Below are 56,301 nucleotides of genomic sequence, written 5' to 3' on the forward strand. Positions count from 1 at the left end.
ACGACCTGAGCCAAAGTTGGACACCCAACCGACTGGGCCAGCCGGGAGTCCCGAGGCTTCTCTTTTCAATGTCATCACTGGAGCACCGTCTTGGGGAATGCTGCTTGTGGAGCAGGGAGGTCAGCCACAGCTGACTCTCATTACTGTGAGATTCCCAGTCTTGGTGTTTTGAATGATGTCCCGCTCTTATTATAGCTATTTCCTTAGGTAACAGCAAATCAGCTAAAACCTTTTTTTTAACTTGTCCAATTTGTATAGGTTTTGTCAAAGTTAGAAAGCTCTTCCTTTCTAAAGCATTCCAAACTTGCAGACTAGAGCAAAAGCACATCTACTAACAGCAGCTGGCAGGCCCAGGTAAGGGCAATTATCTTAGTCTTTGGAACTGATTTGATTTCTGGAACGGTCTATATTTCAAGTGTGAATTTAGGTCCTATGATAGCATTTTAAAATATGAACAAATACAATGAGTTCAGGGCTATCCAAGGGAATTTCTAATAAAATGATTTAAGAGTGTGGGAAAAGCGTTGAAGGTTATGAGAATCATTTGGTGAAGAAAAGGAACCTCTACTTACCTGCGTGTAACAGAACCTAAGCATTTTACATAAAGGACCCCAATACTAATTTTACTCCTAAGGTATGTTATTTTTTTTTTTTTTAAATTCTTTTTAATGTTTATTTATTTTTTGAGAGAGAGAGAGAGAGAAAGAGAGAGAGAGAGAGAATGAGCAGGGAAGGGGCAGAGAGAGAGGGAGACACAGAATCAGAAGTAGGCTCCAGGCGGTCAGCACAGGCTCCAAGATCCCAAGTAGTTCTACACAACAGAAGAAACAACAAAATGAAAAGGCAGCCTATGGAATGGGAGATAATACGTGCAAATCATATACCTGATAAGACAATAATATCCAAAATATATAGGGAACTCATACAACTCGAGGTGGGGAAATGCCCCAATAATCTGATTTTTAAATGGGCAGAGGACCTGAATACACCTTTTTCTAAAGAAAATATACGGATGGCCAACAGGTAAGTGAAAAGATGCTCCACATCACTGATCATCAGGGAAAAGCAAATCAAAACCACAATGAGATAGCACCTCACAGCTGTCAGAACGAGTGGTATCAAAAAGACAAAAAGTAACAACTGTTGGCAAGGATGTGGAGAAAAGAGAACCCTCGGGCACTGTTGGTGGGAACGTAAATTGGTGTAACCATTATGGGCAACGGTATGGAGGTTCCCCAGAAAGCTCGGGTGCCTGGGTGACTTAGTCGGTTGAGCGTCTGACTCTTGACTTCAGCTCAGGTCATGATCTCAGGCTCATAGGATCGAACCCAGGATTGGGCTCTGGGCTGAGCATGGAGCCTGCTTACGATTCCCTCTCTCCCTCTGCCTCTTCTCCTGCTCGCACTCTCTCTCCCTAAAAATGAAAAGAAGGAAAGAAAAGTTAAGTATAGAGGTACTGTATGACTCAGCAATCCCATATATCTGACAGAAATGAAATAACTGTGTCAAAGAGATGTCTACACCCCCCTGCTCGCTGAAGCATTATTCACAATAGCCAAGAAATGGAAACAACCTAAATCTCTATCAACAGATGAAGACATAAAGAAAATGTGGTGTATTTATACAATGGACTATTACTCAGCCATGAAAAAGAAGCAAATTCTACCATTTGCAACAACTTGGATTATGTTATGCCATTATGCAAAGTGAAATAAGTCGGACGAATACGCATGATCTCACTCGTATCTGAAACCACCACACTCACAAAATCAGAGAACAGATTGGAGGTTGTTAGGGGCTGAGAGGTGGGGGAAATGAGATGTTGGTCACAGGGGACAAACCTATAGCTCTAAGATGAAAAAGTTCTAGGGATTAATGTACAGCATGGAGACCATAGTTAACAAAACTGCATTGGCCACTTGAACGTTGCCAAGTGGATCTGAAATGGTCTCTCTACACCCAGAAAAAAATGGTAACTGTGTGAGATGATGGATGTGTTAACTAACCTTATTGCGGTAACCATTTCTCAGTCTCTAACCATGCACCTTAAACGTACACAATGTTATATGTCAGTTATATCTCAGTAAAGCTGGAGGAGGCCAAGTGGGCCCCCTTAGTGCCTTAGTTCTTTTCACAGAATCAGCACCGTAATCCTAGATACATCTTGTTTCTTTTTCATATAACCCCGAGTTAAGGAAACCTAGCAACAGGAAGAGCAGCCTGTTAATCAAGGCTGTGCATCAGAACCAGTGGCGGAAGAGAAGCTATTATTGTAGGTTCCTGGGCTCTGCCCAGACCTGCTGCATTTGAATATTGGGTGGATGGTGGTACAGGGCACTTGCGTGTACATTTTTTAGCCCCATAAGCACTGCCGTTGGGCAGCGAGGGTTGAGAGCCTCAGACTGGAGAAAGCATCCCTGGGCTGGGTGGGGTACTACCTGAAGTCCTCCAGGATCTTTTTTTTTTTTAATTTTTTTTTTAGTTTAATTTTTGAGAGACAGAGAGAGAGTGAGCAGGGGAGGGACAGAGAGAAAGGGAGAAAGAGAATCCCAAACAGGCTCCACACTGTCAGCACAGAGCCTGATGCGGGGCTCACACTCACGAACCACGAGATCATGATTTGATCCGAAACCAAGAGTGGGAGGCTCAACTGATTGAGCAACCCTGGCACCCCCTCTTTTTTTTTTTTTTTTTTAGAGAGACAGCATGTGAGCAGGGGAGTAGGGCAGAGAGAGAGAGAGAGAGAGAAAGAGAAAGAAGGAGAGAGAATCGTAAGTAGGCTCCATGCTCGGCATGGAGCCCCCACACAGTGCTAGATCCCACGACTGCAAGATCATGACCTGAGCTTAAATCAAGAGTCGGGTGCTCAATTGACTGAGTCCCCCAGGATCCAGAACCAGAGAGTGAGCCTCTGGAGGTGAGGTGGGAGGGGAAATAGTGAGAAGTAGGTGGAGGGGGAGGAGGGGCAGAAGCAGAGAAAAGAGGACCTGAGCTGAGGCAGGGACCCAGCCACACCGGTGGCTGCTCGACTCCTGGCTTGTCCTTCTTTATTTCTTTCCAAGTTTGTTCTCAAACGGGTGACCCCTCCCAGGCTTCAGGGGGTGGGGGATGGGAAGAGCATGTTCAGACACCATCACATTCATTTCTCACACCCTCCCTAAACATGCAGAACATGCCTGGACAGTCCAGGACTTCTCACTTTGTGTAAGGGCTTCAACCGTAGAAATTGAGTTCCCTTCAACACCCTCTTTGTCTTGAAAAATCAGAGTCTGAAATACTAATAAATGAGGCCCTGAGGCTGGGAAATCAATATCGGGTGGAGCTAAGTGCCCCAGAGGTATTTTGTCTGGGTTATGCAAATGTCTACAGACAGCCAAGGTAGGAAAACTCCAAACAAGCTGATCAACGAGAAGGAAAAGAAACTGGTCAGACATTCAGTGAAATCAGGCAGGAGAAAGACTCGGAATCTGGAGGCAGCTTCTCATGGTGGCATGGGTTCAAATCCTAGCCCTGCCCTTTAGCAGCCAGGGGATCTGGGGCATGTTACTGAATCCCTGTACACCTGAATCTCCTCCTCCGTTTACAGTAGTACATACCTGCCTCGTAGGGTTTGTTTATTCACCACATTTTTACCAGGCACCTAATTAATGTGCCAGGCACTCCTGTGAAATTCAGCACTGACCAAAATAGACAAAGTTCAGACTTTACAGAGCTTTCATTCGGTGGGAGTTTTTTTGGGGATTAAATCTGCTAAGACGTGAGAAGCAATTAAGAGCCACGCCTTGCACATAGTAAATGTTCAGTAAATGTGCACCATCTTCCCTCCATGTCTGGCTCCGCTGCCCTCCCACAGCTGTCAGCATATTTGGGCGGAGGGGTTCTCTTCCAAAGTCCCTTGAGGCTCTGTTGTTCTCTGACATTTGACCTCACATTTGGCTGTGGGCCTTACAGCTAATACTTCTGGGAACAACACTGCCTCTGCCCAGAGGGCTCTGCTCCTCAAACCAGCAGAGGCTGGGAATGGTCTTTCTCGTGCTCTTTGCCTGAGGCTGCAGGTCCCTAGCACCAGGTGGTAGCCCCCTTCCCCTGGCCTCTGCTCCTGGATGCCTCCAGGAACGAGGAACGATAACTTCCTGGCAACCAATTTAAGTGTGACAAAGGTGTTTAGGAAAGAGCACTGTTCCTCTTTATAAAAGGGGCCTGTTGGCTGAGATGGCAGAGAGCATGGAAGTTCTCACCTTCTCTCATCCCTGAAATGCAGCTAGATCAGCACCAAGCCATTTGCACACCTAGAAAATTGATCTGAGGATTTACACAACAATCCGCATAACTTGAGCCACAGAACTCGGCAGGTACGCGGTGCAGAGAGGTGAACTGGGGGAGAGAGAAGCCGTGGAGGGTAGGGAGCTGTTTTTGTGGAGAGAGAAGAGAGAAAGGGGGGAGAGTGCAGGAAAAGCACTCCCCCCGCAGGATAACACTCCCCCCACAGAGAAAGAGAGAGAGTGGAAACGCCCACAAGCGACTGAACAAGAAAGGGAGAAAGGAGGAGAGGGTTTCAATACCATTAGGACTCTATAAACAGGGGAGTGCAGAGTCTGAAACCCCATAGCTTGATACCTGGTGGAGCTCTGGTGGGAAGGGCGAATCCCCAGGAGCAGGCAGCGAGGTCTGAGGCGTCCACGGGTCACACGGGAGAAGCGGTTCCCCCGCTAGGAAGGCATCCGGTAGAGGCTGTAAGGCCTCCCACAGGCAAAGGTCCCGGCAGACCCCGGAGAACAGCCATGTTTGCTGGTATTGGAACAAAGATGCGGTGAAACCGCCCCGGCTGTGTGTTGTGTTTTGGCATAAGCTCTGAGCTTCCGCCGCCTCATGATCCCGTGAACTTTCCCTGGGGCAGGCAGGCACCCGGCCACAGTCGCTGAGGAGGCTCTGCAACAGCACAACTGCACAAACGTTCCCGGGGGGCAAGCCGGCACCTGGCCATTGCTTGGCGACATCGTCCCCCAGAGGGTCAGAGTGGGCCCGAGCCACAAGGCTCTCAGAGGTGAGGGGTTTGGAAACACAGCCCCAAATGAGATAGAATTCAAGAGGGAGGTGCTGCCTGGCAGGCTGACAGCTTGCACCTGGACAGTGTAGAAGCGGTGAGTGGACAGAAGCTGGCGTCAAAGGAGGAGTGCTTGATTGCCGGTCTGTGAGAGCACAGAGTTCTGATACCAGAGACTGGGAAGCTGGGTGAAGCCACTTTCACCTCTCCCACAGGTGCACATACATGGGCATGCGTACCACACTGATCCGCCCCAATAAGCTAAGTAGTGCCACCTAGTGGAGAACAAAGCCATTACACCAAACCCGGTCCAACTGAGTCAACCAAGTTCAGGACTTAGAGGACCACCACAAGTCTCCCCTCCTGCCTAGTGTACAGACTATAAAGGGCTTCATAGTTAGACTTCTAGGGGAAACTAATTTCTTTCGGATTTCATCTGTTCACTGGTCCATCTACTCGTTTCTTTTGTTTTCTCTTTTTCTTTTCTTATCTTGGATACAAAAAGAGAAAAAAAATTTTTTTATGGGGTGCCTGGGTGGCTCAGTCAGTTGAGCGACCAACTTTGGCTCAGGTCATGATCTGACGGTTTGTGAGTTCGAGCCCCGCGTCAGGCTCTGTGCTGACAGCTTAGAGCCTGGGGCCTGCTTCGGATTCTGTGTCTCCCTTTCTCTCTGCCCCTCCCCTGCTTATGCTCTGTCTTTCTCTCTCTGTCTCAAAAATAAATAAACATTCAAAAAATTTTAATTGTTTTTATTTTCCCTTTGAAATTTTGAAATTTTTTGATTAAATTTTTTATTTTTTGTAAATTTGTTATTCTATTTTACTTTCTTCACTTCATTTTATTCTATTTTATTGTATACTTTTTTATTTTTAAAATTTTTCTTACTTTTCTTTTCTTTCCCTTTTTTCCTCTATTCTATAAAGCTTCTTTCAACAACCAGACCAAAACACACACCTAGGATATAGCTTCCTTCATTTGATTTTTTGTGTTGTTTTTAATTTTTTAATTTTAATTTTTTATTTTATTAATTCCTTTTCTTCCTCCAAAATGACAAAACAAAGGAATTCGCCCAAAAGATAGAACAGGAAGAAATGACAGTCAGGGACTTAATCAATGCGGATATAAACAAGATGTCTGAACTAGAATTTAGAATCATGATAATAAGAATACTGGCTGGGGTTGAAAAAAGCATAGAATCCCTTCCTGCGGAGATAAAAAGCACAGAATCCCTTTCTATGGAGATAAAAGAAGTAAGATCTAGCCAGGATGAAATTTAAAATACTATAACTGAGATGCAATCTCGAAAGGATGCCATGGCAAAGATGGATGAAACAGAGCAGCAAATCAGTGACATAGAAGACAAAATTATGGAGAATAATGAAGCAGAAGAAAAGAGAGAAACTAAGGTAAAAGAGCATGATATAAGAATTAGAGAACTCAGTGACTCGTTAAAAAGGAATAACATCCAAACCATAGGAGTCCCAGAAGATGAAGAGAGAGAAAAAGTTTAGTTTTTTAGAGAGAAAAAGAAAGCTTATGTGAGCAAATCATAATGGAAAGCTTTCCTAACCTGGGGAAAGACACAGACATCAAAATCCAGGAAGCACAAAGAACTCCCATGAGATTCAACAAAAACCAACTATCAACAAGGCATATCATAGTCAAATTCACAAGACTCACAGACAAGTAAAGAATTATGAAAGCAGCAAGGGAAAAAAGTCCTTAACCTATAAGGGAAGACAGATCCGGTTTGCAGCAGACTTATCCACAGAAAACTGGCAGGCCAGAAAGGAGTGGCAGGATATATTCAACGTGCTGAATCAGAAAAATATGCAGCCAAGAATTCTTTATCCAGCAAGGCTGTCATTCAAAAGAAGAGTTTCCCAGACAAACAAAAACTAAAGGAGTTCGTGATCACTAAACCAGCTCTGCAAGAAATTGTAAGGGGGGCTCTGTGAGCGGAGAAAAGATCAAACAAACAAACAAAAAGATCAAAAGCAACAAAGACTAGAAAGGACCAGAGAACACCACCGGAAACTCCAACTCTACAAGCAACATAATGGCAATAAATTCATATCTTTCAGTACTCACTCTAAACATCAATGGACTCAATGCTCCAATCAAAAGACATAGGGTAATAGAATGGATAAGAAAGCGAGATCCATCTATATGCTGTTTACAAGAGACCCATTTTAGCGCTAAAGACACCTTCAAATTGAAAGTGAGGGGATGGAGAACCTATCTATCATGCTAATGGTCAAAAAAAGAAAACTGGTGTAGTTTGATGTCAGTATGGCTACTCTGGCTTTCTTTTGGCAACCAGAGTAACCATACTTATATCAGAAAAACTAGATTTTAAAATAAAGACTGTAACAAGAGAGGAAGAAGGGCATTATATCATAATTAAGGGGTCTATCCATCAAGAAGATCTAACAATTGTAAACATTTATTCCCCCGATGTGAAGCACCCAAATATATCATTGATTATATAAATCAATGAATCATAAACATAAAGAAATGCATTGATAATAATACCATAACAGTAGGGGACTTCAGCAACACCCCACTTATAGCAATGGACAGATTTTCTAAACAGAAAATCAACGAGGAAACAATAACTTTGAATGACACACTGGTCCGGATGGACTTGACAGATATATTCACAACATTTCATCCTAAAGCAGCAGAATACACTTCTCAAGTGCACATGGTACATTCTCCAGAATAGATCATACACTGGGACACAAATCAGGCCTCAACAAGTACAAAAGATTGAGATCATACCATGCATATTTTCAGTCCACAATGCTATGAAACTTGAAATCAACCACAAGAAAAAATTTGGAAAGACAATGGATATTTGGAGATTAAAGAACATCCCTCTAAAGAATGAATGGGTTAACCAAGAAGTTAAAGAGGAAATTAAAAAGCACATGGACGCCAATGAAAATGATAACACCGCAGCCCAAAATCTCTGGGAAGCAGCAAAGGCAGTCATAAGAGGGAAGTATATAGCAATCCAGGCCTTCCTAAGGAAGGAAGAAAAGTCTCAGATACACAACCTAACCTTACAACTTACAGAGCTGGAAAACGAATAGCAAATAAAACCCTAAACCAGCAGAAGACAGGAAATAAAAAGATTAGAGCAGAAATCTATGCTTTTGAAACCAAAAAAAGAGTAGGACTGATCAGTGAAACCAGGAGCTGGTTCTTTGAAAGAATTAAAGAAATTGATAAACCCCTAGCCAGTTTGATCAAAAAGGAAAAGTAAAGGACCCAAATAAATAAAATCAAGAATTAAAGAGGAGAGGGGCCCCTGGGTGGCTTAGTTGGTTAAGCATCTGACTTCAGCTCAGGTCATGATCTCACGGCTCATGAGTTTGACCCCCATGTCGGGCTCTGTGCTGACAGCTCAGAGCCTGGAGACTGCTTCAGATTCTGTGTCTTCCTCTCTCTCTGCCACTCTCCTGCTCATGTTCTGTATTTCTCTCTCTATCTAAAAAATAAATAAAAATTTAAAAAAAGAATGAAAGAGGAGAGATCACAACCAACACTGCAGAAATACAACCAATAATAAGAGAATATTAAGAGAAATTAAATGCCAATAAATTGGACAATCTGGAAGAAATGGAAAAATTCCTAGAAACATATAAACTACCAAAACTGAAACAGAAAGAAATAGAAAATTTGAACAGACCCATAACCAGTAAAGACATCGATTTAGTAATCAAAAAGTTGGATGGCTTTCGGGGGGAATTCTACCAAACACTTAAAGAAGAGTTAACACCTATTCTTTTGAAGCTGTTCCAAAAAATAGAAATGGAAGGAAAACTTCCAAACTCTTTCTATGAAGCCAGCATTTTGATTCCAAAACCAGACCAAAACCTCACTAAAAAGAACTACAGACCAATTTCCCTGGTGAACATGGATACAAAATTCCTCAACAAGATAATAGCCAAACAGATCCGACAATACATTAAAAGAATTATTCACCATAATCACGTGAGATTTATACCTGGGATGCAGGGCTGCTTCAATAACTGCAAATCAATCAATGTGATACATCATATTATCATATTAATAAAAGAAAGGACAAGAAACACATGATACTCTCAACAGACGCAGAGAAAGCATTTGACAAAATGCAGCATCCTTTCTTGATAAAAACAATCAAGAACGTAGGGATAGAAGGATCATCCCTCAAGATCATAAAACCATATACAAAAGACCCACAGCTAATATCACCCTCAATGGGAAAAAGCTGAGAGCTTTCCCCCTAAGGTCAGGAACAAGACAGGGATGTCCACTCTCGCCTCTGTTATTCAACATAGTATTGGAAGTCTTAGCCTCAGCAGTCAGATAACACAAAGAAATAAAAAGCATTCAAATCAGCAAGAAGGAAGTCAAACTTTCACTCTTCGCAGTTGGCATGATACTCCATATGGAACACCCAAAAGATCCCATAAAAAACTGCTAGAACTGATCCATGAATTGCAAAGTTGCAGGATACAAAATCAATGCATACAAATCGGTTGCATTTCTATACACCAATAATGAAGCAGAAAGAGAAATCAAGGAATCTATCCCATTTACAATTTCACCAAGAACCATAAAATACCTAGGAATAAACCTAACCAAAAAGGTGAAAAATCTATACACTGAAAACTATAGAAAGCTTATGAAAGAAATTGAAGAAGACACAAAAAAGTGGAAAAAATATTCTATGCTCATGAATTGGAAGAACAAATATTGTTAAAATGTCGATATTACCCAAAGCAGTCTACATATTCAATGCAATCCCTATCAAGATAACATGAGCATTCTTCACAGAGCTAGAACAAACAATCCTAAAATGTATATGGAACCAGAAGAGAACCCAAATAAACAAAGTAATGTTGAAAAAGAAAACCAAAGCTGGAGGCATCACAATTCCGGACTTCAAGATGTATTACAAAGCTGTAATCATCAAGACAGTACGGTACTGGCACAAAATCAGACACTTAGATCAATGGAACAGAATACAGAACCCAGAAATGGACCCACAAACGTATGGACAACTAATCTTTGACAAAGCAAGAAAGAATATCCAATGGAATAAAGAGAGTCTCTTCAGCAAATGGTGTTGGGAAAACTGGACAGCAACATGCAGAAGAATGAATCTGTACCACGTTCTTACACCTTACACAAAAATAAACTCAAAATGGATGAAGGACCTAATGTAAAACAAGAAGCCATCAAAATCCTAGATAAGAAAGCAGGCAAAAAAACTCTTTGACCTTGGCCGCAGCAACTTCTTAATACATCTCCGGAGGCAAGGGAAACAAAAGCAAAAATGAATTATTGGGACCTCATCAAGATAAAAATCTTCTGCATGGTGAAGGAAACAATCAGTAACACTAAAAGGCAACCGACAGAATGGGAGAAGATATTTGCAAATGACATATCACATAAAGGGTTAGTATCCAAAATCTATAAAGAACTTACCAAAGTCAACACCCAAAAAACAAAGAATCCAGTGAAGAAATAGGCAAAAGACATGAATAGAAACTTTTCCAAAGAAGACATCCAAATAGCTAATAGACACGTGAAAAAATGCTCAACATCACTCATCATCAGGAAAACACAAATCAAAACCACAATGTGATGCCATCGCACATCTGTCAGAATGGCTAACATTAACAACTCAGGCAACGACAGATGTTGGCAAGGATGCAGAGAAAGTGGAACCCTTTTGTACTGCTGGTAGGAATGCCAACTGGTGCAGCCACTCTGGAAAACGGGATGGAGTTTCCTCAAAAAACTAAAAATAGAACTACCCTATGACCCAGCAATTGCACTACTAGGTACTTAACCAAAGGATACAGGTGTGCTGTTTCGAAGGGGCGCACGCACCCCAATGTTTATAGCAGCACTATCAACAATAGCCAAAGTATGGAAAGAGCCCAAATGTCCATCGATAGATGAGTGGATAAAGAAGATGTAATGTATATAATAATATATAATATATATATAAATATATATATCAAAAAGCAATCAATCAAAAAGAATGAAATCTTGCCATTTGCAACAACTTGGATGGAACTAGATAGAGGGTATTATGCTAAGTGAAATTAGTCAGAGAAAGAGAAATATCATATGACTTCACTCATATGAGGAGTTTAAGATACAAAACAGATGAACATAAGGGAAGGGAAGCAAAAATAATATAAAAATAGGGAGGGGGGAAAAACATAACAGACTCTTAAATACAGAGAACAAACCAAGGGTTGCTAGAGGGGTTGTGGGAGGGGGGATGGGCTAAATGGGTAAGGGGCATTAAGGAGGACACTTGTTGGGATGAGCACTAGGTGTTCTATGTAGGGGACGAATCACTGGATGCTACTTCTGAAATCATTATTACACTATATGCTAACTAACTTGGATTTAACTAAATTTTTTAAAAAGTAAAATAAATAAATAAATAAATAAATATTTTTAAAAAATAAAGAAGGGTCATGTTTGTATTTACTAATAATCCCAGCTATATTTATTGAGTGCCTATTACATGTCTACTGCATATACTTTCTCACTGAATTTTCTTTTTTTTTTTTTTTAACGTTTATTTATTTTTGAGACAGAGAGAGACAGAGCATGAACGGGGGAGGGGCAGAGAGAGAGGGAGACACAGAATTGGAAGCAGGCTCCAGGCTCTGAGCCATCAGCCCAGAGCCCGACGCAGGGCTCGAACTCATGAACCGCGAGATCGTGACCTGAGCCGAAGTCGGACGCTTAACCGACTGAGCCACCCAGGCGCCCCTCACTGAATTTTCACAACATCTCTTTTAACTACATATTTCTTCCCCCATTTTACAGGTGAGGAAACTGAGGCTCAGAGAAATTAAGTAACCTGCCCAAGGGCACACAGTCACTGAGGTACATTGGACTCAGTCAACCCCAAGGTCTGGCTCTACACGGGGCACCACACTGCCTACAAAAGGCTGCGGAGTGAACCCACAAGACTGGAGGATCCAGCAACAATCCAAGACTGTTTCCAAACCCCGTGGGAGCTGACATTAGATAAACTTGGCAAGTAAGCAAAAGGCCCTCACATGCCAAGCACAGTGGATGTTTCTTAGATGGCTTCGTGTCCTTTGCATTCATTATCTGCAACAAACTCAACTTCACAAGGCCAGAATATTTCAATGTAACATAGAGCTTATAAACACTCCAAGTGGTGTAAACACGGCAACAGATATGCCAGAGAGAGACTATAAGCCAGAAAGAATGTGCTACAAACTTCAGAACAGTGCACCCGGGGTCAAAAGCATCACTGAGTTGCCAAGAGGCCCCTCGTATTAAACCTCAGGGCTTGTGGATAATGTGAGAAGATTAGCGGAGTACTAAATACAAAGAAATACAAAGAAAGTATGTAGAGAAAGGGTGGGGCCAGGTGCGGAAGGCAGTGAGCCAGATCTGGCAGGAGCACAAACCAGGTTATAGGCTTGGCCCCGGGAGACTGAAGATGGCCTCACCTACAGTCAGGAGATGTGACCTGGAGCAGGGGAGGAGCAGGGATCTCCAGGCGGTGCAGATGGTGGTGGTGGTGGTGGAGTTGGTGGTGTGGTTCAGGACGCTCTGTCCTGGTGGAGCATCAGGGGTTGGGGACCTGATCAGAGGAGAGGCCATGAGAGCTGGGGCCTCGCTGGGCCATCTGAGATTCCAGGCAGATTGCAGCCTGGCTGAAAACTGCCTGATGAAATATGAAGCAGAGGTCGTGTGAGCTCATGCAGAAGGGGCCGGGAGGGAAGGGGAGGCTGTGGCTTAGTAGTATGGAGGGATCAGGACACACTTTGGATCCCCAGGTCTCTGAACCTTCAGCTAGGAGACCAGGCCCCACCCACCAGCTGCTGGGTGGGAGCCTTCTCACACTGGCCCGGCCCTGAAGGCAGAGGGAATGCCGTTAGTGTAGCTGTTGGGGGTGAACTGTCTGCTGTCCCCTCTGAGCTCACTGCCTGCACAACAGAAGGTGCAGTAACCCCTTTACTCTGGAGGGAGCGCAGGCTAGAGAAGCACAGAAGAGGAACCTAGACGGATCATCTGGCTTCTGGTAAGCAACGTGAGAAGGCTGGGGAACCCCGACACATCGCATGTTTAGTAGGCTGCTCGGTTACCAGGAGGGTGCAAGCTTAAGTGTTGATACTCTGTAAGGCCTAAGTGTCCTCGCCCCATTCCTGGGCAGGACAGCTCCAGAAGCGCCCCCTTGTGGCAGGACGTGCACCAGCCCTATCCTCCCCCCACCCTCCAAGGCGGGGAAAAACCCCGCTTCGCCCTGCGGCCCCAGAACCCTCCAGGCCTCTCACAGAGCCCTGGGCGGCTCCGTTCCCCATGCCACTCTGATCCAGGGAGGGGCACGCCCGTGTCCGCTCTGCCGGGACAGCCCATTTGGGCACCACCTGTAAACTGCAGCTCTTTGGGTTCTTTCGGGTTCTTTGCCCAGGTAGGTAAGCCTCTCCCCCAACCCCCGGCGTTGCAGGAAGACTGAGGCGTCCCTGGTGCATCCCTAGTAAGTGGCTCTCAGGGGACCATGGCTGCCCTTTACTGAATGAAGACCTGAAGGCCAGCCACTTTGCACATACTGTTACTCCCTACCTCCTCCCATGCGGTGAACAGTATTATTGGCCTCTTTGCACCAGTAAGAAAACTGAGGCTGCGTGTTTCTCCTCACTTCCTTTTTCTACCAAAGTGAAATTCACATAACATACAAGTAAACGTTTTAAAGTGAGGGCTTCAGCGGCAGTCCGGACACACACAGTGTTGCGCCACCACGACCTCTAACTAGTTCCACAACATCTTCATCACCCCAAAAGGACCCCGACAGCCATTAAACCGTGAGTCCTTCCCCATTATCCCTCTTCCTCAACCCCTGACAACCAGCCATCTGCATTTCGTCTCTTTGGATTTAAGTGTCCTGGGTATTTCATGTCAATGCAGTCACGTCCCACCTTTGTGTCTGGCTCCTTGCCCTTAGCGTAGTGCTTTTGAAGTTCACCCTTGTTGTGGCCTGGGTCAGTACTTCAATCCTTTTTGTGGCGGAATCATATTCCATTGGAGGGATAGAAGGCATTTTGTTTCTTCATTCCTCTGTTGGTGGGCACTTAGGCTATTTTCACTTTTAGGCTATTGTAAACAGTGCTGCTCTGAGCATGCTGGTGCATATATTTACTTGAGTAACAATTCTCAATTCTTTGGCACAGATCCTAGGAGTGGAATTGCTGGGTCAGATGGTCGTTTTATGTTTCACTCTTTGAGGATGCATCAAACCATTTTCCACAGTGGCTACACCATTTTACATTCCCACCAGCACTGTATGAGGGTTTCGATGTGTCCATGTCCTTGCCAATGCTTGTTATTCCACCCCCCCACCCCGTATCTTTTTTTTTTTTTTTTAATTATAGCCATCCTAGTGGTTGTGAAGTTGTACTGAGGTTGATTTTTTAAAGTGAATTAACTACATATTTAAAGAAAACTGGGGCGCCTGGGTGGCTCAGTCGGTTAAGTGTCCAACTTCAGCTCAGGTCATGATCTCGCGGTCCGTGGGTTCTAGCCCTGCGTCAGGCTCTGTGCTGACAGCTCAGAGCCTGGAGCCTGCTTCAGATTCTGTGTGTGTGTTTCTCTCTCTCCGCCCCTCCCCTGTTTGCATTCTCTTTCCCTCAAAAATAAAATAAAAACATTAAAAAAAATTTTTTTTTAATAAAAAAACTGTTAAGAAAATAACAGCATGGCAGTGTGTGGATAGGGCAGGTAAGACTGGCAAACCCAAAGCCTGTAGTTTGGAAGCAGAGAAACAGATGTTCGCCTGTGGGTCACACTCCTCTGGCCCACCCTGCCTCCCCCCCAGCAACCCAAGCCAAACCCAACCCAGACTCTGCAAGAGGATGGCAAATCTCCTCTATCCCCTGCATGAAGGTAAGTTCCAGGCTGAGGCAAAACTCTTGAGTTCAAAGGGCCTTCATTGTGTCTCCCATCTTAATACTGCAGAGAAAGCCCACACCACCTCTGCAGGCCCTGTGGTGGGCCTGTGCGCAAGAATGCCCGGATGTGGTTCGCCAGCGCTCCCCAGTCAGGTCTGTGGGCTAGTCCCACCCTGACCTCTCCCCCGTGATTTTGGTTTTTAACTTCTTATCCAAGTATAACGTACAGAAACTGTAAGTCTATATAATCTGATGTATTTTCACGCACTCAGATAAAAACAGTACATTATCGATACCCCCTAAACATCCCCCCAAATTTGTACCAACCCAAGAGTAAGCACTAATTTGACTTTTTTAAAAAAGGGTTTTTTTTTTTTTTTAATGTTTCATGTGTTTTTGAGAGAGAAAGCATGAGCAGGGGAGCAGCAGAGAGAGAAGGAAACAGAGGATCCGAAGCTGGCTCTGCACTGACAGCAGAGAGCCCAGTAGGGGACTGGAACTCACAGACTTCGAGACCATGACCAGAGCCGAAGTCAGATGCTCAACCGACTGAGCCACCCAGGCACCCTACTGGTCTTTCATGGATGAGGTTTGCCTTGAGGCTTGCATAGATGGGACTACATAGCACAGACTCTTGTGTCTGGCTTCCTCCATCAGCAGTGTTCATGTCGTGTTCCTTCATGCTGTTTTGTGTAACTGTAGCTTGTTCATTTTCATTGCTGTCCGGCATTCCATTGTGTGGCTGTGCAGGTGACGGGCATTGAGCGGTCTGCAGCTTTGAGCTACATGAATGGGGCTGCCGTGACATCCTACCTAGGGCGGGGTTTGCAGGGCGCCGGTCCGCCCGTGCTCTGCTTTGACAGGTGCGACCAGTTTTCCGTAGCCTCACCGATTTACGCCCTCCCCTGAATGCATGAGCATTCCCACTGCCTGTCCTTACCACCACGTGGTGTTGTCAAGCTTTTTCCTTTTGGCCATTTTGGTGGGTGTGGGGGAGTAGCTGTTTGAGGTCTTAATTTACATTTCCCCGATGGCAAATAAAAACGATCCCCTCTTTGTGTATGTATTGGTCATTTAGATATCCTCTTCTGTGAAATGCCTAACCAAGCCTTCTGTTTATTTTTTTTATAAAATTTTTTTTAATTTTTTTTTTTTTTTTTTTTTTTTTTTTGAGAGAGAGAGACAGACAGAGCACGAGCAGGGGAGGGGCAGAGAGAGGAAGACACAGAATCTGAAGCAGGCTCCAGACTCTCAGCTGTCAGCACAGAGCCCAACGAGAGGCTCGAACCTCAGATCTGATCTGAAGTCAGCTGCTTAACCGACTGAGCCATCCAGGCGCCCCGCTTCTGTTTGTGTTCGCTGTCTTTTCCTTACTGATTTGGAGTTCTTTATTCTGCATACAAGCCCTTTATTATCTGCTCTCATTCTGTGGTTTTTGATAAATAGAATTTCTTAATCTTAATAGAATCTAAATGATCATCTTTCCCCATCATGCTTAGTGCTTTTTGTATCCTGTTTAAGAAAGCTTTGTATTTCATGGTCATCAAGATGTTCTTTTATATTTTCATCTAGAAGCAGACCTTTAGGACATATGGAATTGACTTTTGTATATGGTGTGAGGTTGGACCTGGCATTATTTCCATATGCATACCCGGTTGACCCAGCACCAGTTATTGAAAAGGCCATCCTTTCCTGACCCCGTTTTGGGGTAAGCGACGATAGCCGTTTCTCTCTTAGTGAAGGCAGGAGTGGGTAGAAGACATTCTTCTTTCTCTAAGTCTGGGAAGAGGATTGTACTTGGGACTATGTCTGTCATAGCCACATGAGTAACAAATAGTCCCTAGGAGAAAAGAACCCTGCCCAGGAGCCAGGAGGCTGTAAGGAAGTGAAGGGAAAGCACCAGGAACCGATAGAGACACATAGGTGGGACATTCGCAGGGAGTTCAGGGGATGGGGTTTGGGCTTGGCAGGTGTGAGACAGAAAATGGGGACCAAGAATTAACTAACTTTGGGTCACAGAGCCAGGGCTGCCCCAGAGAGCAGGGGTGGTGACCAGGGCCCAGAGCTGCAAGCACAATCAGGATGTCCCACATGTGGAAATCTACTGAGTGGAGCTGGTAAGGCCCAGGACATAAGCCAGCCTCCCCCCACCGTCTGAGGGATCAGTCCCCATCCTGCCCAGCCATGTTGGGCCCCTTGGCCACCTCGTTCGCAGAACCCAAAGGAAGGAGGGTGGGCACAACGGGGAGAGCATTGCGCCACATCCTGGATCCACCACTTACTAGCTGTGTGACCGTGGGAAGGTTACTAAACCTCTCTGTGCGTTTGTTTCTTTCCCTGTACATGGCAATAATAATAGTGCCTACTTCATGGGGCTGATCTGAGGATTAAGTCAGATCACACCTGGCATATGGTAAGTGCCCAATAAATGTTAGCCATTGTTACTATCCTTGAAAGCTAAATTCGGGCCCCCAAACTCCCTGCCAGTGCTATTTCCCGAGCACCCATGCGGAGCAAAATGGAGCGGGATCTAGAACAGCACAACCAAAGGGCCAGAATATGCATCTCCAGCCTTGTCCAGGAGAAACCATGTCCACATCAGTTGGCCCCTGGGCAGCAATCCTTCTATGGGAGTCCTGGCTTAGCCTAAGCCAAAACTCTCTGGGGGAATTCCTATGTGAGCCAGCCTGCCTACTGGATTGGTGGGGTGGGGCCCCACAGGTGCCCACTGCATGAGTTAGTGGATATGGGTGCCCAGAGAGGGTGCCCCAGCCCAGCCCCAGAGCCAGACCCTGCAGGAGGAAGCCAAAGCTGGTCTCACGAAGGTCTCAGTACCGTCACCCTGTGGACACTGCAGTGGGCCACCAGTCCAGGAGCAAGTTCAGCAAGAAGCTGGAAGGGCTACAACCCCCTGGAGGGAGGGACACTCTTTTCCCTATCCTAAGATACCAGCAGTTCTGTGAGCGATCAGGGTCACATCCGCCCAGAGGGCCCACCTTTTCCTGACTCACACGAAGGTGACATTCAGGTGAGCATCAGCCCTGGGTGTGTGCAGGACCCAGGTGCCCGAGCAGCTACACAAGGTAGCTGGTGCACCAGGACAGGATATGCCAGAGGGGGAGGGATAAGAGCCACGCGCCCGCATTATTCACAGTGCGGACTCCAACGCCCCAGACTGCCCCAGGGAAACCTTGGCGTGATATGTGCACTCCCATAGCAGCATTGAGGCACCCGGACAACTCTGTGGGCGCTGAGCCTTGTTCAGCTACGGGGCAGGATTGGGGTGGAACAGAGGTGACTGTATCTTCATATGATTTATAAGCCTCTGCAGGATGCTGCTGGGAACTCCTAGACCCAGCTGGGGGACATCCTCCAAGAGCAGGTGCAAGAGCTGGTAATACAGTCGCTCGTACACCCTCAGGCTGCAGGCTCGGGGTCAGGTTGCCACCTAAGTTAGGGAGGCTTTGCACTGATAAGAGCCCCTGAGTGATCAGGGAGCCAAAGCAGACTGTTCTCTGCTCACCAAGCTGTTCTCCCCAGCACGAGGCTGTGTTGACCCAAGGGAGGGGCATCTTTTTCTAAATGCACAAAGGCACTCTATAAGCTAACATGCTCTGCCCGGGGGCACGTGGGTGCAGAGGAGGAGGCCTAGGGCCAGTGAGGCGGTTCAAAACCCTGCTTCCAACTCACTCTTCACCAAGCCACTGCTTGCTGACTTCTGGGAAAAAAAGAAAAAAAAAAAACAAAAAACATGCTTGGTACTTTGATTCCCCTGTTACAAGCTGAAAAGTAGCTTGCCTGGTCTGGTGCACATTTCCTGTGAGCTGAGTTAGTGGGAGTCAGTTCCTGTGGACTGGTCATCTCTGGGGGCTGGGACAGACTGAGCATGGAACCTGCAGGACCACCTCCCCCAGCAGCCTCTTAAACCCCGTCTCCATCTCCATCTTGACCTCTGCTAATACATTTCCCTGCCCGAGGCCCTCAGTGAGAACTACAACGCAGTCTCCCCTCCTTCCTCCTCCCCTCTTCCTCCTCCTGCCTCAGCACCAGCCTCCCTCCCAGGCAAATGTCTTTCCAGACTCTGGGATGTGAGTATCCATTATCCACCATGGATATAGAACATCTTTAAATTCCTGTTTGGATCCCACCTTATTTCAAAACAGTTTTAGTCTCCCGGTAGGAGTAAGCACACCCCTGTCCAACTCATAAGGCTGTTGCAAAAATTAAATGAGGAAAATTACAAAGCAAGTGTGATGTTGTTGCTATTTTCTCCGGAAAGGAATTAGCCCACCCTTCTCTGACCGCCCCCTGTCCCAGTGGAGTTGCCAGTGGTAACTCCATAATTTTCCAAGTCCTCTGGGCTGAACTCAGGCACCATATATGATTTTCTCCTTCCCCAGAGTGGAGCATTAGTTTCCACTGAGGCTTTGTGAGTTTCATGGATGCACTGAGAGTTTTCTGTGCGCTGGCCACTCTGCTGAGAGCTGTGTATTTAGCATTCAATACCAACTCAGTAGACCCTCCTATCCCCATTTTATAAGAGAACTGAAGCTCAGAACTCATATAATTTACCCAAGATCTCACAGGGAAGAAGTGAAAGAGCTGTATCATGAAATGGTGATTTTTATCCCGGGGAACACAAACTCGGATGCCTCCCTGGCAGTGTGTGGACTGGGTCACGTGTAAGGCAACAGGGATTGGGGGTAGCCTGTGGCAATCGGAGCACACACCTGCCTCAGGGCATTCACAATCTCAGTCTTTCATCCGGCCATTCTGCCACGCTTGTATTAACCACTGGTCCTAACTGCCTCCTCTCAAAAGCTGCTCTCCATCCCCGCTGCCACCACCCAGGTCCTTGTCACCCACACCTGGGATGTTGCAGGAGCCTCCTCCGTGGCCTCACTGGTCCTGCCTCTGCTCCCCAGAGCCAGACACCATCCTTTCCCTGAGCACCCAATCCTCCAGAGACCCACCCCCGCAGACACTCGGCACTCACAACCCACCCCCAGGGACCATCAGAGAGCGGAAGGAACAAGGACTTAACAACCAGGCAGTTCTGGGTTCAAATCTCAGCTCTGCTACTTGCTAGCTGGATCACCTTGGATAAATTACTTAACCTCCTTGGCCTTCATTTTTCCCTAAGAGGAGCGTCATGATGGTAACCAGCATGGAGTTTTTAGCCACACTAGATGTATTCACGATCGTGAAGAGTTCAGCCCAGTGCCGGCCCCACTGTGGGAAACATGTGGTGGACACACAAAGCTGGGAAGGGGGCGGTACCCTCTCCCCTTTGTATGTCACCCCCAAATCTTGGAAATCAGGGGTGACTGGGGACTTGCCCCGTTAATAAATGGAACGCTCAGGTTTCAAAGCCAGGGCAGTCTCTCATCGGCAAAACAGAGACAGAAACTCCAGCTACCTGTGGTCTTGCATGGATCTAGAGAAGACTGTGGCAGGAGTCACTTGCCTGTGGCAGGAGCAGGCGCCCCAAATCTGCACAGCCTAGTTAGGGAGGCAGGAGGGCCAGAGGGCCAGCCTGCAGCAGAGGTTGGGCTGATCCCTGGACCGGAACAGGTGCAGGGCGGGGCCGTTTCCAGCCCCTTCCAGACCCTGCCTCTGATTCTTGGACACCCCACCCTCTTCACCACCAACTAAAACCCATCGCATCCCTCATCAAAGATAACACTGCTTTGCTTTAAATGTAACAGGGCTTTGACAAATTTGCTTTTGACATTACTTAATTACGGGTAAGTCATTGAATTTACTATTGGCTATGATTTCTCTTCAATCATTGTGCATATCCCGGAACTCTTGCCAAGAATCCAACTTACAAATTGTTTTCAAATATAATGACATTTATACAGATACCAAACTGAACAGATATTAAAGTTGACATGCTACTTTCTGAAAGCACTTGATTAAACATTTACCCATTTTGATAGGGTCTATTTCATATTTTTGCAGCCCCCCAAAGCTTTTCTTTCAGGGCTTTGGCATCTCCTAGGCCCCTGAGAGCCTGCCCCGGCCCCTGGGCAGGATGAGAGGGTTTGCTCACAGAACGAGGTCACTCGAGTGCACCCAGGCTCCATATCCACAGACTGCTACAAGATCCACAGGGCGCCTGGGTGGCTCAGCCAGTGAAGCATCTGACTCTTGATCTCAGATCAGGTCTTGATCTCAGGGTTGTGAGTTCAAGCTCCCTGTTGGGCTCCATGCTGGGCGTGGAGCCTACTTTAAAAAATAATAATAATAATAATATCTGCCTGTCCAGGGCTACCTGATCTGGGCACGTTTATCCTCAGCCCCAAAACAAAATGACTTGCCAAACATTGGATTAAATGTGATTTAACACTTAAGCTTTTATTGGAGTTTCATAGAATGAATTTACAAATGAGGCAATACCTTGATGGGGCAAATGTTCTGACATAGGCTTTATAAATTAGGAGGACTGTCACCCTAACCAAACACTACCACCATCCCCAATGTGGGGGCACAGCCAGGACCCACCCTCCTCTCCATAACTCCTCTAGGAGGGGGCACTGGGAAGGTAAATGCTTTGTGATTGGCAGGTCAGACTGGATGAGGTGGGTATTGCACTCTGGGGCCTTTTAAAATAGACCAGCTTTGCCTGTTTGTTTTTGTTTTTTATGAAGTAAGCTCTGTGCCCAGTGTCGGGCTCAAATTCATGACCCCCAAGATCAAGAGTCACATGCTCTATCATCTGGGCCAGCCAGGCACCCCTAGAGCAGACCTGTGTTTTAAATCACCTCCGCTGCCCAGCCTCATTCCCCACCCTTCTCCACACAAGGGGCAGGCACCCTGGCTCCTGACTCCTACCACTACTAGGCTACTCCGGAGCCAGGAGCAGAGGAGGGATGGCTGCCTCCCTCACAGAGACGTCTGCACACCCCTGCCACGCAGGGTACAAGGAGGGGAGTGAGATGATTCCAAGAAAAGGGAAGAAGGTGGCAGGACGACATGAGAGGCATCAGGGAGGCAAAGGGCAAGGAAAGGACTTTAAGCTTGGTTTACACACTTTCACTCATTTCTACCGAAAAGCAGTAAAAAATTTAAAAATCACATCTTGGACCTGGTCATTTCACTCATAGGCATCAAGACTGGGGAAGTATCTGTAAAGCATGTAAGGATAATAACGATTAGTATTTACTGAGCACTTAATGTTTTCTATCCAGAGATGGTATTGACTGAACGAATCCAAAATCAACACACGAGGACAGTGTTATTATTATTCCCGTGAAATAGGTGAGGACTTGGAGGCACAGAGAGGGGAAGTAGTTTGCCTTAGGTCACACAGCCAGACAGCAGTGGAGCAAAATTCAAACCCTGGTCGTCTGACTCCAGAGGGAACACTGTTAGTCATGACATTAGGCCATAGCCATTCTTAATTTTTTTTTTTTTTTTAACGTTTATTTATTTTTGAGACAGGGAGAGACAGAGCATGAACAGGGGAGGGTCAGAGAGAGGGAGACACAGAATATGAAGCAGGCTCCAGGCTCTGAGCTATCAGCACAGAGCCCGACGCGGGGCTAGAACTCACCGGCCGCAAGATCATGACCTGAGCCGAAGTCGGCCGCCTAGCCTAACCGACTGAGCCACCCAGGCGCCCCAGGCCATAGCCATTCTTAAATAGAGAAGAGCCGTGATGGTAAATTTTGGTGAGGCTTACCATAGGACAGCGTGCTGTAATTAAAATTTATACAGGTGTATCTCGTTTTATTGTGTCTTGCTTTATTGCACTTTCCAGATACTGCATTTTTTTACAAACTGAAGGTTTGTGGTGACTCTGCCTAGAACAAGTCTATTGGGGCCACTTTTCCAAAAGCTTTTGCTCACTTGTATCTCTGTGTCACAGTTTGGTACCTCTTACAATTTTTCAAACTTCTTCATTAATATTGTTTTAATATTGTAATATTATCTTCATTAATATAGATCATGGTGATCTGTGACCAGTGATCTTTTATGTTACTATTGTAATTGTCTAGAGCAGCACAAACCATGCCCATATAAGACAGCAGATTTGATAAATGTGTGCGTTCTGACCTCTCCACCATCCAGCCATTCCCATCTCTCTCCCTCTCCTTGGGCCTCCCTACTCCCTGAGACACAGCCATATTGAAATCAGGCCAAGTGACAACCCTACGATGGCCCCCTAAGTGTTCATGTGAAAGAGTCGCCCGTCTCCCATCTTCAGTCAAAAGCTAGAAATGATTAAACTTAGCGTCAAAAGTCAAGATTGTCTGAAAGCAAGGCTTCTTATTAGGAAGTTGTGCATGCAAAGAAAAGTTCTTGAAGGAAATTAAAAGTGCTCCTACAGTGAACACATGAATGATATGAAAGCAAAACAGCCTTATACATGGAGAAAGTTTGAGTGGTCTGGATAGAAGATCAAACCAGCCACAATATTCCCTAAAGCCAAAGTCTCCTGTTAGGGGCTACTGCAGCTGGTGACTTTGAGTGGAAGCCAGCGCTCATCTAACATTCCAGAGGTCCTCAGGCCCTTAAGAATTAGGCTAAATCTACTCTGCCTGTACTCTATCAATGCAACAACAAAGCCTAAATGACAGCACATCTGTTTACAAGACGGTTTACTGCATATCTTCAGCCCACTGTTGAAACCTACTGCTCAGAACAAAAAAGATTCCTTTCAAAATATTACTCACTGACAATGTGCCCGGTCGCCCAAGAGTTCTGATGGAGACGAACAATGAGATTCACGTTGTTTTCATGCCTCATAACACAACTTCCATTTTGCAACCCATGGATCAAGTCATTTCAACTTTCAAGTCTTATTATTTAAGAAATGCACTTCGTAAGGCTGTAGCTACTGTACATAGTGATTCCTCTAATGGATCTGGGCAAAGTAAATTGAAAAACTTCTGGAAAGGATTCGCTATTCTAAATGCCATTAAGAACATTTATGATTCATAGGAAGAGGTCAAAACAGCAACATCAACAAGCATTTGGAAGAAGTTGAATCTAGGCCCCATGGATGACTTTGAGGGGCTCAAGACTTCAGTGGAGGAAGTAGTGGCAGATGAGGTGGAAACAGCAAATGAACTAGAACTATAGGTGGAGCCTGAAGAAGGGACCGAATGGCTGCAATCTCATGCTCAAACTTGAACAGATGAGGAGCTGTTCTGATGAATGAGCAAAGACAGTGGTTTCTTCTTTTTTTCATTTTTTTTAATGCTTGTTTATTTTTGAGAGAGAGAGAGAGAGAGAGAGAGAGAGAGAAAGAAAGTGGGGGAGGGGAAGAGACAGAGGGAGAGACAGAATGCGAAACAGACTCCAGGTTCTGAGCCCTCGGCACAGAGCCTGATGCGGTGCTCGAACTTGGGAACAATGAAATCATGACCTGAGCCAAAATCAGACGCTTAACCGACTGAGCCACCCAGGCATCCCAGGACAGTGTTTTCTTGAGATAGAATCTGCTTCTGGTGAAGATTGTTGAAATGACAATAAAGCATTTAGAATATCACACAAACTTAATCGATAGAGCGGTAGAAGCGTTTGAGAGCATTGACTCTAATTTTGAAAGTTCCACTGTAGGTAAAGTGCTATCAAAGAGCAGCACTTGTACAGAGAAATCATTTGTGAAAGGAGGAGTCAGCCAACGGGGCAAACTTCACTGTTGTCTTATTTTAAGAAATTGCCACAGCCAGCCTAGCCTTCGGCAACCACCACCCTGATCAGCCAGCAGCCATCAACATCCAGGTGAGAACCTCCACCAGCAAAAAGGTGATGCCTTGCTGAACGCTCAGATGATGGTTAACATTTTTTAGCATATTTTTAAATTAAGGTGTGTAGTCTGTTTCTTAGATATAATGCTATTGCACACTTAGTAGACTGTAGTATAGTGTAAACATAACTTCTATATGCACTTGGAAACCAAAAATTAATTCAACTCACTTTATTGTGATATTCGAGTCCTCATAGTTGTCTGGAACCCAGCCCGCCAAATCCCTGAGGTATGCCTGTATTTATAAAGAATATTTTAATAAAATGTGGACTTACATTAAAATATTTTAGGAACACAAAATTATACATATTATGATCTCCACTTAAAAATTCCTTTTTAGAAAAGAACCTAAAGGAATATATGTATATATATATATATATATTCAAAATACATAAATAGATCACAGACAGATGATCTGTATATTGAAACTGTTGGGGGCGCCTGGGTGGCGCAGTCAGTTAAGCGTCCGACTTCAGCCAGGTCACGATCTCGCGGTCCGTGAGTTCGAGCCCCGCGTCAGGCTCTGGGCTGATGGCTCGGAGCCTGGAGCCTGTTTCCGATTCTGTGTCTCCCTCTCTCTCTGCCCCTCCCCCGTTCATGCTCTGTCTCTCTCTGTCCCAAAAAAAAAAAAAAAAAAAAAAAGTTGAAAAAAAAAAATTAAAAAAAAAAAAAAAGAAAGAAACTGGTGGATTGTGAATGGATTTTCTTCTTCCCATTTTTCTAGATTTTCCAAATTTCTCTAAATGAAATTTTTTACAGATAGGAAAAACTATTAAGGCCTTACTGTCTTAAAATTACTTGCTCTCAGTAAATGTTTAAAAAGAGAAATTTCTGAGAAACTAAAAAACCAGAAACAAGTCATTTTTTTAAAAAAGTGGACAGGTTGCTAAGAAACTCTTTAAATTGGTAGTATTCTTGGGGCACTTGAGTGGCTCAGTTGGTTAAGCGTCTGATGTCACCTCAGGTCATGATCTCACCATCGTGGGGTTGAGCCCCACGTTGGGCTCTGTGCTGACAGCTCAGATCCTAGAGCCTGCTTTGGATTCTATGTCTCCCTCTCTCTCTGACCCTCCCCTTCTTGCACTCTGTGTCTGTCTCTCTCTCTCAAAATAGTAAGTAAACATTTAAAAAAAAAATTTTTTTTTTTTTTTTTAATAAATTGGTAGTATTCTTAGGGCTAGGCCTCAGCACACACTCAGAATGTACCAGCAGTGAGAAAACGGAATGGATTCTGTTATATGGAAAAGCATCGTTCCTTGGGTAGACGAGGCCCAGTGTGGGGTTGGGGAGCCCTAGACCATGAGCTCCCTAGCTTCCAATCCAGGTTCTGCCACAGACCACTTGCACCTCCTGAGCCTGTTTCCTGAACCAGAAATCAGCCACAGTGGTACAGTCTCTTGCTCATCACTCTGCTCTAACATTCGATTTTACCATGTGTAATGGGTAGAATGAACTAGTGAATGACGCCTTCTAGAGACTGATGGACCCTTGTCCTTGTCTGGGAGCAAGGCTGGTGGCTAACGGCCCTCAGGAGCCAGGGGCATCAGGAGAGCTTCTGCCCAGAGGCCCCGGGTGAGGTGCAGATGCACTGTCTGCCAAAGGAGAGGCAGGGCTGGGGCAGAGCCAGCTAACAGGAGGGGAGGAAGCCAGCCTCCTGCTCCCTCACCAGGCCCTCGATTACACACGCTCTCGCTGTTCCAGGGCTAATTGTTTCTGAAGTGCAAGCCCATCCACTCCCCACTTGGCAGCAACAGCATCCATAGGCTTCTCTGTCACTCACCCAAGACCCAGAGCAGCACAGGGCACATTCCACTTTTCTCCTTTACTTGGGCAACACACTCCAGCAACCTCTATGCCTTGGAAGGTGGTCCAGAGAGTGTGCATTGAACATGGACTGAAGCCAAGTTGGTTAAGCCTGGATTCTGAAGGCACAGGCTTGCTCCAACCCTTCTAAGAAAATGTGCCAGGGAGCTTGCATATGTCTGTGCCACACCTCCCACCCACGGACAGAACCTCTGAGGGTAGGACCTGGAAATGGCATTTTATTTATTTTTTAAAAAATGTTTAATATTTATCTTTGAAAGAGAGAGACAGAGCGTGAACGGGGGAGGGGTAGAGAGAGAGGGAGAGACAGAATCCGAAGAAGGCTCCAGGCTCTGAGCTGTCAGCACAGAGCCCGATGCAGGGCTCGAACTCACGAGCTATGAGATCATGACTTCAGCCGAAGTCGGACGCCTAACCGACTGAGCCACCCAGGCACCCCTGGACATGGCATTTTAAACAAGTTGATGTCCCAAGTTCGAGAACCACTGGCCTCATGTCTGCTTGGAAATAACATGTTCCCACATGTACCCGGCTGTCCCAAAAGGCTGGAAGTGAGAAAGTAGGAGGTGGAAGGGGATGCTGGCCCCCTCAAAGTGGTACAACGGGGGTGTGCCCTAGACCTGGGGTCAAGTGTCTACTTCAGGGGGGACAGGCTGGATGAGAGCCTGGGGCAGCAGATGGGTCCCTGGTGGACCTCTCCTCCCACCCAGCTTCCTTCATCAGTTTCCACGTGTGCAAATACACATCGGCCAAGCCCAGTCACCCACTTTAGGATTCGCTGTGTACCTCTACCCACAGTGCTCCTGGATCTACCCTCAGCCACCCCCACCATGACTCTCCCTCTCCCAATAGACATCCCACCTGCCTCGTTACTTAAATAACCTTTATTTCTCATGCACTAGGAAAGATGGGATTGTATGAAACACTGCATTTCACAGCAAAGACCTCAGTCCAGAACACAACACAGGGGACCAAGTGGATTCAGGTCTGGTCAAAACTCTGGGGATCACAGTGGGGATACCACCTCCAGGGCTGGTGACAGATTCAGGACCCTCCAGCTGCAATGGCTCCAGATACAACACAGGGCAGCTGCCCCCTCCCACAGAGGCACAGGAAGCTGACACCAGAGGAGCATGTAGACCGGAGGAAGGACGGAGAAGGCTGCTAGGCAGTGACTTGGTGGAGGCGGTGGTCCAGCACCTCCGAGGCCCAAGTCCAGGCAGCGAGGGCTGTGACCGAGTTCAGCCCAACTGTGCTCACCACAGAGCTGCTGGAGCTCCACAGACCCTCAGCAGGTATGCACGGGCCCCACCTGACTGCTCCCCGGACACACACACACGACAAGATCTGCCCAGGCAGGACCCCAAGGGCTAGAGGGGCCAGCCCCCCTCAACCATCCCTAGCCCCTGTGGACACTTAGATGCCCACAGGACAGCCAGGCTTCAGAGGGTCCTGGGACAGGGCCATTGGCAGGGCAGCCAGCAAAGCCAGGCCTTCAGGCCCAGACAAGGGCAAAGCAGATTCTGGGCACCACTTTCACAGAGGTGGCACAGGGACAGATCCAGGCTGGAGACATGCGGGACAGAACAAAGAAGAACAGACACATGCAGACACAACAGGGTGGGAGGGGTCTGAGAATGAAACGTGGTCGAGGTGCTGAGATGCAGGGGGCCCTGTGTGGGCCAAGCTCACTGAGGCCCCGGGCTTGTGGTGACACCAGCCTCCTCCGGGATGGTCTCCAGCGTCTCACTCTGGACAGCCTGCGTGATGAGCGCCAGCTCCTGGCACAAGGTCTCATAGCGGTAGCCCACACGGATGTCCGGCACGTTCGTACGGCGAATATCATTGCCCTCAGGGCCCTCCTTGGTATAGTTGGGTCCCAGCCAGTGGCTCTTCACCTGCGGTGGGCACGGTTATCAGGCAGGGCCTTCAGGGGCCACGCCCCAGCCCTGAAACATCCCAGGGCCAGCACCCCTGGGACCTCCCCAAATGCAGAGAAGGAGAGGAGAGGGTGTCTGCCAGGTTCCGGGCGGGCGGCTGTGGTACCTTGTGGGAGAAGCCGCTCATGAGCACACTGTTGCGTGCCAGCTCACACATGTCGCAGGAGCTGAGCTTCCACACCTGGGTAGCGATGCTATATTCCTCCATCAGTGGCTCCTGCACAGGCCAGTTTCCCTCAGACAGGTGCACCCAGGCCTGCCACCCAGTCCCTGCCCACCCCTACCCTCATCCTGTACCCGCGCCCCACTCTCCCCGGAATTTGCCATGACATGCTGCACACTCCACCAGCAGGGGGCAGCACCAGCCCTGAGGCCCAGGCGGTGGGGGGGGGGAAGGAAGGGGGGGACCTTTGCAGCCTAGAACCACCGCTGGCCTGGATGCCCTCCAGATTCTGACCTTGGTGAAGTGGAACTGCAGGGGATCGTCAGTGGACAGCGAGACCATGAGACCACGAGACAGGTACTCAGGCAGCGGGTTCCGGTGATAGCTGAGGAAGAGGCTGTTATTGCTGAGTGGGGACATGGCGATGCCAATCTGGGCCAGGTAATACAGGTACTGCAGGACTGGGGCCTGGGCAGGCAACAGGGAGGGAGGACCTGTCAGAAGGCCTCAGGGCTGGGGAGGATACCCGGTTCTGGAGGGCACAGGCCACAGGAAGAGGAGATGGGGGAGTCCGGGCTCAGTCTCATGTACAAAGAATCATTTATGGCCAAAATCCAAGCTGGGGCCTCCCTGTGGAGGCTGGGGTGAGGCAGAGTGCAAACTGAGGGTTTGGTGGGAAGGAAGATAAGCTGCTGATGAGGCCCAAAGGGTTGAAAGGAAGGTGAGCAATTGGGAGGGGTGGCTGCAGGTGCACACCCTGACCTTACGCAGAAGCAGCCCGTGAGAGATGTTCTCCGCCAGCATGAAGGCCGACACCAGGTGGTGGATGGGCCCGGCTTCCCCACAGTGCGGCCTCAGCACAAATGTGTGGAAGCCCCTCTGCCTGGGGGCATAAAGATAGTGTCAGCTCCCGAGCCTGGGCCCCTGAGCCCCCACCCAGTGACCGTGTGGGTCTGGGACAAGGGGCCAGGGGCAGATTCTTGGCTCTGAGAGCTGAGCCATGGAGCCCTGAGGGCGTAGAAAGAACGCAGTGGGTCCAGGAGTTGGGGCAGGAGGAGGGTCAGGGCTCTGGTGGCCCCAGGCCAGGGCAGCGGGAGAGACAGTGGGGGGAGTAGAGACCCTACCCTAGTGGAGCACGCACCTGCGCAGGTGGTTCAGCATGGCCATGTTGGCAAAGGTGTAGTACAGGTAGTAGGCATAGGGTGGATTGTCCTCCTCCACCCAAGCCTCGGGGAGAGGACTCTCCAGGTTGAAGACGTGATTCTCGGGCTTAGACTCATCATCCACACTGTCAAAGCCATCCACCTGGCACAGGACCCCAGGGTCAGGCCCAGAGCTACAGCCGCACCTGAGGCCAGCCACCCTCCCCACACCCCGCCCTGTGCCGCCCCCTCACGTGCTCCAAGAAGAGGTGCAGCTCGGGGTGGCTGGCAGGGTGCACAGTGGCCTCAAACAGTGGCAGGAAGATGTTCTCCAGCATCTCTTGGAAGTTGGCCAGCTGGCCCTTGGTACGGTACACGTCACTGCAGGCGGGACGTACGCACACAGGACGTGCAGGTCAGTAGGCACCAGAGCTTGGCCCGAAATCAAAGAAGCACTTTTGAACCACACTGGGTGGGCCAGGCTGGACAGACCATGAGTGGAACCGGGCAGTTCCTCTTCTACTCAGAGGGCTTGGCTGGGACGGGGGGGTCAGCCATCCCCGGCGGGCAGGAGGTAGGCCCTGGCCCCTGGAACTCTGGCCCCCACGCTCCCTCCCACTCCAAGGGCCACTCACAAGAGGCGGGGCACTTGCACGAGCCAGCGCACGTTGGGGGAGTGTACTTTGTGCTTCACGGCCCAACAGGCCAGCTTGTCCCACTCGTCCCTTGAGCGCCCATAGATGGAGAGTCGCAGCTCCGCGTTCTGGTATTTGCTCTCCTCCAGGTCTGACATCACCTCCTGAGAGACACACATGGGGCAACCATCACACTCAGGCTCCCACCGTCCCTGTCTCTGCACCCACCATGTGTGCTCCGTCACACGTCTTCATGCCTCTTACCCACCTTCCTCACCTGCCTCCCTGACACCAGACTCCCGCGGTCTGGGGAAGGGCTGCTCAAGGCTGCTGCCCCTGCACATGGGCCCTGGCAGCCACTCCTCCTCACCTTGATAATGTGGGCAAAGTACTTTCCAGAGACCCTGTTGTCGGTTTTGATGAAGATCTCTCGGAGGACAGACTCCCCAATGGGGTTGTATTTGGCATTGAACTTGTCAAAGCGATGGAAGGTGTTTCTGTCCTGGGGAAAACAGGCAGGCCCAGGTCACCCCTGCCCCTGGTTCACATACTGACCCGGCCCCCCCGCCCCTGTGCCACCAGGACAGACCGCGTGCATGTCCAGCGTGTCCACACTCAGGTCATAGGCAGTGAGATTCATGCTCTCAAAGACCTCCCGCAGCGTCTGCTCGCGGCCCTGCTCCACGTGCACGATCTCCTCCAGGTGCCACTTCATCGCCCGTTTGATAAAGCGCAGCAGGTGCTTCTGGTTCATGCAGGACGAGGCGTGGATGTGCGTGTCCACCTGGGGTGGAACGGGGCTGCTGGGTTCCCTGGAGGCCAAGAGAGCCTGGGGCTTGGGCTAGGAGAGGACTCTGCACAAGGAATGCTGGGCAGGGGGTCCAGGCCCTGCAAGGGAGGCCAGGCAGGGGTGCAGGACCGGACATGGTGTGGGGGCCCACCTTGCGGATGTTGTAGAAGTCTCGGTGTGGAACCTTCTTCTGGGCGGCCAGCTCCTTCATCTCGTTGAGCAGCACGTGCATCTGGAACTTGGAGCTCAGGTACTGTAGCCGACGGTAGCAGAAGGACTTTCTGGGCAGGAAGAGAACACGGCAGGGGCTCTAGGACACGAAGAGGCACCTGGGGAGGGCCTGGGTAAGGAGGCAGAGAGGGAGGGGGTGGGAGGGTGCAGGACTGAGACTGCCCAGGGGGCAAAGACAGAGGGAAAGTCTAGGACTCAGTGACTGAGAAGGGGTGAGAGATGGTGGCAGGTGACTGGGGCAGGGCTGAGGCTGGAGAGTCCAGGCTGGGAAGGGAGCCAAATGTCCGGGACAGGCAGGGACTCACATGGGGCCATTGATAATCAGGGCCATGAGCACGTTGACATCTGCCACAAATTCCTGCAGGTCAGGGTACGGCAGCTCCATCTCTGAGCAACTGACACATAGTGAGAGCTTAGGTGAGAAGAGCACGTCGTGCCCCATGGAACCCCCTAAGCCAATGCAGCCCCCACACAGCTCCCCCCGCCCCAGCACTCCCCACACCGGCTTACTGATCATCAGGTTCCCTGCGGGTGTAGACGTGCACCACGCCCTGCACCATGCGCAGACCCAAACCCAGGTCCCCAGGCATGGTGCTCGGCTCACAGTGCTCATATGGGTGCTGCTCCAGCGCAGGGGGGTGCACCGGGGCATCTACAGGGATAGGGAGGGTGGAGTCAGGGCCAGGGCTCCTCCTGGCCACCCACTGCCCAGCCCAGAGGCTCCATAGAGGGCGAGAGCTCCTGCCCCTGCCTCCACCCACCATGTACGGAGAGGCTGGAATGAGCCTGGGTGGGAAGAAGCAGGCAGGGTGGAGGTTTCTAGGCACCAGGCTCAGGGAGCCTGGGACACCAGGGCACTTAGAGTAGGGCATGAATGGGGGTCCCACCAGCAGACACAGGGGTGTCAGGGCCCTGCTCATAGGTCCGTGTCTCCAGAGGCTTCTCAGCCAGCTGCTGCAGATACCGCCGGGTGGTAGGGCAAAAACTCTGCAGTGACAGGGCCATGTACTTCTCCCGGATAAAAAGTGCCCGCACCACACTCTTGGCTGCATCCAGCAGGTCTGTGAATGGCACCTGGAGACAAGGACATGGGGTCACTCTCCTTGGTCTCAGACCCACACCAGGCCCACCCTCGCCTCTTCCCCAAGGCCTTGACCCTAGAAACAGCACATCAACTAGCTAACAGCCAGACCCTCTGCCCCTCCAGCTTTTGAAACAAGAAATGCCCACGTAGGCCCACCCAGTTCCCAAGCTGGGGGAGCCGGCCAATGGAACACCGTGGAATTGAGGGGAGTGAGACCCAAGGCCCTGACCACACTGACCCCACACTTCTCCTCGCCGGAGATGGTGACCCGCTGAAATTCCCGCTCTAGCACCACGTCTCGGTCCCGCAGGCCCCGGTCACCTTGCCCCTCGCTCTGCTCCTTGAAGAGCCTACAGGGGGAGAGTAGAAGGGAGGGGGCTGGAGCCAGCGGCGGGACAGGCCCCAGCCCCACACCCCCACATCCCCTGTGCCCCTCTGCCCTCCTCACTGGAAGTCTGATTCACTGTCTGTCTTCAGGAAATCTTGCTTGGCCCGAAGCAGGATATCTGGCTCCAGCCTAGAAGTGAGAAGGGCAAGAGGTCAGGCAGATGACAAGAGACAGCCCTTGTTCCCAGGTCCGCAAACCGTGCTGGCTGCCGTGCACATGTTGTTCCTCATGGCCTCGTGGGGCTGTAGAACCCTGCACTGTGGGTGCTGGCTTGCCCGCATTAGATATGAGAAAGCACACCCAGAAGTTGAGCAGCGTGTTCTAGGCCACTCTGGTGGGTAGAAGACAGAACCAGAATTCAACAGCCTAACTCCAAAGCCTGTGTTTCAGACCGCTGCTCTATGCTGCTCCCTAGTGGGCCCCAGAGAGAGGGACAGGATGGGAGAGGGACAGAGACAGGGCTCTGAAAGTGTCCCAGTAGAGACGGAGGGACACTGGGCAGATTACCCTGTGCCCCCTACCCCCAACCCTACAGCTGTCAGGCTGTGCCCTCTCCTACTGCTACCTGGCTGTGTCCCCCTACAACAGTGGCTGCCAGGCTGTGCCCCACCCCCCCACCCCTGCAGCTGACTGTGCCTGGTCCAACCCATAGCTGCCATAGCTGGGGCTGGGGGCTTACTTGACATCCTGGCTGATCTGCCTCTCCAGGCGCTGCCTCCGCTCCTCCAGCTGCTCAATGGGGCTCTCCTCAGGGAACTCGTACGGGGCACTACGGAGCTCGCTCTCAGCCAGGGAGCGGCTGAACAGCTCCTGGTGGGAGGGAAGGAAGGGTCAGTGTGTCCTAGCCCTCAGCTGCTGGGCCCTCACTTGCCGAGTCTAGGGATGGGGTAAGGGCAGCAGGAGCTGGAGGTACCTGGGAGAGGCTAGGGATCAGGGCACAGCCAAGCGTGAAGTAAGGGGACAGCTGAGATGGAGGGGTGTGGGGAGCAGAGACAGGGCATGGGGACAGCGGTGGAGGGACACAGGGTGAGGTGTCAGGCGATACCTCGGCAATCTCCTTGCATTTGTCATCCATAGACGTGCGTAGGTCGAGTGGGAAGTGCTTGAGGCAGGGGGCAGGGCCTGGCAGGGATCGGGCAGACTGCAGCGGAGGGGCCCCCAGCCCACCCCGAGCCTCTGTGGAGACAGTGATGCCAGGGTCAAAGGGTGGAGGGCAGGGCCTGTGCGCTCTAGAAGCGCTGGGTCCCCACAGGCCCCAGGCCTGCCCCAGAGAGAGGCCAGGGCTTGGAAAGTGGGCAGTCCCCCCTCAGAGACTGAGGAATGGGCCTGCGTGTGGCTCCCAAAGGACCTCACCCTCACAATCTAGCACAGGGCCCCTCACGCATTCCAGGCTCAGGAGTGGGGGTCCTGAGTCTGCCCCTAGAGCAAGTGGATTCCCTCACTCCAGGAATAAGATAGAAACCACTGCCTCGGTAAGCAGGAGACCCCGCGCAGGCAGGCACACGTACACACACACGTACACACACACACACACACACACACACACACACACACACACACACACACACGGTGCTCATTAAGGACCCGGTGGTCACGCTAGCAATCCCCAGCCCACAGCTTCCAGGCCGGCCAGGCCAGGAGCAGACCTGCCCCTGGCCTCAGCAATCCTCCTCAAGAAACCAGGGCCTGCACCTGATAACCCAGACCTACACAGCCCAGGCAAGTCACAGCTGCCACTTAGCTCTGAACTGGAGACCAGACCCTAAGGGAAGAGGAGGAGAGGAAGTGGAGGACCTGGTTGGCAGCAGTAACCCTACCTCCTCCCCAGTGGCCTGCCTTCTCCCCCAGGACCCCAAGGCTGCCAAGATGTGGCCTGGCCCCGGCCCGCCCCTCCCACTGCTGGCTGCCCCTCCAAAGGGAGCTGCCACAAACAGTCTGCGCCACTCGGAGGCCCCAGGATCTGGGCCGGAGGCCCCAGGGAGGGCCTGGGGAAGGGAGTGTCAGAAGCCAGGGCCTCTCCACATGGAGGACAGAACTCCTCAGCTGTACCACCAGGAGGCTGGCACTAAAGGCCTTGAAGCTGCTAGTCTACAGGGGCTGCCTGAGCTCCCAGCCAACCCCGAAGGACCCTCCTTGGGCTCACCAGCCCCACCCTCCCCACCAGGAAGCTCTCCACACCCAACTGGGCTTTCCCAGCCAGCTCTGAAGGATATTCCCTTCCAGCAGCCTCCTTTCCCCTCTCCACCGCGTCTCAGGGACAGATTGGAGGCTCTGCCCAGGTAGCATGCTTTAAAGTCTGTGGACCCACTTCATGATCCCCCAGAGTAGGGTCCCAAGGCTGGACAAAGGGAAGAGGAGGTGCCTGCGCCAGATCCAGGACCCAGCCCCTGCTCTCCCGGGTGCCTGCCTGGGTCCTACCTGCAGAGTTCAGGCAGCTCCAGCCAACAGCCCTGTGCCCCTGGCCCGCTTGTTTGCTGAGTGGAGCTGTAGCCAGTCCCCCAGGACAGCTCAAGGGGCCGGCACGGGCTGTACCAAGTGCAGCAACATGCAGGGGAGACCCTAGGATGACAGCAAGCAGGGGGCTAGGGAAGCCCAGGGGAGCCAGAAATCAAGGAAAGGAGCATCAGAGTTGGGAAATGAGAGGAACTGGAGAAGTGAACAGGGCCTTAACCTCTACAGTACCAGGGCCCAGCCTAAAGTGGAGCCCCCAAGGGGGTGGACCAGGGTAGGCTGATAAGGGCTGGGCAGTCTGGCTGAGAGAGGCCAAGCCTCCTTAAAATGCACTACCATTGGGGATGGTGAGTGGATAGGGCCCTGCTGGCCAAACGGTAGGAGGGGAGAGAGGTAGGGGTGAGCAGCCCTCATTTCCAAACTCAACAGCCCCAGGCCACTTCATCTGCCCAGAGGCCTTGTTTTGCTCCCCACAGTCCCCTGGGTCCCCTGACTATGGGGTTCCTTGAGACAAACAAAGCCTCTTCTAGGGAGAGAAGTTGGGTGGCAGTAAGAGAAGTGACTCACTCCAAGTAGGGACCAGTTACTGAGTTTCTCTGCTGCCCAGCGGGGCTGGTTCACAGCTGCCCAGACTGCTAACCCCCCGTTTCAAGCTTATCACTGGGGACGAACCATCCAGGAGAAGCATGGGAGATAAGGGACTAGAATTTGGAGAACTTGAGTCTGACTGTTCCCACTTATAGCATATCTCTGCCTCCCAGAGGCCTCAGGTCCTATAATAATGGGGTGATAAGTGGGTCCTGCCCTGCCTAGCCACAAACTGCCATAAGGCTCAAAGAGATACGTTTCTGCAAGTGTTCTGTAAAACACCATAATCTGTGATTTTGAACTCCAGGGGCCCTCCAACACCTCTCACTTTCCCACCTACTAGAGAGGGTGAGAGGTTCTGAGGCCCAGCTCAGACCAAAACAACCAAGCAGTGAATGGTAGCAAAGAGGACAGAACTTGATGGGGGTGGAGACGGGGGCGGGGGCAGGGGGCGGGGGGGGGGGGCGGGTGGAGAGACACAATCTCATACTTGGAAGAGGGCAGAGCAGGAAGAGGAAAGAAAAATGGGCACTTGTTCCACACAGAGGGTGTAAGACAGAGCTCAAGGTTCTTGCCTGCGCCAAAACCTTGATCCTACACAACTCCTCACCATTCTAGCCCCCTGCAGGAGAGACCAACTACAGACCTCTGGGGCTGGTCTCTATCAGGTCAACAAGAGCTTAATCCAAGGTCCTAATCTCAACTTCCTCTCTTAGCAGGGTGGCCCAAGATCTACACTGAAATGCAGGGGACACCAGGACAGGTTCCAGCAGCCAGAGCCATTCGTCCAGGCTGCAGGCCCCTGCACAGGGCTGCTGGGGTTCACTAGAGGTATATACTCCCTGAGGCCAGGCCTAGAAGACCCAGCTGCCTGTCTGCTAGTCCCATCCCCTGAGTCTGTGCCACTGCAACACACACACACACACACACACACACACACACACACACACACGCACACAAGCAGAGTCCACCAAAAGCCAGAAGGGACTGCTCCCATCAACTCCAAGATCTTGTCACCTCATCTACCCTCTGCCCTGGAGCCCCCTCGCTCACTGCCAAGACTGCCTTAATAGGCAGAGAGGTGTCCGAGGCTTTGACCCATAGATATCAGATGCTCCCACCAAGTGACCACCCAAAGGTATACAGATCTAGCTCCAGGGTACACACTGTCTGGATAGCACAGACCTGGACACAGAAAACACAGACCCTCAGGACTACTCTCCTCAGGTCAGGATCTTCAATGGCGTAAGAAAACAGAGGCGGTGGATGATTAGGCTATAGGTACAGACTGCTGCTGAGGGGAGGGGGTGAAAAGACTGGCTTGACCAGGTCACCAAAATGGGGGCGGTCCTTCCTTAGTCAGGAAGCCTGGGGACAGCAGACGGCAGGTAGATATCCCTCAGCAAGCACAGACTCAGGCAGTCTAGCCCTCGGGGAGATGGGCACAGCTACTCCACGCTGCCTGCTCCAAATGGTGCAGAGATGTCTATCAGAATAGGAGCCAAACCAAAGGGTGTAGGAGCACACACAGGCAGGCAGTGGCCCCAGCCTAAGCCCCCAAACAGGCCTGGCCCGAGGACACCCCATACTTATGAGGAAGCTCACAAGACAAACCAGGAGAGAGCAAACAGCAAATAACAGATACCGTTGAGCCCCCAGCCCTGGGATGCCCGGTAGCAACAAGCGTGCCCTAACATCAGACCCCCAGGAAGGGGAATACGGACCTCGGGTCCTAGGAAGGGGCACTAACCACAGGACAGCCTGAGACTGTCTGGTGAAGCCACAGCTGCCAGCAGTGTGGCCAGCCCACAAACCAGTCAGTCCCACACATCTCCCTCTCCATTCACACACACTCCACATGCAAACGGTCTTAAGCACATCCACATGCTGACACGTGTGCAAACACACCTCTTGCTGCACCCACACCCGCACCCACTCCTCATTACAGAGGGCAGCACCCCCAACATAGAACATAGAGACCTGTCATCTTCCACCCCACCGCCCTCTCTGCACCACCTCCCAAGCCAGCCGTCCCTGGGATAGAGGACAAGGGGCACCACCGCAGAGAGGGCGCAGGAGAAGGGGTACCCCCTCTGATGGGACCAGTAGCCAGGGCCAGCGGTGGTGGGGTAGAGCCAGTGGCTGAGGCCAGGAAGCACACACTCACCTGGTACTGCAGAGGAGGCCTGCAAGCTGGCCAGCTTCTTAAAGGGATATTTGGCCTTGGGACTGCCGGCGCCAGATGGGTTGGATGCCATGGCTCGCGCCGCGGAGATGGCGGGGGGAGTCTGAGCCGCACCAGCTGGGCCTGGCTCTGCCACATCCAACCCCTTCCTCCGCCCCGCCCTCAGCGGGAGTGACTGATGCAGGAAGCAGAAGCCCCGCAGGCGGAAGAGGCCCTGGCCACGATTTCTGATGTTGTCTAGGCAACCTCGGGGAGGGGGACCTCCATCCCCGCCTCTTATCCCTTCCCTTCCCTCCTCAGACCCCGGAGTGACGCGACTGATGGGTGCTGGGCCTGGGGGGATGGAGGTGAGCAAACAAGATGGGGAAGGGCCAGCCCTTAGCACTCCACTGACCCTTTCAGAGCCCTTGCCCCTTGTCAGGGATCTGGGGCAAAGGAGTCAAAGTCCCGGCTAGCTGGTCCAGCCAGCATGGGAGAAAAAAATCATAATAAACAGGAATCCAGCGCCAGCTCCAAGCTCAGAACACACTTCTTTCAGAGCAGGCATGCTCCGTGAAAACCCAGCCCCTCTGGGACACAGTCCCCTTTTCTCTTCTCCGTCAGACACCCAGCCCCAGGGGTAGCCCAGCTCTGGGAGGATGGGGTAGAACAGAGAATCCCAACCCAGTAGGGAGGAGCCTGTCTTGGGAAAATTCCACTGGTCGGCAGGCGCTACCTTCTAGGAAGGCAGAGAGGCCAGGAAGCAGGGGCGTCTCTGGGGGGTCTGGGAAGGAGACCCAGCGACTTCTGACTTTTCTGTCTTTTCCGCACTCAGGTTCTGCTTTCCCAGGCCTGCCCCAGGAGGAGACGGCCACCTTCTCTAGGTCTGCAGACTGTGCTGAGACCCCCCACCCTCTTGTCTCCCTGGCCATGTACTTCTCTGTCCCAGAGACCCTCCCCCCCCGACACAGGCACACTCACCTGAGGCCATACTGCCGGAACCCGGAGGGGTATGTGGGAGACTGCCCGCCAGGGTCCGCACAACCGGGAAGCTGGGGTCGCAAGGGAGGGGAGGAGGGCTGAACCCAGACCCTGGCCAAATCGCTCCAAGGATCCCTGGCTCTGGCACCGAGATGGAAGAAGTAAGGCAGTCTTTCAAAATTGCCCGCAGGCGGGAGACGGACCTCCGCGGACCTCGGCCGCTGAACTAGCCTCGAAGACCCCGGGGAGTCCCGACTTCCAGCTGTCTGCTCAGGAGGCGAGCAGGCCACGTGCTCCCCAGAGAGCAGGACCCGGAACTCGTCTGTGCTTCTTTCAACACTCTCTGGGTGTTCAGGATCGGACTATCGTAGCTGGACTGTGGTGGAGTCACGCAACAGGTGCGACCCCACCGAAGCCTAGCCAGCGCCTCAGGGCGTCTCAGCCGCCCCAGGCCCCTCTGTGCCCGAGGCCCCGCCCCCTCCGGGCAGGCCCCGCCCCCGCCGTGTTCCTCTTCCCCTCGCCACGTGGGCAGCCGCCACCCCGCAGTTAGCCAGGCGGGTCTTGGGCAAGCGTTGTGCGTCAGCTTCCTCATCAGTGAAATGGGGCGGTGTAATTGCACTCAAGGGAGTTGTTCTGAGCATGAAACGTTAAGCACCTTTGCACGATGCCTGGCACAAAGTCGATGGCCCATAAAAGATAACTAGTATTGTCTCAGGGCTCCTTCATTTTGTTTTTTAAGATTTTATTTTTAAGTAATCTCTACACCAAAGGTAGGGCTCGAACTCACAACCCCAAGATCAAGAGCCACAAGCTCCACCAACTGAGCCAGCCAGGCACCCCCATTCATTCACTTTTAGAAGTCATTCCTGGGCATTCTCATTCCGAGTCCTCTGCTTTCTTGTGGCAGGCATAGATAAAACAGGGTGTGTCCTGCAATCCAGGCTCTCCTTCCTACATTTACTTATGTATTTATTGGTTAAAAGCTTAGGCTCTGTAGCCAGAATGCCTGGGTTCAATTCCAGACTCTTCCACCTACTTTGTGATTGACGGGGAAGTTACTGGACTCTCTGTGCTCCTATTTCCTCTGGAAAATGACTGTAAGAGACCCTGCTTTGTATAGTGGTCGTTAGGATAAATGAGTTAATATAAATTAAGTGCTTAGAGCAGTGCCTGGCCTGTAGTTACTACTCAGTTATTGTCTGTGTCTTATCATTGCTATGTCCTTGTCCTTAGTTCCCTGTTGACAACCTCATATGGTGATGATTCTCTTGGTGGCCTAGAAAGAAGTGGAGTTGGGATGTTTGGAGAACTGCAGACACCCCACCCAGCCAGCACCCCCACTCCCAAGTAACACAGAATCCTACCTAAAGGGAACGGGGGGAAAGGGGAGAGCTAAGACTTCACTAAACATAATCAAGTGTATTAGCAGTAATTAATCTTTTCCCTATTTCTCCACCTGTGGGAGCCCTTTGTTCCCCACACCCAGTTGTATTAATGCTGTTTGTCCAGCTCCTCCCAGTTCTCCCCTACAGCCAAATTCCTTCCCAAACTCTGCCTCCCCCACCTCTCCCCAAGCTGGATTCTGGACCCTGGACCCTACTATCTGTGTGTGTCTGGTGTCACATCTATTGATTTCTGCCTGCTGCTCCTCCTTACCCTGGGCAAACTCAAAAAACTATGGCCTCCATAAACATGGCGGTGGGGGAGTTCACCTCACAAAGAAGCAATCAAACCAATAAAACAAAGGAAATAACGATGTTTACCCATCAACTTAGCAAAGATTAAGGGGAAAAAATCCTAATACACGCAAGGGTGTAGTGAGATGGGACACACATACACTACTGGACACGAACATCAACATAATCTTTCTGAAAGCCATTTGGTAATACATAATCAAGAGTCTTCCAAAAGTTCCTATTATTTAACCTAGTAATTCCACTTTCAGGAAATTGTTCTTCTAAAGAGCTGCCAGAAAAATATGCACGAATTTGTTCATCACTGCAATGTTTATCATATAGAAAGGCTGGAAACATAAAGGTCCAACAATAGGGAAATGTTTCAATTTTGTCATATGCATGCAATGAAATACAACAATTAAAAATTGTTCTTGGAGAATTTCTTAATGAGGTGGAAATGTTTACAATGTAAAGTTTGGTTTCAAAAAAATGAATGTAAAAATCTGTACATACAGTATGGCCCTAATTATATGACATATATGCATAGAAAACAGACACACCAAAAAGTTTACAAATGATTATCTGTGGGTGGTAGAATTGGGAATTATATTTCCTTCTTTATACTTAACTGCATTTAAAAAATTGTCTACCATGCATAGCCATTACTTTTATATAAATCAAGGGAATAGGAAACAACAAACAAATCTGTAACAGCCTCCACACCCCACTCCCAACAGACCCTCCTGGGTCTTAATCCCAGACTAAATTGGTCTTGGGATCTTTAGGAATCTTGAAGCTGTTGGGCTCTCAACAATGAATGACAAAATAAATCTCAAAATTAAAAATCAAGCAGCAGGTAACCATGTAGAATGTCAACTGTACTCTGATAAAATGCATATTTTGACATAGTTTTAAGGGGCGGTAGCTTGCATTGGGCTAGGTCTCATTTGGATTCTCCCTTAATCCGGACCTACTTACCTAACCAGCCCATAGGTGGCAATCCCTGCCCTCCACCCTACCCAGGCAAACCGGTTCACTAGTCCCTTCATGCTCCTCCCTAGTCCCATCTGCAACACACCCTTCACCCCACAACCCTCCCCTATTTCCAGGCCATTTGGTACACAGTGCCTGCTAGGAAGTGTGTCCTGATTACAGCTAAGCATCGATCTCTCCACCTACACAACACCAGTAAGAATCTAAGCGGGGTTCACTGTCTACGCAAAAACAGTTTGGAAAGTGAAGGAGTGAGTCATCCTCTTTGGCCTCCAGCTTCTTTCATGTTGGGGCCATAATGTTGTCTTTGAGCCTCTGAGATCTTCCCTAGCTAAATACAGCTCCCTCCCTCCTACTCTATTCACCAGATGGTTCCTTAAATGGCCCTCCCTGAACCCCGGGCCCCCACTCAAGTATGCTCCTTAATTCTCTGAAGAAGGCTTCTCTTAGCCCCTGGCCCGCAGCTCACTTGTGATGTCAGCCTCCCCACTAGGCCAGACCACTCTGCAGACACCGGACTCTGGAGAGAACACCTCCAGCCTCACAAAGATCCTTGGCCAGAACAGTTTCCCAAAGCATCCCCTATGCTTAGATCCTTCTGGAACCAAGCTACTCGGTTCTGGTTTCTCAGCTTGTTCAAGCAACCTGTCCCCCAGCATTGTTTACAACTCCATACAGCTGCATCCATCCATACTAGTTTGTAAGTATTCAAATGGCTCTAGCCATGCCCTGTCATTCCAGGCCCTCACTGGCTAGCCCCAATGCTCCTTTGTTGTCCTCTCCCAGCCCTCCTCTCCACGCACCTTTCCCTGCACCTTTCCCTCTCCTGCCCCACCAGTCACATCTCATTTCCCAGTCTTCCCAGAGCACACGTTGCACCTCGGGCCTCCATGCATTCTCTCATGCTTTCTTTCCTCTCCCCAAAATGCCTTACCTCCGTTTCTATTGTTGTTCTGCTTTCTCTGTTGCAAGTCTGTTCATTTTAGTTGCTCCCTCCTTTCTTCTACAGAATTTTTCAGTCTGACAGTTAAATGTGTTTATAATGGTCTTTCCTACCAGGGGTGGAGGGTAGGTTTTAAACAGCTTTGAATTCTCCAGCACTAGCACAGTGTTCCTTCAATTCAGCTGCTTCTCTGTGAATTTACCCCACCTCTTCCTTTGGACTGGAAGGTCCTGAGGGCAGTTCTTCATTCATGACCTCCCTACTCCAGCTGAGACAAGGCTTTCTCCACAATCCCCATCACTGAGGGTAAGACAGATCCTGAGGTCTCCCCTTAGCTCAGGAAACAGGACCAAATTTGTTGGGAAATGGTGAGTCTTTCTTCACTCAAAATGATTGGTTATCAGGCTGTGAGTAGGACTCCTGAGCTCTAGCTGATTTTGATGCTAATTTGTTTATTAATGTGAGGATCATATTTCTGTGTTTCTAAATGGGAATAGCACGTACATGCTTTTCCTACTCCACCAGGTCACTGAACCCAAATGCAATAATAAAGTAGAACAGTCACAGTTTCGAAAGGCATCAGAGCTGAAGACGGCAGGCAGGAGGTCACTGGCATCAGGATGGGTCAGCACAATTAGAGGCCAGGCAAGGGTCAGGAGCTCTCTTACTCAGCTTAGTAGTCGGAATGGGAGCCCAGCAAACTACAAAACAAGTAGGAGCAGCACAGAAGTTTGCAGAGGTGGTAGCTGAAAAAGGAACAAGCTCGAACATTTTCTCCATGCGTCAAACAAGTTAGTGGTTCCTTTAACATTGCAAGTGCTACTGTTTTCGAGCTCATGCATGTTGCCTGTTTCCTCCAAGTGTTCTTTCACTGGCTGCTTATGTGGGGGTCGTGGGAAGAAGGATCACTTGATTTGCTCATTAAACTATAGGACCTTGAACAGGTTACTTACCCCTCAAGTCTCAGTTCTCTGGTCTGTAAACTGAGGACAGAGCACTTACCTTGAAGTTAGTGTGAGAATGAACTGATAGGAGCCACATTAACTCGGCCAGCACAGTGGCTGGCAGTCCCCTGCTCTGAACACAACAGGCTTCAGCACAGCTCTGGCCTAGGTGTAGGTTACCAATATTGTGGGTAGGCTAGGGCTGGGCTGGGGAGGTATAATTACTGAAACCTTATAGCCAAGATTCCAAGACAATCACAATTTCAAAGACACTCTCCTGTTTTAAGTCAAGAAGCACTTGCCAATTTTTGATTGGGAAAACATGATCACTAGGGAAGGCACCGTGGCGGCTACCTATTTCTCCATCAGCCCTGAGAGTCTGGGCTCCAGGCCCAGGGCTTCTCAGTCAGATGCTCAGATATGCAGCTGAAAGGTGGTGGAAGGAGGAAGGAGCTCAGCAATGGCTCAGGGTACCTGGTAGGTGGGAGGTCCTGGGGCTCCCTCCCAGCTTCTCAGTCCAAATGCACAGGCCACTACAGTGCAATTCCACTCTAAAAGGAAAGAACACATTAAGCCCTTCAAGCTCAGGTTAAGTCCTCAACTCCTTGGCTGCGCATTAGAATCACCTGGGGAAATTTGGAAATCTCCACACCTAGACTGTATTCCAGACCAATTAGATCAGTATTATTTTTTAAAGCTCTCTGGGTAAATTCCAAAGTACAACAAAAGTTGAGAACCACTCTTCTGGATCAGGTTTTTCCAAACTTGCCAGATGATGATAATCACTTGTATTAGTTTAAAAGAGTTTCTCAGGATCTGGAATTAGCACTATTGCCGGAACTTAATGATTCTAAAGCACACCCCTTTATAAAAACATATAGGATATTTTAACATCTTTGAAATGTGAGTGATCTTCCAATCAGTGAGACCTAAGATTCGATAACACACAGAAACAAGCATCTCAGGTTATCCTCATGATTAGGCAGGTTTGAGGAAAAAACAATTCCCTAGTACCTCCTAGGGCAGCACTTCCCGAACTTTAACATGCTTAGAGTCACCTGCGATCCAGTTAAAATGCAGGCTCTAAATCAGATCTAGGTTAAAGCCTGAGATCCTGCACTTCCAAGAAGCTCCCAGGTGATCTAGGCTGGGCCTTGCACCACATTTTGGGTAGCAAAATCCCGAAGTACTGAGGAGGCTCCACCAGCAACCCACTCAATTAAACGGAAATAACTGGCATAGAGAAATATGACCGATGGAGAGAGTCTTCCATAGGTCCAAAAGAGAACTCCTGGGTTCCTCTCTGGCATTTCTTCCCAGGAAGGGGCAGCTGGAATGAGGGCCAGAGGGAGGGCTGCCCCAACCTTTGCAAAGCCAGAGGCTAGAGTCCAATTTCCCAAGGAAGCAGTTTCCTGTATGAGGCAGCACAAACTCCCACTCTAAACAGCAAAGTTCACTCACCAAGTAAGGGTAGGCCTCAGGTGGCTTTACAGAGTTGGAGGCCCGCTCTCTCTGTGTATACTTTTTCTTTCATTCATTCACCAAACTTTTACTGAGGGTCTGCTAATAAACCACACGGTCTAAAGGACTCACATATGAATCAGATTTGGTCCCTGACCTCCAGCGGAAGCAATTCAGCCTGGGAGAAACCCATTCATAAAGCAAAGTACAGTATGAAGGGATAAGTGCTACAAAGAAGCACATAGAGAGATTACCCAACATAGCAGAACAATGCTGATAACTTCCTGGTGCAGCAGCCACTGGAGGAGCTGGAGGAAACATTTCTAATTTTTCCAGGAAGGGCACCACCCTAAACAAGATTTCCTTGCCAGGACCAGCCTGGTATGATGGAGAGGGTGCTTTGATGCCTTGAAGCCCTTGAAAACAAGACTCTAAAATCTGGAGTCTCAGGACAGGCAGCGCTTCCTATGTTTACACATCTAATCTCTAGAGCTAAAATGCAAGTGAATCCAAGGAAGAAAGAGACTTTTAGGAGATCAGCCCCTCAAAAGGATGGGACAGCTGTGATCTCATTCCAGAAAGCTCCAGTACCCGCATTCTGTCCTCCTGTGTCAAAATCCAGCCATTTTCTTAGTTACAGAAACACGTCTTTGCCCTTTGTCATATACTGAGCTCTTAATTGGCTTGACCCATCACATTGCTAGATAAAAAGGCTACAATCCCTAGACTAAGTAGGTCTCCAGCTGGGGTAGAAAGTCTCACCCAAGACAGGCAGGGGACGAGAACCTAGAGCCTGCTCCCTCACCAAGCCCCTTATCGACCAGCTTTTGAGGAAGACTACAAAACTGATACTCGATCCCAATTTACTTTTTCCTTATCTTCCATCTCACAGATAGGAAACCCTAGAGAAGAAGCTTAAGGGCCAGAAGAAGCAGCGGAGAAGGAGATAGCAGAAAGATGGGGAGTGGAGTCAGTGCTGAGGACAAAGAACTGGCCAAGAGGTCCAAGGAGCTAGAAAAGAAGCTGCAGGAGGATGCTGACAAGGAAGCCAAGACCGTCAAACTGCTACTGCTGGGTGAGCGAGATGGGAGGATGAGCCAGAGAAGAAGGTACTGCTCCTTCCTGCTTATCCTGAATGGTAGATGGGTTCTAGCCCACCCCATGGGGAGGACGGATGGCCGGTCATTTTCCTCTCCCCATCTGGTCTCAGGCTAAGGGATCAGGGCTCTAGGGCTGAGCACAGCCACCCCAAGGAGATGCAGAATACCAAAGCTACCTTGGAATAGTTCTGCTCTTCCTTGAACCAGGAAGTGTGCAAGGGCTGGGAGAGACCCATCCATCTCCAAATCTAACCAAACCCCACACCTCACAGCTTGGTAAATGCCGTGAACCCTGGGCTTAGAGTTACCTGATCTGCAGTCAGAAAGCTCTGAGTCAGTGGACTCAGAAGTCCTGCCATAGCATCAGTGCCATGTAGTCCCAGAAGCAGGCCCACTGGTTCTTGCCACATAAATGGGTTCCTTCTCCTTGCCTCCAGTAAACATTCTGTATACATTTTATAACTAGGGAGCCAGCCCTGAGGGAGGAGGAATGTCTACGGCAGTCCTTTCCTGGCTTTCTGTTCAGTAGCTGCCTTGAAAGCCCCTTCCAGATGGGAGGTTCATCAACTTGATGAGCCCTAAGCAGATCACAGGTCTGTGCTGAAAAACGACAAGCACCTTCTGTTGGTCAGAGAGATTGGTCACAGCTGCAAACAGAACCTCTTGGTTCAATAAAGAGTTTGGGACACCTGGTTTAGGAAAAAAAACCCAACAGTAGTACAGAGATAGGCTAGCTGGGGGGTCTTTGCAGCAGCAGATTAGCTGGCTGGGCTGTTTCCAAGCCCATGAGGAGCCTGTGAACTGGAGCCCCAGGCGGTGGCACCTCCTTTTGCCCAGCCAATCTGTGAGCATACCACTGTAAGCTGGACTCAGACTCCAAGAAGCCCAAAAGCTACAGAAGGGGAAAGATATAGCAAGGCCACTGAGAGATCTTTTAAGCCTAAGCAGCTTTCTTCTACATTCAGGATAAGCAGCTTAAAGGGAACCAGCATAGACTAAATGGGAGGGAGATTAGGGCATCAGGACAGTGCAAACTGGGGGAGAGAGTTGAAGGGTATGTGGAGGGAGAGCAGAGTGTAAATGAGAGGATAGTAGGGCATTTTAGCCAATAAGGGAAAAAGCAAGATGATGAAAAAAACTATTTCAGTGAAGTTATCCAGCTCTCTGCAATCCTGCTCCAAGATCACTCTCCTGAGTAAAACTGGGCAGAGGAGAAACGTGTTAAAGGAATTCCCTGACTCTATCGGTGGTTCTCAACGAGATTTTGCCACCACCCTCACCCCTCACCAGGACACTCGGGAATGTCTGGAGACATTCTTAGTTGTCACAACTGGAAGAGAAGAGTGCTACTGGCCTCTAGTGAGTAGAGGCCAGGAATGCCACTAAACACCCTACAATGCACAGGACAGCCTCCCACAAAAAAAATAATTGTCCAGCCCAAAATGTCAACAGTGCAGAGGCTGAGAAACTCTGCTCTAAATCCAGACTGAATGGCCTGAGCTCAAGGCTGGCAGAAATTGAGGGCAGCAATCATCCCTACAGGTTGTCTCCTAACAAGACTCCCAAGCAAGCCCTGGCTTAGACTTCTCACAAGCCATCTACTGGAGGGTTGGGGAGAATTGGTGGAAACCTGAAGCATAAACATTTCTCCCTGCAGGTGCTGGGGAGTCAGGAAAGAGCACTATCGTCAAACAGATGAAGTGAGTAAGAACAAAGCCCCCCGAGGACTGAGGTAGGGTGATGAAGTCAGTAGAGCCAGTAGAGGCATGGAGGGTGAAGGGCTCTTCATCCTGAAGGCACCCAGATGTAAAGGATATAAAGAACCTGATTCCCAATGCCCCTCATCTGCATGCCCTTTTCCCCTCACCCTCCACTTTGGGACAGCAATAGGAATAGATTGTGTTCTTATGACCCTTTCAATCCTTCCAGATCCCCAATCCCTTAGGGCTGGTTACTCAGGTCCAACTATGGGCCGGGTGTCTTGCAGGATCATTCATCAGGATGGCTATTCACCAGAAGAGTGTCTGGAGTACAAGGCCATCATCTACGGGAATATGCTGCAGTCCATCTTGGCTATCATCCAGGCCATGTCCACACTGGGTATTGACTATGCTGAACCAAGCTGTGCGGTATGTGGTTAACAGCAATGCGGTTAAGGTTGGAAGGAAAGGCTAATGATCAGAAAACAGGCAGCTGACAAGCTATGAGGAAATATGGGTCAGAAAGGAGTTTCATAGAACTAAGTCCTACCTACTGAGCTTCCAGTCTTTTTACTTCAGTCTTGGAGAAGTATGCAATCCCTACCTTTATAATACATTACCAAAACCTGTTCTCAGCTTCCTCTGCCTTTTTGTTTTATCTTACCATCTAAAATGCTCCCCTGGGCTCCTTGCCTGGCTATGGAACTTTTACAAGCTAAATCCCTAGTTCTGGCATTTGTCTTTTCCTAGCTTTGGATCATTGAAAGAACAAAGGTGATGGTTGTCTACCATCTGATCTATGTCATGGTCAATCTGGTCTTTAAACTTCCAACCTCCCTGTGAGCAGAGGGCCCACATTTTGTGGCGGTACTCTTTTGAACTAAGGATGGGAGACAGAAACACCACAGAGGAAGCCCCTGGAACCTATTTTCCCCTAGACATCCTAGGACTGGAGAAATTGCCACCCTCTACATCTCAGAAGCACACTCAAAATTAATCCATATGTTTTCTTAACATCTTCACTGGCTGCAATCTCCATCTTAGGCTTTAGTAGCAATGCAAAATGCTTTCTTTTCAGTAGTATTCCCAGGAGCCTCCTGGAAAGCCATTACTCCTGTGTAGTTCTCAGCCAGGTTTCTGCCTTACAGGATACTGGGCGACAGCTCAACACCCTGGCTGACTCCACTGAGGAGGGCACCATGCCTCCCGAGCTGGTTGAGGTCATCAGGAAGTTGTGGAAGGATGGTGGGGTGCAAGCCTGCTTCGAGAGAGCTGCAGAGTACCAGCTCAATGACTCAGCATCTTAGTAAGACTCTGACTGGGGAAGGGGTGGGATTAGCTATAAACAACCTTCTAGGAGAAATCACAAGCAGACTAAAATTTCAGGCATGAAAGCTGGAGTCACAAAGGACTGAATTCAGCGTGGATACCTGTTGTGTTGGGCTTAAGCAGTGTTTTACTATGCTTTGAACTTAATGCCTTTAGAGAGGGACACAGACATAGTTGCCACCACTCTGCTGCTTCAATCTGGCTCACTGCAGCCTATAGAGCTGAAGACCCCCAAATTAAAAACAAATGTGCCCTGCTTAGTAGCCCTCAGACTGCTGTCCTCTTAAATTCATGCACATAGTCTCTCCTTTCAGAACCACAAACACAAAGACAGACCTGCAGTTCTGCCACATGCCCTCCCAGGAAACAGGTGATTAACGATGGCCTTTTCAGGGTGGAATATTCTAGCTGGTAACCTAGGTGTATTTACTTAGGCCACCAACCAGAAACAAATGCCTCCTTCACACATAGCATTTTACATCAGGGTGCCAGGGCAAGGGACACAGAAACTTCCAGGGCAAACCAAAGGAAGTAGGTCAGGGATTTAAAAGAACCAACTTTGCAAAGCTGATTCCAAAAAGATAAGGTACAGAGAGTTTATCAAGCCTACCTCAAACAGCATGGTTTCATAGATGGGCATGAGCTCTGTAGTCAGACAGACCTGGATTTAATCCCTCTTCTGTCATCTAATTTTGTAACACAGTTATCATTTACCATCCACAGAGCACTTACTCACTAAGGCCCAGGCATTGCTGGGTGTGTGAGGTGCACCACCTCGTTTGATTATTCGAGGTAGATAGTACTTTTTATTAGTCCGATGAAAAACTGAGGTTCAGAGAAGTTAACTAACTTGCCCAAAGTCACATAGTTAAATGGCAGAGGTTGAAGTTGACTCCAGGTCTATTTGACCGCAAAGTTGAATGCTTTTTACAATATACCATAGTACCTCTTGACCTTGGACAAGTTATTCAACTCTTCTGAAATTAACATTCATCTGTAAAATGGGACATGAAACTTGAAGGTGTATGAGGTTAAATGAGAATTTAAATGTGAAAATACTGGCATATACTACACACTTGTTAATTTTCCTTCCCTTCTTCTCTGTCATCCCACTTCACATCTGCCTTCCTCTTGTCTTTAAAAAAAAAGTTTTTTTCATGATAATTGTCAAACACATATGAAAGTAGAATAATACAGTGAATCACCTGACTTCAACCGTTACCAGCTCATGACCACTCTTGTTCCATTTTCTCTCCATCTCCCACTGGATTATTTTGAAGAAAGTCCCAAATATCCTATCATTACATACTAAAAATTTCACTATGTATCTCTCAAAAAAAAAAAAAAAAAAAAAAAAAAAAGAGAGAGAGAGGCTCTTTTTAAAAAAAGAAATCACAACATAACCATCACACCTAAATATTTAATAATTCCTTGATGTCATCAAATATCCAAGCCAGTGCTCATTTAAGTTTCCCCAGTTATCTCAACTGTTTGCCCCTCAACTTGATTCAGGATATAAACAAGGTCCATGTATTAAACTGATTCACGTCTCTTATGTCTCTGAAGTCTCTTTTAGTCTACTCCTGCTTCTTGTTAAATTTATTTTTATTTTAAAGAGAGCATGAGTGGGGGAGGGGGAGGAAAAGGGAAAGTGGGGGAGGAGAAGAGAGAGGCGGGGGGAGAGAGAGAATGAATGAATGAATCTCAAGCAGGCTCCACGCTCAGCACAGAGCCCGACACAGAGCTTGATCCCACGACCCTGGGATCATGACCTGAGCCAAAATCAAGAGTCGGAAGCTCAATCAACTGAACCACCCAGGAGCCCCTACTCCTGCTTCTTGTTGGAACTTTTGACACTCATTTAAACCACCAAATCTTACTGAAGGATCTAGAAAACTTTGTAGCCAGGCAAAACTTAAGGAAAAGTTATCTGATTTGACTTAAATGCGACAGAACCCCTGCCACAACTGGGCATGCCTCTCAGCCCACACTCCCTTTTGTAAGGACACATGAGGGTTTGAAGGAAAGAACCCTAGATTTAACAATATGGACTCTAGTCCTGATTCCATCACCAAGTTAGTTATATAACTTTGGGTAGGACCTTTACCTTTCTTGGCCCTGGCTGTGTAAAGTTTAATCCATTCCAATCTCTTTTCTCTAGCTACCTGAACCAATTAGACCGGATTACAGCCCCCGACTACCTCCCTAATGAGCAAGATGTGCTACGATCCAGAGTCAAAACCACAGGCATCATTGAGACCAAGTTTTCCGTCAAAGACTTGAACTTCAGGTGAGTACACAGCTCTCTGGGGGGCATCACAGATACACACATGGTTCCCTGGGGTCACCTCAGATACCAAAAAAGGGGACTGGGGATGCCTCTTGGCCTTCACTAAAGCCCAATCTGAATAACTATCCTATTTGTCCCTCTTTCCTCCCCATTTCCCATCTCATTGCCGACTGGCCCCAAAGTGGCCACCCCTCTGTAAACACCAAGTACATGTGCTGCTTCTTCCCTCAGGATGTTTGACGTGGGAGGGCAACGATCAGAGAGAAAGAAGTGGATCCACTGCTTTGAGGGAGTCACCTGCATCATTTTCTGTGCGGCCCTCAGTGCCTATGATATGGTGCTAGTGGAAGACGACGAAGTGGTAAGTGGCCCTTACAGTAAGCAGCTTTGATAGACAGTCCCCCTGTGACCCTTCCTCTAAGCTTTGTGTCACCAATTCTTCAGCTTGGGTGATTTCAGCTAACATTGACAGTCTAGCAGTCCTCTGGCACACAAATCAATGCCTCAGTAAATAATTCTAGAAAAACTTTCCCCTTTTGCAGGTTCCATGTTAGCACTTTGGAGGTCTAGATTTACTAGAGGTGAGCTTGGTCTCAAATTAGACATCCAGGAATCACCTGGATATCACACAGCTCACAAGAGGAACGGAGTATTAAAGGGACAAGGGATCACAACTGGGCAAAGCGCAGGGGTTACACTTAGGACTCTTCCAGGCCACCTATGGAAATAAAGGATAGGAGATGAAAATGATACAGCAGAAAAACAATGTATGATGTGCATCTTTGTGCAACAGGATAGAAGGGTTGGACTACTAACCTCACTTGGAAGCCTAAATATGTACTGTCAACAGGACTAAGGGGAGACCTGCAGACCAGGTTTCTCACATGCCACTTAAATTGGCACGTGGAAGACTACCTGAGGGGTGAGTCTCTTGAGCCTGCAGAATTTAACAAGATAGGAGCTCTGCAGACCAAGCGTCAGCCCGCCCAGTCTTGGAGTCTGAGACAGAGAATATCAAGGCATGGAACATGCTAATGGAGGCCCATAGCTTATTGATAGGAGACAAAGCTCCTATACTCCCATCCCTGTCTCAGTTGTTCTCCCTTCTCCTTAGTAGTTCAAGTTCACATTAGAGCACTATGAATATCCTCTAGCCAAAATGTCTTATGGGGTCATTCATTTTTCAAGATCTCTTCCACCTTTAACCCTGAAGTCTATGAAGTCTTAAGGGGTTCTACAGGAGCATTAGCAATGACAAAAGGCCACAAAAAGTAGATTTGTTTTCTTTCTTCATTGGGTGAAAAGATTGAGCCCAAGTCAAATAGCATACTTGAAATCCTAAAGGCCCTGCTCCCTAAAAACAGGCTGGTCTGGGGCACTTGGCAACATCTAGACTCTGCAGATACATAGCACCACTTCTCACCTGCTCAGAGTGGCAATCAGAGGAAGAAATAAGGGAGAAGGGCTTGTGGTATGGCGCTGAGAAATTCTCTAGTCCTCACCATTTGACACTGGGGCAATAATTCCTATTACGTTCCTGCCCACACAGAGATCCAGGACTCTGTAACAGAAGCTTATCAAAATCATCCTGAAAAGAAAAATTATCATGGAGATGCAAATGGGCACATGACAACTCACGCCTAGTTGCAACTCTGTATAAGCAGCACTTACGGAGTCAAAGTCCTTCGCAGTGCCCTGGCTGCCAAAGATTGACCTAACATTTATTGTACACCTATATGCCAGCCACTATCATAGACACTCATACATGACCTCATTGAACTTCCATAACAACCCTATGAGACAGGGAAACTAAAACTCAGAAAAGTTCAGGGATTTCCCCCAAGTCACACAGCTATGACAGAAAAAGGATGAGAAAGGCAGCTAGATTTCTTTGGCCCTATCCCACCACACTAAAAAGAGATAAGCTATTCCCCAACTTTCCTCTTACATTTGGAGCACTAGTCTCTCCAAGGGGAACAAGAACAGGAAGTAGACAATAGCCCATAAGCTCAGTCTGATATCTCTGATGGTGTCTCCTCTTACTAGAATCGCATGCATGAGTCATTACACCTCTTCAACAGTATATGTAACCACAAGTTCTTTGCGGCTACTTCCATTGTCCTCTTTCTCAACAAGAAGGACCTCTTTGAGGAAAAAATCAAGAAAGTCCATCTCAGCATTTGTTTTCCAGAGTATGATGGTAAGTGTCAAGGGATGGAGATAATGGTAATGCTTTCTTGGTAACGACTGGTGATTGCCTCATTTCCTATACCAAGAAGACATAAAGGAACCTGTCTTTAAGAGGTACTAAGTGTGAAACTCCTTTGCTTTGCCAAGCTGATGATCCCTTATCCCTTAAAAAAAATTTTTAGTGTTTATTTATTTTTGAGAGAAAGAGAGAGAGAGAGAGACAGCATGAGTGGGGGAGGGTCAGAGAGTGACACAGAACTCAAAGCAGGCTCCAGGCTGTCAGCACAGAGCCGAACATGGGGCCCAAACTCACAAACCATGAGATCATGACCCGAGCTGAAGTCAGACACGTAACTGACTGAGCCACCCAGGCGCCCCCCCGCCCCGCCCCGCCATATCCCCTTAATACTCAGTTCCTCTTACGCGCTTTGTGATGTCCAAGTGATACTTCGATGTCTAATCTGAGAAACTTAGGTATTCAGTCGTAAGTTTAAAATCAAATGTCCCTGGAACAGAATAGACAGGATGCAGGAGAGCCACAGACTATTTAAATGATACCTCCCAGAAATCAAGGGCAGAGACAAAGAGATCCCTCTCCTCAATTCTGTTGCTCAACTCAAGTGATAAACACTGGAGTACAATAGAGAAGAGGACCCTCCCTTTAAAATTATGTTCCCAACTGCAGCTGTCCAACACATTTCAAGGATCAAGTGGGTCACCTAAAAAGTAAGTGAGCAGGGATGCCTGAGTGGCTCAGTTGGTTCAGGGTCTGACTCCTGATTTTGGCTCAGGTCATGATCTTGTGGTTTGTGGGATCAAGCCATGCATTAGTGTGGAGGCTGCTTGAGAGTCTCTCTTTCCTCTCTCTGCCCTTCCCCCAACTTGTATGCAAGCACACCATGTGCACCTGCACTCTCCCTCTCTCAAAATATATAAATTTTAACATTAAAAAAAAAGCCAGCAGCTAAAAAGGGTTAATTTATCCCATTTCTTCACTATTTTTTCTGGAAAACCAGGGAACAACTCTTTTGAAGATGCAGGGAATTACATCAAGAGTCAGTTCCTTGACCTCAACATGCGAAAAGATGTCAAAGAAATCTACAGTCACATGACCTGTGCTACAGACACACAGAATGTCAAATTTGTATTTGATGCAGTTACAGATATTATTATCAAAGAAAATCTCAAGGACTGTGGGCTGTTCTAATCCTCATCACTCCTCAAGTATACATTCCACAAACAGGCTTGGAATCTGGTTCATTTCAAGCAGAAAAATCATAGATCAATATACCATGGCATGAAGAGTGAATCCATTCTCCCTTGGAGACAGACTCTACATGATCACAACTGTGTCCCATATATTCTTTTCAAAGTGGGGTAGCTAGTGCAGTTTAAAGAATACAAACCCAAGAGTCAGAAGACCCAGGTGCCAGTACTGGTTCTGCAATTTACTACAAAGTATAAATATTTCATTTCTCTGAGCCTTGAGTCCCTCATCTATAAAATGAAGGTAACTTTTCTACTACTTCACAGGGTTATTCTTAATGATCACAAACATAACTAAAGGGAAGGAACATAAAAGCTGTGTGGTCAGAGTCACAGAAAGAAATCCTATGTAAAAGCAGCCATTTATGAAATTCAAGACCAAGTTTTTAGATGAACTATCCCAAGCACAATAGCAACTTTCCCTACTGTCTGGAAAAAATTAAAAAATAAAAAATGAGATCTCAGCAAACCTTACCATCATTTTTTACTAACAGACCCTATGTGCCTTAGCTCAGAGATCTGGATCACTGAATAGAAGATGTAAGTTTGTTAGTTTCTAAGGCACATGTCTAAAAATGATCATCTTTATTAAGCAGACTCTCTCTCTGCCCCCCAACTACTATAAAAACTGAGTTTCCTTTATCTCTGTAAGTAACTGTCTCAGGTGCACAAGACACTTTCTGAATAAATTTAGAAGACTTCAACACACTCCCACTTGGAGTATTAATGATTTTTATTGCTACCACTTCTTGATCACAGAATTTAGAGTAACTGAGCAAACCTAGAATTCTCATTTCAACTGCTACATGTTTCAGAACAAAAAAAAGCAGCTGATCTTGCTTTGGGCATTGAAAATCTTTGCAGTTGGATCCATGTGATGCCTGGCTGAAAACAACATCTCCCGATACAGGACAACAAGTAAATTATTTCTCTGAACTCCTTTGAGGGGAAACGAAGCTTGCATTTATCTTGACAGGAGGTGGCGAAGTCAAGTACAGATTTAGCATCTACAACTACTAGTGAGGAAAGCTCCTGGCGTCCAAGATTTAGTATATAAAGGAAAGTGTCAATTAAAATGAAAATCTGTTCCTTGCCAGAAACACATATTCACACTTAGCCTGTTACTAGCAATATTGATACTAGAGAGCCATATGAGCTTGAAATACACTGAAGAATAAATTTGCAGCTGTTAAAATTGGACTCATTTAATCGTCTTTTTGATTCCATGAAAAGAAGTCAACTTGGGAGAAGTACCAGAGAAATAAGGGAAAGT

The 56,301-nt window shown here is 48.6% G+C and overlaps 2 protein-coding genes and 1 long non-coding RNA gene across 8 annotated transcripts; 2 read left to right on the forward strand and 1 right to left on the reverse strand.

Moving 5' to 3' along the window:
* Nucleotides 1-27,448: 27,448 nt before the first annotated feature.
* Nucleotides 27,449-39,843, reverse strand: AMPD2 (adenosine monophosphate deaminase 2). 5 transcript variants are annotated; one of them, XM_060626431.2, is made up of 19 exons: nucleotides 39,137-39,300; nucleotides 38,159-38,390; nucleotides 33,998-34,128; nucleotides 33,632-33,762; nucleotides 33,013-33,081; nucleotides 32,803-32,914; nucleotides 32,368-32,554; nucleotides 31,991-32,132; nucleotides 31,786-31,875; nucleotides 31,401-31,530; nucleotides 31,049-31,243; nucleotides 30,830-30,961; nucleotides 30,460-30,623; nucleotides 30,079-30,205; nucleotides 29,824-29,987; nucleotides 29,445-29,565; nucleotides 28,977-29,150; nucleotides 28,626-28,736; nucleotides 27,449-28,477 (listed from the first exon to the last, which is right to left on the reverse strand). In XM_060626431.2, the coding sequence occupies exons 2-19, from the start codon at nucleotides 38,247-38,249 to the stop codon at nucleotides 28,268-28,270; spliced, it is 2,481 nt and encodes an 826-aa protein (XP_060482414.1). In that variant the 5' UTR covers nucleotides 38,250-38,390; nucleotides 39,137-39,300; the 3' UTR covers nucleotides 27,449-28,267. The 5 variants fall into 5 exon arrangements, with proteins under 5 accessions (XP_060482414.1, XP_060482411.1, XP_081652535.1 ...); XM_060626428.3 differs by lacking the exon at nucleotides 38,159-38,390 and having other exon boundaries at nucleotides 39,137-39,843; XM_081796409.1 differs by lacking the exon at nucleotides 39,137-39,300 and having other exon boundaries at nucleotides 38,159-38,353.
* LOC144617215 (uncharacterized) lies at nucleotides 38,397-39,426 on the forward strand. The gene is made up of 3 exons (XR_013557449.1): nucleotides 38,397-38,523; nucleotides 38,991-39,165; nucleotides 39,327-39,426. It is a non-coding gene; the product is annotated as an uncharacterized LOC144617215 (long non-coding RNA).
* A 6,267-nt stretch (nucleotides 39,844-46,110) lies between the features above and the next one.
* Nucleotides 46,111-54,969, forward strand: GNAT2 (G protein subunit alpha transducin 2). Of its 2 annotated transcripts, XM_060626435.2 has the most exons (8): nucleotides 46,111-46,228; nucleotides 47,911-47,953; nucleotides 48,241-48,382; nucleotides 49,102-49,259; nucleotides 51,444-51,572; nucleotides 51,804-51,933; nucleotides 53,619-53,772; nucleotides 54,779-54,969. In XM_060626435.2, exons 1-8 carry the CDS (start codon nucleotides 46,111-46,113, stop codon nucleotides 54,967-54,969), a joined length of 1,065 nt encoding a protein of 354 aa, XP_060482418.1. The 2 variants fall into 2 exon arrangements, with proteins under 2 accessions (XP_060482418.1, XP_060482417.1); XM_060626434.2 differs by lacking the exons at nucleotides 46,111-46,228; nucleotides 47,911-47,953 and having other exon boundaries at nucleotides 48,020-48,382.
* The last annotated feature ends 1,332 nt before the right edge of the window (nucleotides 54,970-56,301 follow it).

This window comes from Panthera onca, chromosome C1, assembly GCF_046562875.1.
Source record: "Panthera onca isolate mPanOnc1 chromosome C1, mPanOnc1 haplotype 2, whole genome shotgun sequence".
Lineage (NCBI taxonomy): Eukaryota > Metazoa > Chordata > Mammalia > Carnivora > Felidae > Panthera > Panthera onca.

Bases quoted from the DNA above. Each gene is read 5' to 3' on its own strand.
- AMPD2 (XM_060626431.2), bottom strand. From the start codon at position 38,249: ATGGCATCCAACCCATCTGGCGCCGGCAGTCCCAAGGCCAAATATCCC. The intron at 31,244-31,400 runs GTGGGCCCCCAC...GTTCCACCCCAG, and splicing joins ACTTCTACAACATCCGCAAG to GTGGACACGCACATCCACGC. The intron at 30,206-30,459 runs GTGAGTGGCCCT...TCCCGCCTGCAG, and splicing joins GTGCAAGTGCCCCGCCTCTT to TGACGTGTACCGTACCAAGG.
- GNAT2 (XM_060626434.2), top strand. From the start codon at position 48,020: ATGGAGGGTGAAGGGCTCTTCATCCTGAAGGCACCCAGATGTAAAGGA. The intron at 48,383-49,101 runs GTATGTGGTTAA...TCTGCCTTACAG, and splicing joins ATGCTGAACCAAGCTGTGCG to GATACTGGGCGACAGCTCAA. The intron at 49,260-51,443 runs GTAAGACTCTGA...TCTTTTCTCTAG, and splicing joins CTCAATGACTCAGCATCTTA to CTACCTGAACCAATTAGACC.